The following is a 65,857-nucleotide window of genomic DNA, read 5'->3' on the forward strand; positions in this document are numbered from 1 at the left end:
GTTATTTGGTGAACAATAGTGGCTGAGCCCCTGGTCAACCAGATTTAAGGATGGAGGTATAGATGAACGGGGGATGAGGTGGGATTATTATGTTCTGATGTTTTCATTAATGGAAATCCTGGGAGGATTTGGAAAGAATTTAGTGGAGCGTGCCGTTACGCTGAGGCGAAAACAAGTGAGGTCTTTGAAAATAAGTTTTCAATTTCCCCTTATTTGATAGGATACCCTGTCATCTCTATGTCAAATCTCAAGGCTCTGACCAGAGGCTATTCAGACATACCTCGCTATCAATATGGAAGTACTGTAGCTCTCTTATGATCGCCTCTGCAATGAAAGTTTGACCTCTTGAACCGGGTCATATTAGAGTGTACTGTATATCAAATAAGACAAATCCACTATATGCTGTTGAGGGTCTTAAGGCTTTGTATAATCCCAATTTAAATAGGGTATGAGCAGCATTTTCATGGAAACAGGCTAACATATGTTAGCTTAGTTTCATTTTGTAGATGATCAGCTGAGGAATCCAATCTCTGTTTGAACAGGCTATAGGTTTATAGTAATATTCAGAGCAAATACAGTAGGTCTATGTCACACGCTGAAATGAAATATAGAAGGCTTTCGTCTAGGGTGACATATTGCTATATACATAAAGACTGATGGCTTTATTTAAACCAAGTTTATGACAGATGGAGCCTTGTGATTTACAATGTAATGACATGGCTGTGAATCTGATATTGGAAAGAGAGTTACATAAGCTAGAGTTTTTCACGCCCTTTCACATTTTGGAGAATATGATCCAGTCAAATTGATACAATTCAGAAGACCGGGCCTTAGCTACTAAACTTCACTTTTCATAACTTAGCCTAGTTATAGTTAGTAGTAAGGATGGCTCTGAGTTGTCCCTGTTCACATCAGGTCAGTCATGAGAAATCACAACCCCTGCGCGTGGTCCTGGAGTTTCCCGATCTGTGCCTGGGCAAGACAACGATGGACAGTGTGATAAGCACATTTTAAATTGAGGGAAGAATGGTGTCCCTGTTGGACGATGTCATTTCCCTGTTCCCCCGTGCTTTCTCTCTCTCCGCCGGTCCTCACCGCCCACTCTGATGTGGATTTTGCGGCAAACGACACGCTCTCTGAAGCACGTCACAGCCAAGGGATATTCAGCACACACTAATCCCTGTGCCAGTCCATCAGTTCCAAAGCACAAACAACAAAATGTCCATGTGAAAGGGATGATATGGGGCAATGCCGTAGCCACAGAAGAGTGTTTAAAAAAAATGTATAATGAAGAGCTCAAGGTGTTACTCAACAATGCTATTTTGGGGAAGTCATATGCCTACCGTGCTCATCTACAACAGCCCTGAGATTGCAGGCGTAATTCAATTTTCTCAGTATTTCCTTGTTCATTGAACATGTGACATGCCTTTGAGAAAGTGCAGTCATGTCCAACTGAAAGCAACAGGTACGTGCAGTACAGTAGACACCTCAGGCTCACTGTGAGAACGAATTATATCAGAAGTCGCTGTGAACTAAGCAGTTTGACACTCATTCCTTTTCGTCTCATTTGTCTGGTCTATTGGGCGGGACAGCCTATTGGGCAGGACAGCCTATTGGGCGTGGGCGGACGGTTCTACTAAACTAACATATGGAATTGTTTTTATAATAGTCATCACAAGGATCATTTAGCTATTTGATTTGGAATTGTAGGACTTCTTTTGTTATCACAACAAAATATATACAAAAATGATTTGATAAAACATTGAATTTGGCTTTACATCTATTACCACATAGAAACGCACTGAGTAACAGATCCATACATGGAAGGACAGATAGTCAAAAAATACATTAAAAATGTGTTTGTTTTGAAGTGTCTGTCTGTCTTATATCCTATATAAGAAAGATCCGGAAATTATGACTTATTATAATTTTTGTACCCATATATAACTCCTTTATATTGCACTAAACTACTTCCATCTATACAGTACTTTCAGAAATTATTCACACCCCTTAACTTTTTCCACATTTTGCTGTGTTTTAAAGTAGGATTAAAATGGTCTTTTTTTTGTCAACAATCTATAAAATAAAAAAAAAGATACAAAATAAAATGAAACCTAAACTAATATTTCTTGATTTGATAAGTATTCAAACCCCCTAGTCAATACCTTTTGGCAGCGATTACATTACATTTCTGGGTAAGTCTCTAAGAGCCTCACCTAGATTGTACAACATTTGCCCATTATTATTTTCAAAAATGTTCAAGCTCTGTCAAATTGTTTTTTAATCATTGCTAGACAACCATTTAACTCAATTACCTCAACTAACCTGTACCCCTGCACATTGACTCGGTATTGGCACACCCTGTATATAGCCTTGTTATTGTTATTTTATTGTTGCTCTTTTATTTTTTTATTTGGTTTACTTAGTAAATATTTTTCTTAACTCTTATTTTTTATTAAAACTGCATTGTTGGTTAAGTACTTGTAAGCATTCCACTGTATTCAGCGCATGTGACAAAGAACATTTGATTTGATTTTCAGGCCTTGCCATAGATTTTCAAGCAGATTGAAGTCAAAACTGTAACTCGGCCACTCAGGAACATTCACTGTCTACTCGGTAATAAACTCCAGTGTAGATTTGGCCTTGTGTATTAGGTTATTGTCCTGCTGAAAGGTGAATTCATCTCCCAGTGTCTGGTGAAAAGCAGACTGAACTAGATTTTCCTCTAGGATTTTGCAGTGCTTAGCACCATGCTGTTTCCTGAAAAACTCCCTAGTCCTTAACGATTACAAGCATACCCATAATATGATGCAGCCACCACTATGCTTGAAAATATGGAGAGTGGTACTCAGTAATGTGTTGTATTGGATTTGCCACAAACATAACACTCTCTATTCAGGACAAAAATGTAATTGCTTTGCCACATTTTTTAAAATATTACTTTCGGACTTGTTGCAAACAGGATTCATATTTTGGAATATTTGTAATCTGTACAGGCATCCTTCTTTTCACTCTGTAAATTATGTAAGTATTGTGGAGTAACTACAATGTTGTTGATCCATCCACAGTTTTCTCATTTCACTCTGTAATAGTTTTTTCATCACTGGCCTCATGGTGAAATCCCTGAGTGGTTTCCTTCCTCTCCGGTAACTGAGTTAGGAAAGAGGTCTGTAGTATCTTTGTAGTAACTGGGTGTATTGATTACACCATCAAAGTGTAATTACTAACTTCACCATGCTCAAAGGAATATTCAATGTCTGCTTTTTGTATATTTACCCATCTACCAAAAGGTGCCCTTCTTTGCAAGGCATTGGAAAACCTCCCTGGTCTTTGTGCTTGAATCTGTGTTTTAAATTCACTGCTCAACTAAGGGACCTTACAGATAATTGTATGTGTGAGGTACATACAGTAGATGAGATAGTCATTCAAAAATCATGTTAAACACTATTATTGCCCACAGAGTGAGTCCATGCAACTTATTATGTGGCTTATTAAGCACATTTATATTTCTGAACTTATTTAGGCTTGCCATAGCAAAGGGGTTGAATACTTATTGACTCAAGACATTCAGTTTTTCCTTTTTATTAATTTGTACCAACAAGAAAACAAAATGTAATTCTACTTTGACATTATGAGGGTATTGTGTGTAGGCCAGTGACAAAAAAAAATCTACATTTAATCCATTTCAAATTCAGGCTGCAACACAACAAAATGTGTAAAAAAGTCAAGGGGTATGAATAGTTTGAAGGCACTGTAGTCCCATTCATTTTTGAAACGGGCTACCTTCAGCAAAACAATGTGTTTGTGGGAGTCTCGTCTTCCCATAGAGGGGTCATATTAGTTCTGCAGGCCAAATCGTTCGGACGCTACAGACGTTTCCGTGAGAAGACCGATATTCAGGATGTCTCCTGGTCTGTCTTACAAACACCTCTGTAGCCCTGTCACCTTCCACCGCCGATGTGGATGGCCGACATCGGCGGATGCGGTTGATTGAGATGCAGCCCATGCCAAAAACACATTTCTCTAGCATAAAAGAGATTTGTGTTTTATGCTAATTAGATTCATGCGGATGCGCGGACATCGACTATAGGGGGGTTAATGCTTATGGAATGTCGATTTGAAATCAAAGCTCACTCTTATTGACGTTTGGTCATTTAATGCTTAAATTACTCCTCTGTCTCCTGTATTCCTTTTAAGCAATAATATAGCATTCTTGCTCAAGAGCTCTATGACTCTTTCTGCATGGTTTACATCATACTGTTTGTTTACATTCTATTTCCTCGTGAGATTTCGACATTCCAGGGTCCCACAAGACCAGACAGATGTCATGTAGCCTTTTGAGAGTTGAAGAGGTTTGGTTCGTTCTGCACTTTCAGTATATTAAGTTTTAGCTTATGAACATTGTAATGGGAAATAGGCTGCACCTAAAGTTAACACTTTGGAATAAAGAAGATTTCAAAGTACAAGGAAGAGACATTGCAAATTCTTTATATTAACGTGGGACATCTTTCTCTGTCCAATTTGAGCATACAAATGGCGAGCATACATACTATTTAATGGTAAACGGCATAAAATAATATCCAACTCTGCATGTAAAGTGTATCTTCACCCTTTTGCTTTTGTATAACAATGTTCCTCTGTTCAACTATGAGCAGTCACGTACTCTGCAGTCCAGGACCCTGGCTAGTGTGAGTGAAGGTTGACATTTGGATTATTCTGCCACCATACCAGGCAGCTGAGGCATGCGCCAAGAATAGTGTCCGTTTGCAAGGAAGGAATGGAGACTAGGAAGAAAGCGTGGCAAAAAAGCTCACGTTCATTATTTGTGAGTCACTTTGTGAGTCACTAGTGATGTCAGCTCGTGCCCCCTATGATGTCATTACATTCTATGTGAGGGCTTGACAGGACAACATATAAGAGGAGGACGTTAACATGATCTGGTCACAGCATGTGACTTTAGGACAAAGTATGTGTTACATATTCAGTTTCCACCTCTTCCGATGATGTACAGTACAGAGACACCTTGGAGATGTTGGGGCCCACTAACCTGCCCAATGTCACCCACTAGTAACAAAGTGTGTCCATTAAGTAATAGACATTACAATCACACACACACACACACACTTGAGGATTGATCAGGAGTTACTAGAATTCACTATAGATGCCATGTTTTGCCTCTATGGGGTAGTGTCTGGTATTTTGGGGTTGCTTGGAGTTTAGCAAGACTTCTTTAGACGTTGTTTCCCCAAGTGAATTCTGTCTGACATATAAAACAGTCACTCACTCTCATTATTTTGTGCCCTATAGATATATTCAAGCTTTAGATGTACTTCTAAACAAGCCACTCGTGTCCCTAGTATCTCTAGGTAGAAGAGTAGTCCATCGGGGTCGGATGTTGTCTGGGTTTAGCATTGACCAACAAACCAAAGACCAAAATGACTGCATCAAGGTATTTTCAACCTATTTTTGTAAATCAGAACTCTGTATCAAATGAAGAGACACGTGTCAACTCTACAAACGTTCTGCAGTAGACAAGTTGATAATGAATAAATAATGGGCGTAATTTCAATAATGTCTTTGTCTGCCAATATGCCATGTCTCATTAGAAAATCACAGCTACAATGCTTTCACATCAGAGTAGCATGTATCAAAACAACATGAAGTAATTCCAAAGTAAATCTAAATATTAAGGAGAGAGAGCATGGGAGAGGGCAAGTGTTTTGTATGTTTCTTTCCAAGTGAAAGAACAGAGAACTCTACCCTTGTAAAGACATCATATGTTTACACAAGACTGACATTTGACTAATCACTATAGTTCCATGGACTTGAGATGAAGTTCAAGGTCATAGAGATGGATTATTTAATTTGACCTCTCTGACCTCTACCAGAAATAGTATGCATTAACGTCATTTTCACAAATGATATTATTGAAGTGTCCTATGTCATTAACAAGGAGATTATATCATTTCAGGGTCCCATTATTTGCAGGGTAGGCTATGCCAATTCCAACAATGTTTTTGTACTCTATTGATACAATTTATTTGAACTAGCTGAAAATAGTATTATTCGGTTTGTGATATTGGTTCAGCTGCTCACGTGCTGATCGATTCATGCATGGGACGAGTGCGTTGACGCTCAATCGCTGACCATCTGTCCCTGTATGAGACAGGCAGTCAGAAGCAGAACAAGACGAATCCAAAAACAAGCGATATGCCTCAGCTAGGTACAGACTGCTAGGGGACTGAATGCTATCAAGACGATGCTTCTTAGTTACTTAAATCGGATCTTTCTCCGTGCTTTAACCAATCTGAACCTGATAGTCACTGACTCGCTCAATTCAACTCTTACGTTCAAACAGTAAACACAGACGTCTCCCCACTCGACCTGTCCGGGAGAAGTTTTCTTTCCCTTCGTCTCTGTGTCATTCTCTCTCTTCTACACTCTGATTGAATGCAAAGTCAAACATGCCAAGTTCTTCCGGGTCAGTACATCCTGACGAAAACTGCATTTCTAAACAGCTTTTGCAGCAAATGGCTGGTACGTGCTGGTAAGCAGGCAGAGCGATCATTATGCTCACACAGTCTGTGTTATCGGCTGCTCTGCTCTCTGTCTCTAATAATAGCAGCAACCTGTCTGGTCTATGCTCATACATCTGGCAGCTCATCAGTCTTGGCCAATGAGACACGCTCTCTGTCTGCCCAGTGCTCTACGTCCGTCTGTTAACATTGCCTGTGTGGCTATTTGTCTCTTCAGCATTCTTAAGTGAGGCTCTCTGCACTTTCTGAGAGACGTGCGTCACATGCGACACTGGAAACATATGGACCAACAATGGACCAGACGCTGACCTACTGTCAATCAATCAATAAATCAATCAAATGTATTTATAAAGGCCTTCTTACATCAGCTGATGCCACAAAGTGCTGTACAGAAACCCAGCCTAAAACCCCCAAACAGCAAGCAATAAAGGTGTAGAAGCACGGTGGCTAAGAAAAACTCCCTAGAAAGGCTGGAACATAGGAATAAACCTAGAGTGGAACCAGGCTATGAGGGGTTGGCCTGGTTCTGGATGTGCCGGGAGGAGATTATAACAGAACATGGCCAAGATGTTCAAATGTTCATAGATGACCAAATGACTGTTTGTGTCTGCTCTCAATTGCTTGATTGTTTGAACGGGTCACCCCTGTATAAATATACTTTTGTAATAAGAGTCACACCACTTTTATAATTTGTGCACCCTGTTTAGTCACAAAATGTCATCAAGAATGTTGTACTTGAGCTTTAGACAATGGTATTTTGCACATACAGTGATCCCAGCTGGATAATACTGCTTAGACAACATAATCATCTCATACATCAAATCCAGATTGAAAAGTCAGGAGCCATTCACCCTATAAACATTAGATTTGTTTTTATTTCTAAAGGGAACACAGAAAACAGTAAACCATTTCTCACACACAGAGACCTTTCCTTGCAGTAGAAAAAAACATGCTGGTGGTTAGACAGCGCGGCTTGTGTTTACATTTGGCCATATTTCCATTTTAGAAACAAAGTAGCTAACCGTGTTCACCACTGTCTGGTAAACACTGAAGCCTCAGTCCCAAGCATAGCCCTCGAACACGGACCTATTTTCCATTCATTTCCCTTTTAAGCACTTCCCTTACTTACTCATACATTCCTTAAATAACATCCCCACTGCCCCTCACTCTCTTCCCCCTTTTTTTTACCCATAGGAGACAATTCACATAGCATGGGTCCACGAAACACATTGAAGATAGAACAGCACATTCGTACAGTAGCAGCAAACATTTTGAAGAGCAGGTTAGGAAGAGCACATTGAATGTGTTTGCATGTGAAGGATTTTCACAAATACCATGGAGGTAGGAAAAATGCTAAGTGAAAAAAGGGAGGTGCTCCATTTTAGGCCTACACCTAATTGATAATATGCTGGGGTATCGTCATGCATATTTACCTGTATTGCTTTTCATTTTTTTCACCTGAAAGTCTTCAATCAAATGGTACCATGGCATTTTAGACAACTTCAATATGAAGTACTTTATGTTGTACCAAATGATTCCACTTTCAACTTCTTATTCTTTCACATGTTAAAGGCATACCATATTTCGGTCAGTGCAAAGTCGTGTGCTCTGGCAACAATGTCTGGCAACATTCGGGTGACTTACTTACATTGTACTGATATTCTGGTGGCTTGCCGTACATCTAACACCAAGGAATAGTTCCAGCTATTACAGGGCAAGTAAAGCTAATTATGTTGATATACTGTAAACTCACCAAAACAGCACTCCATGTACAAAATGCTAAACCTAAATGCTAAAAATATGAATTAAAGTGCAGGCTCCCAAATTTGGAGTGGTCTTTCTGTTTTTGAAAACAGCTTTACTCACTGTGTATACAGGTGGTGAAGTAACGCCATTGTATTACAAACAGCTTTACTCACTGTGTATACAGGTGGTGAAGTAACGCCATTGTATTACAAACAGCTTTACTCACTGTGTATACAGGTGGTGAAGTAACGCCATTGTATTACAAACTGCTTATCGGACAATCAAAGTAAGATCACAGAGGAAGGCATCTATGTTACGACAAATCATAATGTAACACATTTCCAAATCTATAAAATGCTTTAGTTCACTGCATAAATTGAGTACACTATTAAATCTGAGCCTTTAATGCCCTTTGCAATTTGTAATTCATTCTAGGCTATTTAAATCATAATATTTGTGTGGCTATGATGGCATATTACCACAATGCTTTATGTTGTGTACAGGTACACAATGATTAGGTGGTTAACTGGATGACAACAACAGGATCAAATGGTTGTTTATAGATTTCTGTTTCTTCACATATACCCACAAAACATGAAGAGACAGCACATTCTGAACCTTTCCACTGCAGTGATAAAAACAAAGATGTCCATTCTTAGGGCCCCACAATGACCACAACTGTTGACGCGCGAGTCATCTTAACGGTTCAGATTGTGGTTATATCTTCATTGTTGAGGGGGGTCAGCCGGCACTCTCATATGAACACACAGTTAAATGTTCTGCTATCGCTCAAATGGAATTGATGTTATGAGAGCATCTTGTGGATTTCTCATAAAGGCCCTGTTGTTGCTTCACCAGTATGGGGCTGTGGTCTCTATGCGTCCCCGGCTCTGCCATTCAGGGAAGAATCCACTGGACGTTCTCGGGCTCCCGAACTGGTCAAACTCCATCTCCGGCGTCTTGCCGTCTCTCTGGAACTCAACTGGTGCGGTGGTCTGGATGATGGGATTGCTGGTCTGGTCAGCGTCTGTGTCGTTGTGGAGCAACTTGTAGTTCTTCTCATCGTTGTTGTCCCAGTACGTCTGATCCTGGGTAGTGAAGCATATGCAGAACTCTACACGCTCCTGTGAGGGCACAGAACTTGGCAGGTCGACGGTGAAAGCGAAGGTGTCCGTGTCCAAACAACCGTACACATTGTTCAGGTACGTACATGCAACGTCCGTGTGTGTTTCCCATGAGTCAAACGTTATCCGTATGGAAACCAGTTTCTCAAAGCTTACATTCCTCACTTTCACAGTGCCAGTGAGTGACCGTTCCTGGAGCGTGCAGTTCTCCAGACACACTTGGTTCTTCTTAAGCCGGTTCCTGAAGTCAAGATAATCTGCAGCAGGCTGAGGGAAGTCCAGAGTAAAACTTTTCTCTATGGAGACCTTCAGGCCGGTGGTGGCATTGGCCAGGTCCGACAGGTCAAATTGCAGGTCAGACAGTGGGTCCTCCTCAAACTCCTTGAAGACGTGGATGGCCGTTAAGGACATGCCTTTTGAATCGGCAAAGACCACCCGCTTCTTCCCGCTGGCCTTGGGACTCTTCCATCCCAGGCTGGAGGCCTCTGCCTCCTGCTTGGAGCTGATGCACGGCCTCAGTGGTTTGTAGCAGTTGGCCAGGTTTCGCGATCGGCAGTCCTCGTACGTGCTGAAGAAGCTGCGGAGGGGTGGAGAGCTTGCCAGGCAGATCCTCATGGCTACATCTACTGGCATGATGGGACCTGGCATCGGCCTGGTGTCCAACATGTGTAGGACCCTGTTGAAAAAGAAGACCGCACCAAGAGGACAACAGGGTTCTAGGTGAAACTGTTATATGTTCAGTTGAAACTGAACATAGTCAAGCCCATACAGGATGTGGTCAAAGAAAGTAATAGAACTCATGTCAGAAGTCTGTACACAGGCTATGCTGTGTCAGAGGTAACAGTATTTTAGGCATACTCAAACCACACTTCCGTAGTAATATTGTATGCAGAAATGCTGTCATTATTTTGGGGGGATTGATGTAGTTCAGTAATTGAAAGAGACCTGTCATCTAAATTAATCCAACACAGATGTGTAAAAGTATTCCCTTTTTCCTGGAACAGTTTGAAAATCTACACTGATAATAATGCTCAAAATAGTTTATAGCAGGCTATAATAATCGTATGTAGGGAGCTATATTGCATACTTTTACAGTTCAAATAGGCCTAATTATTATCCAGAAAATATTCAGCAATAGCTTACAAAGGTCCAGAAGATAAACAGCTATCCAAATTTCAAGTCCTTGCTCACACGATAATAGCTGTGCCACATAGACTATAGGTTATTCGTTTTCATGTAGATCATGGGGGCAGTAGGCTTGAGTATAAATAGGTGACCTTTTATCTAGCTCTATGCAACAATACTGGCCAGTCAATGAAAATGTAATAAAAAGTATCACAGGCATAAGAAAACTGGTCAGTGATTCAATTTATGATATTTCATCGACAGATGTAATCTCACCTGGGATTGAAAAACTATTATATTTAATAAACTTTTCGTTTTTATTAATTGCGCAGTTCAAAATTCATGCCCCATCCAATGACAGTAGTTCCATCGAAGCGCTTCACATTTGACGCACTGTGAGCTTACCTTGTGCAATTCATTGGAATGCGTTGAAACAGCCAAAACCCTTAAATGTTGCTGATGAATAAACGGACTAACTTCATAAGAACAGAATTGTGTTATTGTTTATTTTGCCATTCCAATGAAGGTTGAGGATCCTGAATGCTGCGTGGCACGCCCACTTCACCTCTGCAGTCCAGCTGTACTGACAATGGCTTAGGCGCTCTCCGGTCTCCATCTGTACATCCAGACGATTCGCATACTGCTTCAAATTAACCCCGGATGATAGCCAATGGTAAAGCCAAACGCCGAGCGCTCGAGCAATCAGCGACCAGCTCAGCGTTGCGTGTCTACCGTCCTACCAGACGTGCTGAAATGTCTAGTCGGTTCGGGTTACGTTGCAGGATGGGGAGTGGATTAGAAGATTTAGATTTTGAGTCATAATAGACCTCTACTGGTTGTTTTTATGTTTAGCAACTAAATATGTGCATGTCAATAACAATAATAATAGTTTGTAGTCTATACGTTATATACATCTATAATACCATATCTCATAGTTTGAAGACAGACCTGAGGCATTTTGTACACACCATTAGCCTATTTGTGAAATTCCAGGTCTAACTAACTCTAGTTGGATCGGAAAATTCGGGGATCATAATCTAAATATAACTATGCAAAAGTGGGAGCCTGGGTTGGGAGATATTTCTTTGAGATCTCAGGCAACTGTAGGCTTTGAAATACCTCCACCCTGACACAGCACATCGAGTTGAACTTGTCTGAGCAGAGTATCAGTTCATCATAGGGGTACGAACATCTGCTAGGTGCCATGCTAGCGAGGACAACTTTTGCCCTGAAGCGTCCTAGGGAAACTGTTTATATTTGTCTCTGCTGGCTTTAGAGCAGTGCAGATTATCGTAGCTCTTTTTAGCTTGTGAAGGGCTGGAGGAGTGTTCTCACCGCTATCATGGACGTGGTAGACAGAAGAGGCGCCATGGAGAGGGTAGTGTGAGAGAGAGGGTGTCAAGTGAAATGTCCAGCATCAGAAGCCTTATTACTCAGACGTGACTGAGATTCTACTCTTGTCTCTATTGGGAGATAAGGTGCTATACATGACCCTTACATCATTGCAGTAGGAACTTTGAAAGAATTCCCGTTCCATAACTGACTTGAGTTATAACTGTGTAAAGTGATGATCTACTTTCACAATATGATGTGTAATATCCCCGAATGTAAAAGCAAATGACTAAAACAATCCAATCTAGATATGGTTTATGAAAACTTGGTAAAGGCAAAAAAGTTTCTTACACAGTAGTCTGTCTAAAAACGTTTCTGATTGCAACCTATTTCCTCATAGCAACCATTTGGCTTGAAGCCAAGTACTGTGTGCGCTTCCCGAGCGGTCGCGGTCAGGAGTTCTTACACATTCGTTGGTTTTTGCATAACAGGAAGTTAAGTTTAATGACGGTCTGCATATCTGCGAAATGCAAGCTCACTGTTATACAGTAACTTCCGGAGCAACTGAAAAACATACTAGTGACACACCGAGATAGTGTAAATGACTCTTTAAATACAGTATCTAAGTAAGGTTGAAATTGCAGCAGCAGCCTAAAATAGTCATGATAGTGTGCCTGTTGCTTACTTGATATCAGGACCCATTGAGGCTTAGTTTCACATGATTCAATATCCTTTAAAAGTGCACACTTCACCTGCTTTTTCTTCCACCATACATACTCCTCGGTGGAATTTCAAATGAGTCAGCATTATTAATAAGTTTCCTGAGGCAAAACGAACAATACTGTGTGGGAATGCCTTCAGATCCAAATCTTTATAGTTACTTATACTTGAGGCACTGGCCCAAGAAAACACTGCACACTTCTGTTATAGTTATGCTATTAAGCGGTTATTTGTATTTGTAACCAAATATTTTCTATTCTTGTGTTGGATATTTCCTCTAGCATTTGGATGTGGTTTGAATGATTGACCAAGATACGTAGTTAAAACTTTATTTAGGTCAAAATGTTTTCCTGGCTGATATCCCTGCAAGTGGTAGAGTACCCATATCACAACAATGAATTGTTATGAATTCTGGATTGGTTAGGTCAGATGGTAGGCCTACCTGAAGGATTCACTCTACAGTGTTTAATCTGGCAGTCTGCCTAACAACCCAACTGAGTAGAAAAAATAAATTGTTTCAGACTTAGAGACATCCAGTGGAAAATGACCAAAATGATTCTTAGGGAGTAGGGACCTGTTTTTGAAATGCAGCCAAAATGCATACTCGTCCCTTTAAAAAATATCATGATATAATCCATTCTGTATAGAGCCAACAAACTAGGTGATTGGTCCTTTGTAGAAATGTACCACAACTTTTGATAAGTATAGTCTACTGAGCTATTTGTGGGTATCTTTTTGAATGTGGTTTATTTGGTTCATATACCGTATCAACCAATAAACAGATGATTCACACTAAATGACATAGAACATGGAGTCTTCCCACATTTAAGTACTCTCCCAACAGCCTATAGGGGGTGCTGATATGAATAGAGGGCCAGAAACAGGGGACTGGCAGCTACTGAGAATTATTTTTAGCACACCAAGTTCAGATGTGTTTGCCTTGTCCTCACCAGACTGTAGTTACATAAGTCATTGGCAATTGAAGTAACTTCATATCCTCAATTTCATTCGTTTTTTTGTGTTGAAAATGGAACCCTTCAACCGAAGAACTACAGTACCAGTCAAAAGTTTGGACACACCTACTCATTCCAGGGTTTTACTAGATTTTTTAAAATTATCTTCTACATTGTAATACATATGGAATCATGTAGTAACCAAACAACTGATCAAAAAAATCCAAATAAATTTGAGATTCTTCAAAGTATCCACCCTTTATGCCTCGATGACAGCTTTACACAATCTTGGTATTTTTGTTCACTACATGATTCCATATGACATTTCATAGTTTTGATGTCTTCACTGTTATTCTACAATGTAGAAAATAGTAAAAAATAAAGAAAAACCCTGTAATGAGTAGGTGTGTCCTAACTTTTGACTGGTACTGTATATATTTCCATTTTGGAAAATGTTGGTGATATGGTATATTTCTAGTTGTATAGTCAATATGAACAGTCCAGAGTCTTGATATTATATACAGACTATAAATAGACAACAGTACAATACATTTATATCTCAGTGAATTTACAACAAGATACAAAATAGTAATCAGAAAATGAAAAAAGCACATACAGTATATGGCTCTTTGGTTGAAGGGTTGAATTATCCTTCTTAAATATTTATCATAGAGAACACATGATTAATTTAATGTGCAGGTTTTGGGATGGCACAACTGGCTATCTGATCTGTGATAAATCGGGACACTGCTCAGTTGTCCAGACCAGTTGAAGGGGAGCCAATACACCAGATTTACACAGAAAATTCAAGGTCAAACTCACTTTTAAAAAATGTGAATTGTGAAAACTGGTGGTAAGCCATTGGACAGATACAAGAGGTGAGATATATGGCAAGAGCCGGCCCAGCATACCATGAAACTAGCATAGACATATATTATATTAATTAGATAGTATGGGATAATAACTTGATAATAATATTGCATCAAATTCTTTCCCATATTATTTTCCTTCTGAAGTATAAACCATTTTTGAGCATTTTCTGTATGGTTGTATAGGTGGTATGAATATAACAGGCATATAGGTCTGCTGCTGTAAAAATGTGACAATAAGCACTATCCACTGGCAAATTAAGAAGAGAAGACTGCAGTGGAGAGACAATTAGATGATCATATTCTTCCTCATAATAATGAAATTATATATTTTTAAGTAAGTGTGACCTTTATTTCATAGAGAAATCGATTTCCAGTCAGTGCATAATGCTTCAGAAGTGGTTTCATTACAAAAAGGAGTCACAACCAGAGGCGATGCTAGGCACAGCAGCACGACTGGATTTTAAGCATCTCATCACGTGATGGGTGAAAATAGCTCGTTTTTTAAAATAACCGTTCTCCTGGCAGCATTATGCTAGCAGCACGATCGCTGATTTATTTTATTCTCCAATTAAGAGTCCCCCTACAAAGACATGATAGAATTTGGAAACACCGATTATTTTTAAACTCTCGTTCTGTAGAATTGTTTTTCCACAGCATTGCAACTGCCTTAAAAAAAAGGATGATATGACATACTTTTTAATATTGCATTATTTATACCAGCATTTCTTTCGAAAGTTTACACCAATACTGGAATGTTGAAAGCTATTGTGTAGGGTAAAGAAATACAGTTCTAATAAAATACAATATGTGTAATTGGAATTACTCAATAAAGTGTAAAACGTACATTTCTCTATTGTGCTGGGCAACGGGTGTAATACAGTGTGCTGGTGACTCCTTACTCTGCCCACTCTATGCACTGCAATGCAATACACTGCACATGAATTAAATATTGGTTTATATAAAATAAAAAAAACTATTATTTGTGCAGATGTAAACATGGGATTGGGATTACTCAGTAGGGTCTGTTGAACCTACAGTGAGGGAAAATAGTATTTGATTCCCTGCTGATTTTGTACGTTTGCCCACTAACAAAGAAAAGCGGGAACTGAGGAACTGAGGAAGTACAGTTCCCGCTCAGCCCAGTCAAAACTGTTCGCTGCTCTGGCCCCCCAATGGTGGAACAAACTCCCTCACGACGCCAGGACAGCGGAGTCAATCACCACCTTCCAGAGACACCTGAAACCCCACCTCTTTAAGGAATACCTAGGATAGGATAAGTAATCCCCCCTTTAAGATTTAGATGCACTATTGTAAAGTGACTGTTCTACTGGATGTCATAAGGTGAATGCACCAATTTGTAAGTCGCTCTGGATAAGAGCGTCTGCTAAATGACTTAAATGTAAATGTAAAAATGTAAATTATCCGTCTATAATTTTAATGGTAGGTTTATTTGAACAGTGAGAGACAGAATAACAACAAAAAAATCCAGAAAACGCATGTCAAAAATGTTATAAATTGATTTGCATTTTAATGAGGGAAATAAGTATTTGACCCCTCTGCAAAACATGACTTAGTACTTGGTGGCAAAACCCTTGTTGGCAATCCCAGAGGTCAGACATTTCTTGTAGTTGGCCACCAGGTTTGCACACATCTCAGGAGGGATTTTGTCCCACTCCTCATTGCAGATCTTCTCCAAGTCATTAAGGTTTTGAGGCTGACGTTTGGCAACTCGAACCTTCAGCTCCCTCCACAGACTTTCTATGGGATTAAGGTCTGGAGACTGGCAAGGCCACTCCAGGACCTTAATGTGCTCCTTCTTGAGCCACTCCATTGTTGCCTTGGCCGTGTGTTTTGGGTCATTGTCATGCTGGAATACCCATCCATGACCCATTTTCAATGCCCTGGCTGAGGGAAGGAGGTTCTCACCCAAGATTTGACTGTACATGGCCCCGTCCATCGTCCCTTTGATGCGGTGAAGTTGTGTATGTATGGTGTTATTTCTTGGGGGACTGAGTTCTACATATCCAGCAGCACTTTTTAGTCCACCCATTCCAGTGGTCCCAATGCAAAAGACTGTAGACCTATAAATTACATATTGATTTTTATAAAAACAACTCCATGTGCAAATGTAAAAGTGGGATTGGGAGAACTCAGTAGGGTATGTAGAATCTATATAGGGTGTCATTTCACGGGGCACAGAATAATACAGAGTGTTGCTGGCCTTTTACTCCGCCCATGACATTGGCAACAATAGAAAAAACTGTGCCCCATGAAGACCCTACTGAGTACTCCCAACACCACTCTTACATCGGCACGAATAATCATTTAAAAAAAAAAAATCTATAAGCCAATATGTAATGCATATGCAGTGCATTCGAAAAATATTCAGACCCTCTTCACTTTTCCACATTTTGTTACATTACAGTCTTATTCTAAAATGTTTTTTCCCCCCTCATCAATCTACACACGTTACCTCATAACGACAAAGCAAAAACAAGTTTTTAGACATTTTTGCACATTAATTAAAAAAAAACAGAAATAGCACATTTATATAAGTATTCAGACCTTTTACTCAGTACTTTGTTGAAGTACATTTGGCAGCGATTACAGACTCGAGTCTTATTGGGTGTGACGCTACAAGCTTGGCAAAACTGTATTTGGGGAGTTGTAGTGGACATTTTTGTGTCCTCTGTGTCTCTGCAAATGCGTGACTAATAGCTACTAGCTGTTGTAACCTGATTATTGTGTTAGGATGTTCTGTGACTTTGCAAGCCACTTTGCGTAGCATGCTATGCCTTGACTGGATGGTTGCCAGTTTATTTTTTGTTATAAACTGGAGTTAATAATTAAAATTGCATGCATTGGTTTCGAAATTGCATTGGTATTCACCACAACGTTTTAGTTCCCAAGGTATGTCAATCCTGATTAGCCAATGGGCTTTCACGATTTTGCAGGAGTTTCATATTATTAGTTCAGCACAAGACGACCCACCTCTCCCTTCAAAACCAAGGCAGCACTGAAGATGAGAGATTTGTTTTTACATGGCTAGCAGCAGACAACAAAAAAAAGTTAAGTGCGCAAAATGGAATCAGCAAAGAAAAATAAGGCAGATATTCACTCATTTATTGCCTCTTGGACAAAGGAGTATTGATTCGTTTTACTGAAGGACCAGTCTGTTTGCACTCTCTGTTGTAAAATTGTTGTTTGTCGGACATGAAGTGTACGGTATTATTCTGAAACAAGACATGACAAAAACTTCAAGCATGGGGCGGACAAGTCTGAAGGAATCAAGAGGGCTATGTCCCGGTATCAATAGCAAATCAGTGTGTTTATCAACATGCAGCCAAAAATCAAGCAACAGAGGGGAGCTACAAAGTTGCACAGTGCATTGCTAAACATGGAAAATATCAAGGTGTCATGACTTCTGCCGAATTTGGCCCCTCTCCTTGTTCAGGCGGCTTTCAGCAGTCGACGTCACTAGTTTTCTAGCCGCCACCAATCCACTTTTAATTTTCCATTTGTTTTGTCTTCATTGTACACACCTGGTTTCCATTCCCATAATTATATGTTCCTTATTTAACCCCCTGTTTCCCCCATGGTTTTGTGCGTGTTTGTTTATTGTTGTTTTAAGGCCCCCCCCACATGGCATTTCCTCAAAACAGGTTGACGTTGCAGGGAATGGAAGAAGACATGGTAGCATACTGTGTCTCACTTGACAACGTTCTTAAGACTCTCGTCCCACGGGTGAAGGCTTCTCTGCCCAACCAATCAGGAGGAACTGAGCATTGTCTGCGCCCTGGAGATTTTTTGGGGGCAAAAGGCTACAGAAGGAAGAGCTGGAAGGATCCTCATTGGAGAGGATCATATCAGGTTTTGTTGACCACCCCGACTGCGGTAAAGGTAACTGAGAGGGACACCTGGATTCACGTGTCGCACTGCAGACAAATTCCTGCCCCTGAGGAGGATGGCGGGAGTCCCATCCTTTAGGCTGTGTGGCCTGCCTGTTTGGATCTGCACCAATGTGTTGATTGGAACAGTTAGTTGCCCTCCTGTGGGTGACCGTTCAGGTGAAGATGAAAGTCCTGAGCCAAAGGGACCACCGCAGACCCAGAGTAGTGGTCCAGAAGGAGAAGTCAGACAACAGAAAAGAGAATTAAAAGGTCAAGATGAGGGAGAGAGTCTGTTCCTCTCTCCAGCTGGAATGGTGACAAATGGCATCTCATATAAGACATTGTGTTGGGTATGTGGGTTGGGTCCTGTGGGAGTAGGTAATGGTCTCCTGTATATAGGGATTCCCTTGTGGGTGAACTTTACTATTCAACTGTCTTCAATACTGTCATTGGCCAATCCCCCCCCCAATGTTACTGTCAGCCTTGTAAATCCTAGACAAACAATTACAGTGACTCACCCATCCATAAAGTAGGATCCCTGGTAGCCCCCTAGTGTATTAGAGGAAATGGAAGTAACCATTTGTGTGAAAATGTTTGTAGCTGTACTATGTTGGTTAATGGTAGCAATAACTGCCCTCTTGTTGTACATGATTCTGTACTACAAGCACCAGTAAATACAATTATACAATTTCTGTCTACAATAAGTATATCACACTAAAAGGAGTTTACCTTTACTAAAAGGAGTTTACATCCATTGGGGATGGATGTGTACTGTTGGAGTTGGTGGTGCCAGCCATGAGAGTACTTGGGAACACTGAAATAGAATTGAGGGTTCGGGTTGAGGGTTCTGAAAAAAATGGGAAATGCTACTAGAGAAGCATTGGTTGCTCTGAATGAAGAAGTAAAAGCACTGCAAAACAGGGAGGCACTTGACTACTTATTGGCTGGTCAAGGGGGTACTTGTGCAAGGAAGTACTTGTTTAATGTTTTTGATCATTTTGCTTTCTTGTTGTAAGGCCATCAAGGCTATCATGTTCAATGCTACTAAAGAAGGTTACACTGGAAACTTGCTGTCTCTCCAGGAACTCCCCTTTCCCCCTATAATGGATGATAATATGCAAGAATGACTTAGTATCCATGTTTGACTAAGTACCTGGAGGTTTTAATCATAAGGAATTCTAATCAAAAGGAAGAGATTCTGCAGATTCTTCAAAACAGCAACTTTTTATTGTCAGATTTGCAAATCTGGAGCAGTTAACAATCCACTCCAAAGTGCAGCGTTAAGAGCCCAAAGAACAAGAGTTGGGTCTCATCTTTTATAACCTTTGTCTACTTGGCAGATTAGCAGGTGTGTGAGATCATGGTGGGAAGATAGCGCACAAACAAGTGATAACGCCAGTTTTGATACTCCTTTCTGCTAATAGAATTGTCGCTGCTGCTCAAGCCAGCCTCTGTTCTCTTCATATCTTTACACAGCTGTGTCCTTGAAAGATAGCAGAAGAACAGTATGGACCAAAAACAGGACACTCTCAGATGGCCCTTTGTCTTTTGGCCATGTGACTAAGTTACTCAGAAACAAAAGAGGAAAAACACTGTTTTCTTCTTACTTGAGAGAAACAGACAGTGGAAATGTACCGGTTAAGGCCAATACAGCGCATGTGCGTAACAAAGTTTGTAATTTTCCCCCATAGCAGTCAGATGTAACAGAGTAAATAGGGTATTTTAATGTCATAGATTTAGCCGGTGGTAACTTGTGGAATAGACATCGGCTGGAATTTTATTTTAACCAATTAGCATTCAAGATTAGACCCACCCATTGTACACATTTCTACCGGCAAATTAACATATTTCTAGTGGCAAATGTGTTATTAAGTTATTGCCATGGTATAAAAGGAATAATCAACTCAGTGTTCTCTGGAAAATAATGCAGCTCCTTGAAAGGTCAGTTACATACAGTACACTCCACGAGAGTGGGGTCCCCCACCTTCCACTCGTTCATTATTTCCCATAGAACTCATAGCCCCTCGTTGATTATCTCTTATGTAGAAATGTGTTCAACATCCACTGAAGTAGCTAGCTATAGCAAGTTTACGAGATAGCTACAGCGGTTGCCATGGTAACCAAACAAACAGCTAACAAAACCATCAGCCCTAGCTTGGCATTTATGAAAATCGAATTCAACAATGCCAATAATGTTTTCAATTCAACTTTTGCTTTCAAAAGCAGCTCAAACATAGAACATGTAAGGATGAACTATATCCATTGAATTGTGCCGTGCAAATACAGTGTATTATAATACAGGGAAGTACGCTCTAGAATGCCCTTCAAGCCAATCAGAAACAAGTATTTAAAAAATCCCATAGTATAATTATGCAATAATGCATGAGGGGGTGCAGTAAATGGACAGAATACCGCGGCTAAATGCTGTTCTTCGCACAACGCAATGCGAAGTGCCTGGATACAGCCTTTAGCCATGGTATATTGGTCATATACCACAAACCCCTGAGGTGCCTTATTACTATTATAAACTGGTTACCAATGTGATTAGAACTGCAACACTCCTTATCATTTAGTGCCCCATAAAAGTACACCAAAAATAGATTCTACAGACCCCACTGAGTACTCCCAACCCCACTTTTACATTGGCACAAATAATACTTTTTCCAATTTAAACCCACTATTGTCAACATACCACTCTGAACATTACATTTTTCAATATGGTCTTAAAATAATGTTAACAACTTTTGATTTGATTTTTAATTCTCCATAAATTCCTTCTTGCATTTGTTTATAAGCACACAAAGAAAATCGTCATTGATTAAAATGTAATATATTTTGAATTAGTTGTCCACCTTGCAATGTTTTGAAATGCAGGATTTCATTTTGAAGGTTTCCTCATTACCATATGAAAGTGACGTCATCGTTAGTGCTGCAAGCAGAATAGCAGTCCTGTTATTTGGGGCGTATAACCACTCTTTGTGAGGCTTTCAATATTACATAATTAATGAATTGCTTTGTGCAATTATAATGGGGTTCGGTATTAATCGATATTTTGGTAGATGACGTATCTGCAACATGATAGAAGCTCAAAGCCGCAGCCTACAGGCTGATTTTAATGTGGACTGGGTATGGGATGCTTATTTGACAGCGCACTGATGTTCTCGTTGCCAGGAAGGATTTGACTCTGACAGTCATATTTATTGTCGATGTCACGGAATTCATCGCGATTTTCATGTTTTGTAACGATATGCGATAAATTCGCAGAAACTCTTCCTTTTTCATGGCGGCGGTGGCAAGGTTTTGGGGTTCTGCAAACACAAATTCCAAGCTCTACATTTACGAAAATACCACACCAATTATGTCCACCCGACAGTGTTCAAGGGTAATGGGCTTGGGTGGTGTCTCCCCGGGAGTAGATACAACCGGTTCCTGCGAGCCGAACAGGGAGATCTTCGAGGCCTGCAGAAACGGAGATGTGGAGCGCGTGAGGAGGCTTGTCACACCGGAGAATGTAAACAGTAGAGACACCGCCGGCAGAAAATCCACCCCGCTGCATTTCGCTGCTGGTAAGAACAGTTGACACAATGTTGCTACGCGCAGGAAACATCTCGCTACAATGTTCCACACTGCAAATGTAACAAATATAGTAACTAATATAGCAGACAATGTAACAAGACACGCTGTACAGTTAATAGTTTATTGTAACAGAATAATTCAGACACAAAGGCTGTACAATGTGCATCCACAATACATTCCCTAATATCAAGTTGATTCATAAAGGACTTATTTCGAGGATTTACTATTTTATTATCTCATGTTATATTTCACCTGCTATTGATGTATCAATGCATTTATTAATAAGCAGTAACAGTCATTTTCCAATTAAGAAAATGAAGGAAAAAAGGCATAATAACTAAGTAGGTATGTTTATGCATAGTCACTAAGTATGTATGTTTATGCCTCTCTGTGGATCAGGTGCATCTATAAATCCATACCGTCTCTCTTATTCAGGATTTGGCCGCAGGGATGTGGTGGACTACCTACTACAAAACGGAGCCAACGTGCATGCCCGGGATGAGGGAGGCCTCGTATCACTCCACAACGCCTGCTCCTTCGGCCATTCTGAGGTGGTCAACCTGCTCCTGCACCATGGGGCCGATGCCAACTCCAGGGACAACTGGAGTTACACACCCCTCCACGAGGCCGCCATAAAGGGGAAGAGCGACGTCTGCATAGGTACAGTTGGATTCTGGCCTCCCTGTGAGGCTGTCCCCTTGGGGGGAAATATGCATTGTTTAAGCACAGTGACTGTTCTCTTATGGCTTCGAGTATCCAGAACAATCCGTCATAGATACGTCTGTAACGTGCTTTCAGGACCACTTTTGTAAAAGCCAAGTATGGCAACTTTGGTGTGCCCTCTCCATATTGTTGGTGTAGAACATAAGCTATTTGTTGATATATTGTAAATGCTGATATGGGTGAATTTGGTGTTGTAGTGCTCCTGCAACACGGAGCCGAGCCAATGATTCGTAACACAGATGGGAGGACAGCGCTGGACCTGGCTGAGGAGTCCACTAAAGCAGTGCTGACCGGTGAGTGGGAGGAACATGTTCCTCACAAGCACTTTAGAAGCACCGAATTGCATGATTGCATCTATTTTGGGCATGGGAACAGACTGAAACTGTTCCTCTGGGAACCAAGAGTGACAGAACACGCAGATGAATGAATCAAAACGGTGAAGAATAAGAGTTTTCTTGGAATACATGGGCTAATATGTTTCCACACTTTCCTAATCACAGGTGAATATAGAAAAGATGACCTGCTAGAAAGTGCAAGGTGGAGTATATCTCAGATTTTTAAATGGCCACCATTCAGATGCCTTGCAATCAACTGTGACCATTATTGTGCTCTACATGTTCTAATACATGTGATGCTTTCATAGGAGTGGGAATGAAGACAAGTTGATGGCCCTGCTAACACCATTGAATGTGAACTGTCATGCCAGTGACGGTCGGAAGGTAATTCACGTGTTCTCCTAAACTATTCATGAGCAGACGACATTTTTCATCGCCTCTCTAAAATTCCAAATGCACTAAAATGAGGTAAAAAGACAGATAGTCGTGTCCAAAACATGTTACTAACAAAGAGTGTGTCAGTCTGGACAAACAAACAAATCCATTTTAAATGGTCCTTTTGTGGTGTATCTTTCAGTCCTCCCCTCTGCATCTGGCTGCTGGCTACAACCGTGTGAAGACAGTGCAGCTGCTGTTAAAGCACGGGGCTGACGTCCATGCTAAAGACAAAGGGTACGACTTGGTCTCGGTCCTTTCGTCACCCTCGTTGAATCAGTATCGTATGCGCTGCATTGTGTGTCTTTCCAATACTGTGTCAGCAAGTTCTCTGATAGATGACTCTCTCTGACGTTTCAGTGATCTGGTGCCCCTTCATAACTCCTGTTCCTATGGACATTACGACGTCACTGAGATTTTAGTAAAGGTTTGTCTGAAACACATTCTTCCTGTATGTAGCTTATGTATTTTTGTGTCACTGTATATAAAATGTACATTTCTTAACCCGGAGGCCCATTGAACAGTCAAATGGTCATTGTACAAGTCTTGTTTGACCCCTGTCTCGCCATCGCTCCTCCCTTGGTAATGCAGCACGGCGCCTGTGTGAATGCCATGGACCTGTGGCAGTTCACCCCCCTGCACGAAGCCGCCTCTAAGAATAGGGTGGACGTGTGCTCCCTGCTCGTCAGCTACGGAGCCGACCCCACTTTCCTAAACTGCCACAACCAGAGCGCCATTGACCTGTCTCCCACTTCGCAGCTCAAAGAACGCCTGGCCTGTAAGCCGTGTATATTGATCCCTCTTTTTCATTGTTCCTATTCTTTATGAACCTTGTTTTTTTGCTTGGAGGTCGCCTACAATACTCTAATAAAACTGAATGAAACTAATTATTTTAGGCAAGGGGCAACACCTTTATAATGAGTCCTGTTCTCCCTATGCAATAGCTGAACCACTCTGACCTCTTGTGTCTGTGACAGATGAGTTCAGAGGTCATGCCTTGCTCCAGGCAGCACGTGAAGCTGACCTGCCCCGCCTAAAGAAGCACATGTCACTGGAGACCATGACCTTCAAGCATCCCCTTACGCATGAAACCGCACTGGTAAGACACCTCACTACTGAGTTGCCAACCTACTGCAGATAGTGTTGCTGCAGATTATACAGTCAATGAATTGCAGTGCTAGTATCCCATATATTGTTTTAAATTTCTGGGTTACTCTGTGCTTGCCTTTCGTCTAAGCAGTGTTTTAAGATCTAAGATGTGTTTTTATCAGCACTGTGCAGCGACATCTCCCTATCCCAAGAGAAAACAAGTGTGCGAGTTACTGCTGAGGAAAGGGGCCAACGTGAATGAGAAGACTAAAGAGTGAGTAGTGCAAAGTGTGTCAGTCATTGACCCTTATCCCACAAGCAATTGCCAGTCACTTTACTCATACCTTTGTTGATATGACAGATATAAATGAGTCGGAATGCTCTCATAAGAGATTACAACCACTTTAACTTGTTTGTGATGTAATTTGTCCAAGCTTCCTGACTCCCTTGCACCTGGCTTCTGAAAAGTCACACAACGACATAATTGAGGTGTTGGTGAAACATGAGGCAAAGGTAAGTTCAGGTGTTATCATAGTGTTATTAATAGTATAAAGGTCAAGCCAACATGTGTATTTGCTTAATGGCCGATGATTCAGTGAGTGAGTGTGTGTGTGTGTGTGTGTGTGTGTGTGTGTGTGTGTGTGTGTGTGTGTGTGTGTGTGTGTGTGTGTGTGTGTGTGTGTGTGTGTGTGTGTGTGTGTGTGTGTGTGTGTGTGTGTGTGTGTGTGTGTGTGGTAATGGAGCATCAGGGCTCTAAATGCATCCTTAGTGCTCGCAAATTTAGAGTTAGGAGCACAAAATAATATCTAGGAATATATTTTGGTATTGATTGAAATTAAGCAAGAGATCAATCATTCATTCAGTCATTCATGCTACGATAATTGATCTTCTAAAGAAGCTATACCTTGTCCTTTCTTTCTGTGCCTCCAAATGTTTAAATATACTTGGCTGTTAGCTAGCTAGCTAATGAGGTAACATGACTGAACAAGGTGTAAACAAATGCCTGTGAGGGGTTTTGGAATGACCTGCGACATGGTTTATGAACAGGCCCTAAAAAGTCACTTTTTGGTCAGGCACTCAGAAACAACTGCACAGCGGAAGCATATCTTTACAACCGTTTTTATATGGGCAATTTTTCTTCTTCTCCTGGTCTCACTGGTGCTCCCAAAATAAAATGTCAGGTCGACACAGGAAATATCTAGGAGTATATTCAACCAAAATGGTCACACTTTAGAGCCCTCGGTGCAATGCATGTGATTCTTGATAATACGAAGTGTCAATATTTGATTGTGTCTGTCCCTATAAAATAAATGAATTACTATTATCTCCCTATAGGTCAATGCCCTGGACAACCTGGGCCAGACAGCTCTGCACCGTGCGGCCCACTGTGGCCACCTCCAGACCTGCCGTCTGCTGCTGAAATCAGGCTGCGACCCCCTCGTCATGTCCCTACGGGGTTTCTCTCCATTCCAAATGGGCAATGAGAGGGTGCAGGAGATACTGCATGGTAGGCTGGAAACAGCTAGGAGTATGTTACACGAACAGACAGGAACCTGGTTTGGGATGATCATTCTGGGTGGAAATATTTGCTCCCGTTTCAAGTGTCAATAAATGTCTTATGTATGTCTTTCAGAGGGAACTCTGATTGGAAACTCTGATGTGGACTGGCAGTTGCTAGAAGCCTCCAAGTCTGGAGATTTGGAGATTGTTGAAGTAACTATCTCCAAAACATTTTGGCATAATCTGACCAACCAATGGCCTATTGTTATAATACTCATGTTACAAATGATTGATTTCAAATGGTTACAGTAGTCTTCGTGGTAACATGTCTGCTGTTTTTATGTTTGCAGAAGCTGTGTACCATGCAGAATGTGAACTGTAGGGATGTAGAGGGCCGTCAATCCACCCCGCTCCACTTTGCGGCGGGGTATAACCGTGTGTCTGTGGTGGAGTACCTTCTACTGCATGGGGCTGACGTCCATGCCAAAGACAAAGGGTGAGCACAGGTCCTGACTTAGGCCAGGAGCTTTTCCCAGTAGGGTGATTTGGTCAGGAAAAACGCAAGGCTCTACCTATTCTCCAATGGGCCTGTGTCAGACTCGTCGCTCAGAAGGGTAATGTGTGTCCGTCTCTCTCTCTCTCTCGCTCTGTCTCCTGCAGTGGCCTGTTCCCCCTACACAATGCCTGCTCCTACGGTCACTATGAGGTGGCTGAATTGCTGGTCATCCATGGGGCTCTGGTCAACATAGCTGACCTGTGGAAGTTTACCCCTCTGCACGAGGCTGCCGCCAAAGGAAAATACGAGATCTGCAAACTGCTGCTGCAGGTAAAGGAGTTTGTTTCCCTCTTACATATTAGTGCTAGTTTACTTTCAACTGTGTTGGACCATCTACAGTGCCACTTGGATTTGAATGATTTAGAGTCATCACTTACCCTGAAAACAATTTGCGTTTGAATTTCGAGAGACCAGACACATCCTAATCCTGTGCAGTAGAACACATACTATAGAGCCTTCCGGTTCTGGCACAGATGATCTAAACACACACCCCTATCACTCCCCTCCCAGCATGGTGCAGACCCGACCAAGAAGAACCGAGACGGGAGCACTCCACTGGACCTGGTGAAGGATGGGGACACTGACATGCAGGACCTGCTAAGAGGAGACGCTGCCCTGCTGGACGCAGCCAAGAAGGGCTGTCTGGCCCGGGTCGAGAAGCTCTGCAGCCCCGATAATGTTAACTGTAGAGACGCACATGGACGGCACTCTACACTGCTGCACCTGGCAGGTCAGTCAGCACGCTGGAGCTTTCTGTAAGGACAGTGATCTTGAACCCTAGTCATTGAGAGCTTCAGTGTGTACAAGCCGTTGTTCCAACCCAACATTCACAAGTTTAAGGGTTTCAAATGTTTATTGAGAAATGTAATGGATGTGAGATTGAGGATCCAGGGGGGTGGACTCGGTAGAGTTTGACTTAGAGTCCCAAGTTGACCTCATCGGGCCGTGGAAGTCGGGCTGTTGTTTATTCCCTCGCCCACTTGCAGGGCAAGGGGCGAGGTAGGAAGGAATGATTTTTAAATGGACCACCCTTGGCAGGAAATTCTACACTCGTTCATCCCGAGATGATTGTCTTTTCAGTCACTGGTAGCTTGTGGGTGCTTTATATGTGCTAAAGTCAATTATGAGTGCATGTCTACTTATATTAAATATATACTTTTTAACATACACCTATTGTATGATAGCTAGCAAATTAATTAGCTAACTAACGTTAGCCTGCCTAACTGGAACGTCTGAAGAAGTCAAATGTTTTATTTCTACAATTACCAAAAGATAACCAAACAAAAACCATTTTACGAGACGTGTTTGTGCCGTCATGTGTATTAGAAGCACAATTTCTAACTTATTTGCGTTCATTTTAACTTACCTAACTTATTTATATGTTGACTACTCCATTGATGTTGTTTTTAAGTTTTCGCTGACTTTTCTTAGCAGATGTACAATCGCCGCAAATTGAATTATGGGGGGTTTCAGGCCTTGGAGTGAACATAATTGTACACTCGGAAAGCCGACTAAAAACGAGGGAGGTGGGGCTTACGTTGCAAACTTAACTTGCTTGGCTAATCATTTGGACCGCCCTCCAAGATGGCGACGGAGATTCCCCCAAGGGCATAAGGCAAGGACAAGGGTGTGTCTTTTAAGTGTTTGAACCGCAGCCTTAAAAGACACACCCTCGATTTGCGACGATTGTACGTCCACTAAGAAAAGACGGCAAAAACCTAAAAACAACATCAATGGACAAGTCAACATACAAGCGTAAGTAAAAACAAATACAAATACAGTTGGAGACGGAAGTATACAAACACTTAGGTTGGAATCATTAAAACTCGTTTTTCAACCACTCCACACATTTCTTGTTAACAAACTATAGTTTTGCCAAGTCGGTTAGGACATCTACTTTGTGCATGACACAAGTCATTTTTACAACAATTGTTTACAGACAGATTATTTCACTTATAATTCACTGTAATTCCAGTTACTCAGAAGAGCTTGGAAAATTCCATGGCTTTAGAAGCTTCTGATAGGCTAATTGACATAATTTGAATGAATTGGAGGTGTACCTGTGGATGTATTTCAAGGCCTACCTTCAAAGTCGGTGCCTCTTTGCTTGACATCATGGGAAAATCAAAAGAAATCGGCCAAGACCTCAGAAAATAAATTGTAGACCTCCACACGTATGGTTCATCATTGGGATCAATTTCCAAACGCCTGAAGGTACCACGTTCATCTGTACAAACAATAGCACGCAAGTATAAACACCATGGGACCATGCAGCCATCATACCGCTCAGGAAGGAGACGCGTTCTGTCTCCTAGAGATGAACGTACTTTGGTGCGAAAAGTGCAAATCAATCCCAGAACAACAGCAAAGGACCTTGTGAAGATGCTGGAGGAAACAGGTACAAAAGTATCTATATCCACAGTAAAACGAGTCCTATATCCACATAAGCTGAAAGGCCACTCAGTAGGGAAGTAGCCACTGCTCCAAAACTGCCATAAAAAAGCCAGACTACGGTTTGCAACTGCACATGGGGACAAAGATCGTACTTTTTGGAGAAATGTCCCCTGGTTTTCGGCCATAATGACCATCGTTATGTTTGGAGGAAAAACGGGGAAGCTTGCAAGCCGAAGAACACCATCCCAACCGTGAAGCATAGGGGTGGCAGCATCATGTTGTGGGGGTGCTTTGCTGCAGGAGGGACCGGTGCACTTCACTAAATAGCTGGCATCATGAAGGATGAAAATGATGTGGATATATTGAAGCAACATCTCAAGACATCAGTCAGGAAGTTAAAGCTTGATCGAAAATGGGTCTTCCAAATGGACAATGACCCCAAGCATACTTCCAAAGTTGTGGCAAAATGGCTTAAGGATAACAAGTGCAAGGTATTGGAGTGGCCATCACAAAGCCCTGACCTCAATCATATAGAACATTTGTGGGGAGAACTGAAAAAGCGTGTGCAAGCAAGGAGGCCTACAAACTTGACTCAGTTACACCAAAATTCGCCAAAATTCACCCAAAATATTGTGGGACGCTTGTAGAAGGCTACCCAAAATGTTTGACCCAAGTTAAACAATTTATTTTAATTCTTAAAATAAAGTGATGATCCTAACTGACCTAAGACAGGGAATTTTTACTAGGATTTCAATGTCAGGAATTGTGAATGTATTTGACGAAGGTGTATGTAAACTTCCGACTTCAACTGTAAGTTAGAAATTGTGCTACTCATGCACATGACGGCACAAGTACGTCTCATAAAAAGTAAATATGTTTTTGGGAAATTATAGAAAAACATTTTCCTTATTCAGAAGTTCCAGCTAAGCAGGCTAATGTTAGTTCGCAAATTAATTTGCTAGCTATCATACAGTAGGCGTATATTAATAATGATATATTTAATATAAGTAGACATGCACTCATAATTGACTGTAGCACATATAAAGCACCCACAATCTACCGGTGGCTGGAAACACAATCATCGCGGGACGAACGAGTGACAAATTTCCGGCCAAGGGTGGTCCATTTAAAAAAATCATTCCTTCCTCCCTCGCTCCTTGCCCTTGCCCTACTCGTCAGACATCACGATACGTCATCAGAAGTGTCCACTTCATTTGAGGGCTGAGGGGATAGGGTGTGTCTTTTAAGTGTTTGGACCGTAGCCATAATGTTGCCAACGGGAATGGAGGCTGTTTGGCAGCTGGTGCTTGTTCCGTTACTAGGGAGCTGTGTTCAAAGCAATTAGTTTAAATGTTGCATTTCAAGTCTGGTCTTCTCCCCCTGAATTTGATTGATTCAACTAACTTATCATTAACTCCTGAAAAGCCGGCAGACCATCAGGACGGGACTACAGATTTAGGAGAATAGCATTTTCAGATCATTGCCGTTTCTGATTAAACTAATGATGTGTCTATTGTGTCAGCTGGCTACAACAACCTGGAGGTAGCAGAGTACCTGCTTCAGCATGGAGCAGAGGTCAACTCCCAGGACAAGGGAGGGCTCATCCCCCTGCACAACGCTGCCTCCTACGGGGTGAGTCCCAGTTACCTTAATCTACTGTACACACTCACAGCACAATCGCACTCTAAAGGTGTCCATTGAGTCTTCCTACAACCTGTACGGTATGATTTTCTCAGAGACTCCAAAAGTAAACAGGATGTCTAGAGACTTGATTGATGTGCCTAGGTTTTTCTGTGGTTGTTGAAAGAGTCAGTGCCTCGTACTCGGCACACCAAACACTCACCAAGATCCTTGTCAAAGGCTTCTTTAAAAATGTAACCAGGAATTGGTTTCAGAGATTAAGCACACCTTTGAATACAAATTGGCATCTTCTGCGGCCTTTACAACAAGCTCATTTAAAAAAAAAATTAAGCATGAATTGGTTTCAGTGATGAGGGGTGAAGTATGTATGTTGGCCAAATGATTAGCACTCATGACTCTATGACACAAAACACTGTTGGAAACAAAAGGCCAGTCGATTGCTTTGATCAGACCCTTGAGAAACGAGGAGCTCATCACACCACAGTCCTCCCCGACCCGCCTGGTGCTTGCTCTAACTACACACACAGATTGGATCATCTCAAATAAGCAGTGGTATAAATGCTTTAAAGTACTACTTAAGTCGTTTTTTGGGGGTATCTGTACTTTGGTTTACTATTGATATTTTTTGACAAATGCTACTTTTACTTCACTACATTCCTGGAGAAAATAATGTACTTTTAATAGATTTCCCATGACACTCAAAAGTACTCGTTACATTTTGAATGGCTAGCGTGACAGGAAAATGGTCCAATTCACCTACTGCCTCTGATCTGGCGGACTCACTAAACAATATGCCTGAGTGTTGGAGTGTGCCCCTGGTTTTCCGTAATTAAAAAGACAAGAAAATGGTGTCATCTTGTTTGTTTTATATAGTGTTTTGCGATTTTTCTTTAAACCAATATTCGTAACCCTTTCTCTCCCTATAGATGTTTCTCACCCTTTTGTTTGCTTTGTTTCTTAAACCTGTGTTGGTTGGGTTACCACCTCAACCTAGATTTTAGAAGAGAAAGGGTGAATTAACTAGTAGAGGTCTTGCCTAGTAGAAGTCCTATATCTGAGTCTGAGATGCAAGTTGACCAAAAGAACGAGAGAAAGTTACAAGACACGAACCAAGAGCCAAGTGGAGTCCAATGTGTTCTCATTTGCAGCATGTGGATGTGGCTGCTTTGCTCATCAAGTACGACGCATGCGTGAACGCCACAGATAAGTGGGCGTTCACTCCACTGCACGAAGCAGCGCAGAAAGGGAGGACCCAGCTGTGTGCCCTGCTATTGGCTCACGGGGCCGACCCCGCCCTCCGCAACCAGGAAGGCCAATCACCGCTGGACCTCGTCACGGTATCCGTCCACACACACTTGCTATCCTGTCTCTGAGCTGACAACCTCTCCCCAACACGGGATTGTGTGGGAAGGGGTAGCATAATCTGTCATCCTCACAGCCACCACACTCACCTGTTTGTCATGTCTACTGCTCTTGGATACATGAAATCCCTCAAATCACAACAACACCCTGACATCGTATATTGTGCTTGTGATTCGTGTTAACAGCATGTTAAACATCACCTACATAGTCTTGTTTGGTATTCTTTCCAGAGTTTCGCTGTTGTTGAGGAGATTCAATGTCTCTCAATGCTCGTTTCTACACTCTCACATGGCCTGACCTTCACCAGCAACTACTGGGTGACATGACCTCTTTCTAAATAGAAGAGAGGACCTGTCTCTGTCTCTGGCAATGAAATCCCTGGAAAGTTCTCTCTCTCATCACACATTGCTAAATAACTTGAATGTACTATATGCATGTCAAGGGTTTGCTCACATAGGAGCATGTAGCCTTATTCATATTTTCTATGGGTTATTGATGTGTTGGCAACGATCGCTAATGCAGTCTAATCGTGTACCTTTGCATGGTTGTACTGTGATTGAGTCGTCAATATTTTGTGTCATTCTTCATTTCTCCTCCATGACTTGGTAAATTAGGGACAATGCCTCTTTCTCCTTTCTATCTTTTCTTTCTACAGGTGGACGATGTTCGTGCCTTGTTGACAGCGGCCATGCCACCTTCAGCCCTGCCCGGTTGCTATAAACCCCAGGTAATCCGTATGTCTGCCCCTGTAGGGGTGGTGGTCCCCCCCAGCCTCTCAGCCAGCTCCACACCCCTGTCCACCTTGGCCTCCAGCAACAGTCTGGACAATCAGGCCACTGCCTCCACCTGCACTGCCTTTCCTGAGCTACCCGCTCTCCTGGGGCCCTCTGGGGCTATGGGCACGGACAAGAAGGAGGGTCCAGGTGTGGATCTGAGTATCGGACAGTTCCTCAACAACTTTGGACTGGAACACCTACTAGAGATCTTTGAAAGAGAGCAGGTAAGCTGAGCCCCAAAACGCAGCTCGCTTAAGTCTGATAACTTAGATAAACCTCTTTTATATAAAAAGCTTCAAGGATGTCTTCAGCATCGGATGTTCCACAATAGGCCTATGAAGCATTACTTAAGATGCTGAAGGTGAGATCTGGCATTATTTTAAAGTTCACCGTTTTCTCTTTTTGAAGATCACACTGGATGTCCTGGTAGAGATGGGACACAAGGAGCTGAAAGAGATCGGTATCAATGCCTACGGACACAGACACAAGATTATCAAAGGAGTAGAGAGACTCACTAGCGGACCTCAAAGTACGTTTACACACTACAGGACCCATGCTGTTGTCCATAACACAGGTTCACTTCAAATGCATGTTAATGTGTTTAGCATTTAACAAAGTGTTTTCCAAGGGCTGTTAGTGAATGTAACCATCAAAGATTTAGATTTTTACTTGATCTTCATGTATGAAAGGGCAGTGTGCTTCGATTGAAGTTCACATCCTGAGTGAAGTTTTGAACTACTGCAATGGTAAAAAGAATTTCACGTTCCTGTGATGCAGGTTTGAACCCGTACCTTGCGTTGAACACGACGAACAGTGGGACCGTATTAATAGATCTGGCGTCGGACGACAAGGAGTTTCAGTTGGTGGAGGAGGAGGTACAACCAACAAGATGACTCGCTATCAAACTCTTACATCGTATTGATCATATCTTGTTGTAAATTAGAAAATGTTGACTCGAATTTTGAGTCTTGTTTTTGAACAGTTGCAGAGTACGATCAGAGGGCACAGAGATGGAGGGCTTGCTGGAGGGGTTTTCAACAGATACAACATTGTTAAGGTACAGTTGGCTGGTTTCTATCCACATTAGGAAGGCAAGCTCTGTTCTATTCTGTCAAATCAAATCAAATGTATTTATTTAGCCCTTCTTACATCAGCTGATATCTCAAAGAGGTGTACAGAAACCCAGCCTGAAACCCCAATCAGCAAGCAATGCAGGAGTAGAAGCACGGTGGCTAGGAAAAACTCCCTAGAAAGGCCAAAACCTAGGAAGAAACCTAGAGAGGAACCAGGCTATGAGGGGTGGCCAGTCCTCTTCTGGCTGTGCCGGGTGGAGATTGTAACAGAACAAGGCCAAGATGTTCAAATGTTCATAGATGACCAGCAGGGTCAAATAATAATAATCACAGTAGTTGTCAAGGGTGCAGCAAGTCAGCACCTCAGGAGTAAATTTCAGTTGGCTTTTCATAGCCGATCATTAGGAGTATCTCTACCGCTCCTGCTGTCTCTCAAGAGTTGAAAACAGCAGGTCTGGGACAGGTAGCACGTCCAGTTTAATCTAGTTAATGGAGGTCTAGTTAATGGAAGTCATTATTCAACTGCACATTCAGATGATGTTATAACAACTTTATTAACCATTATGGGGATGTATTCTCTTATCCCTGCTTTGAGAGAAAGGTATTGTTAATTCACTATTTTCCCCTCTTGATCTGCAGATCCAGAAAGTGTGCAACAAGAAGCTTTGGGAGAGGTACACCCATCGAAGGAAGGAGGTCTCCGAGGAGAATCACAATCACTCCAATGAACGGATGTTGTTTCACGGTAAGAGAGTAATATACAGAATAGCACCGCCCACATTCCAATGAGAACCCATCACCCGTGACACTCCAGGAACCACTTGGGTCATGTTGTGTTCGTGGCTGATCTTTTTTTTGCGTGCTTAAGTGTTTTAGACACTCAGAAATCCTATTTACAAGTGCTCAGTCCAGCATTCATGCCGCTCTTGACCCAACAGGTTCGCCGTTTGTCAACGCCATCCTCCACAAGGGTTTTGATGAGAGGCATGCTTACAAAGGCGGCATGTTCGGCGCAGGCATCTACTTTGCTGAGAACTCGTCTAAGAGTAACCAGTACGTCTATGGGATAGGAGGCGGTACAGGCTGCCCTCTGCATAAAGACCGGTCCTGCTACGTGTGCCAACGGTAAACCAGCCACCCAGTCCTTTGATGTTTCTCTACCACAGTAAACCATATCAAAGCTGAGGTCTTAGTCACCACAGTACAACTGAACCAAGCCATAGCTGGGCGCTAATAACACTCCAATGAGAGTTTCACAATGTTAAGAAAGAATGGCTCAAATGTGTCAAGTGGATTGATTGAATGGAGGTTCCTTCCTGGCATCACATGTGGCGTGATGTCTGATTGTCTGTGATGGGTTCTATGGGTCTTCAGGCACCTGCTGTTCTGCAGGGTGACCCTGGGCAAGTCCTTCCTGCAGTTCAGTGCCATGAAGATGGCCCACTCCCCTCCAGGACACCACTCTGTCACAGGGAGGCCCAGTGTCAACGGACTGTCACTGGCAGAGTATGTCATCTACAGAGGAGAGCAGGTACGTTAACTAGTGCCTTTGGCATATTGCATTAGTGTGTGACTTTCATTTTGACACTAACTACTGAAGTCACAGGATTGTCATTCTTTGTTATCAACCTTACATTACATTTGTAATACTGCTCCTCTTGGATCTAATGTGTTAATTGTATGGTAGCATGCCCTTAGGACAACCAAGCTGTTCAAGTTGACTTGATCTGACACCTGTGTCATTTACTCTAGGCCTATCCAGAGTATTTGATCAGCTATCAGATATTAAAGCCCGATGCCTCTGTGGATGGATAGAAGTGGAACGGAGGAAGGAAGAACAACAAGTTAATTGTACAGAAGAACATCTCAGCCTGTTTCTGTTATGTTCAGGGCAGCAACAGCTTTACTAAATGCATGCACAAACAGATGTATTTATTTTTTCCTCCATTTGAAGCATTTCCATCTGTAGCCATTCTAACAAATGCTCTGCAGGACAACTACAACTGGCTAATGTCTAACTGTAATTCAAAAAAACATCTGTGTTATAGTAGTTATTTTCTGGAGACATTGTGTATCTATTTATTTGTACTAGCGTGTTAATTTATTTAAATTTTTATGCCCAAGTTATTGTAAATGAATGACCTATAGAATATCTATTCCATCAACCAGCAGTCAAAATCAGTGTTTTCAAAGTCTGCCTTGTGGGGATGTCTGGGTCATATTTATTAGGGCACATCGTAGCAAAAATGTTTCAAAAGTTGTGGAATGGAAAATTAATGTTTATTGGACAAGCCTAGGTGGTCACTCCCTGTTTCAGTCTGTTTTCTTCCATTGGTGCCTATTACCTAATGACTTATTTATCCAGTATTGTAAATCAGGACACAATTTCAGATCATTATCCTGTTAGAAGGTGTATTGTTTGGTCTACATAGTGACTAAAAGATCAGGATCAGTGTCCTTTCATTCAGTAATGGTGGCCGCAGCAAAGTCTTCAAATTTGAGGACTCCTAAATTGTCATAAATTGCCCCTCCACGAAGTCTGTTTTGCTTTGAAAACTGTTTGTTTTACACAACACACAAGGGCGACGAGACTACGCAGAGAAAACAAAACATGTAGTTTGTTCATTTCCCTCCGTCAGTGTTTGGATGCGCTGTGAGAACCGTGTCTGTCATTTGAAATAATGTGAAGTTAATTTACACTAATATGCTGTGGTTGCGTGATGTTCTCGCAGCACTTTGTTCCTTTTGCATGATATTCCTGTCTGATTAACTCCCGTTAGAGTTGTACGTCATGTTTGAACAGTGTTTGCTTAGTGCTAATTGGATGCATCATGGCTGGATCTGGGTGGGAATAATCTCCACACAAAACAGTCACATCAAAATAAATGAGCTATTTGTGAATCCTTGGTTGTAAATTGTTTGTAGTCTACTGTAAAAAAACACTTACTTATGGACCAAACCTTGCGTTGTCTGTTTTTGTAGGTAGTGGAATAACTATCATTGTTAATTACACATTTTTCACTTGTCAGTACGATGTCTCCCAAGATAGTGTACGATTAGCCATATGAGCATACTACATACTTAAACTACTTAATTTCATACTCATTTCGACGTTTGATCTAGTAGAATTCACTGGTCTTTTACGACTCAAGTTTGACAACTGCTGATAATCAGATAAATTGACGCGCTGTACCAAAATGAACGAATGGCAGGAGTCACCGCAATCACGCTTTAGAAGTACTATTTTCGAAATGTCACAGCCTACTATAAACTTTTGTTTTTTTGCACACTATTTAGTAGGCTAGTATGGACATTATACATACAGTCTTCCTCTCTACCTAGCCTACTGCTTTCCTGCAGCATTGCTTTCATGAGATATTGATGTGACCATGCTGGTCATTTATGAACATTTGAACATCTTGGCCATGTTCTGTTATAATCTCCACCCGGCACAGCCAGAAGAGGACTGGCCACCCCACATAGCCTGGTTCCTCTCTAGGTTTCTTCCTAGGTTTTGGCCTTTCTAGGGAGTTTTTCCTAGCCACCGTGCTTCTACACCTGCATTGCTTGCTGTTTGGGGTTTTAGGCTGGGTTTCTGTACAGCACTTTGAGATATCAGCTGATGTAGGAAGGGCTATATAAATAAAATTTGATTGATTGATTGAGTGTCCGATAATGGCACTCTTCAGTTCAAGATGTTTTGATGGGCTTTTTACAGTTTAATGTAGTTTAACCTTTTGTCAGACCTGAACTGAGATGTACACTACAAAGCGGAATAGAGGAATTATTGAGACGACTTTGATCTCAATAATCAATCTCTGAGTTCAACTTGGGATAACCATTGACAAGAAGGTGGCTCACCTTTCAGCCAGGCAGTGGAGAGCCGGGGCGAAAGTGACACGCACATCTTCTCATAACACAGAAGCTAGTGAAGTCAGTACGTTCCTAATGTGGAGGTCAACCAGTATATACACTACCGTTCAAAAGTTTGGGGTCACTTAGAAATGTCCTTGTTTTTATAGAAAAGTACATTATCCGTCCATTAAAATAACATACAATTGACCAGAAATACAGTGTAGACATTGTTAATGCTGTAAATGACTATTGTAGCTGGTAATGGCAGATTTTTTATGGAATATCTACATAGGCGTACAAAGGCCCATTATCAGCAACCATCACTCCTGTTTTCCAATGGCACGTTGTATTTAGCTAATCCAAATGTATAATTTTAAAAGGCTAATTGATTATTAGAAGAACCTTTTGCAATCATGGTAGCACAGCTGAAAACTGTTGTCCTGCTTAAAGAAGCAATAAAATTGTATCTGGAGCATCAGCATTTGTGGGTTCGATTAAAGGCTCAAAACAAAGAACTTTCTTCTGGAACTTGTCAGTCTATTCTTGTTCTGAGAAATTAAGGCTATTCCATGTGAGAAAATGCTAAGAAACTGAAAATCTCATACAACACTGTGTACTACTCTCTTCACAGAACGACGCAAACTGGCTCTAACCAGAATAGAAAGAGGAGTGGGAGACCCCAGTCCACAACTGAGCAGAGGACAAGTACAGTAGAGTGTCTAGTTTGAGAAACAGATGCCTCACAAGTTCTCAACTGGCAGCTTCATTAAATAATACCCGCAAAACACCAGTCTCAACGTTAAAAGTGAAGAGGCGACTCTGGGATGCTGGCCTTCTAGACAGAGTTGCAAAGAAAAAGCCATGTCTCAGATTGGTCAATAAAAGGAAAAGATTAAGATGGGCAAAAGAACACAGACACTGGACAAAGGAACTTTGCCTACAAATCCAGGATCCCGGAGTCGCCTCTTCTCCACTACAGCCCTTTGAGGTTAATGGGGGCCTGTTCGGCCCACCTTTTCCTGTCGTCCACAATCAGCTCCTTTGTCTTGCTCACATTTAGGGAGAGGTTGTTGTTTCCAACCCCAGTGGATACACTACTGGGGTTGAAAACACTGGCACATTATTGGCCAAGGGTGATGCTCCACGCTTTTCCTCCTCTATGTTTGATACTCCCCACTACGGCTGTGGAGGTCATGTCAGCTGGTTTTGTCAGCTGGTTATTGTCATACAAAAGACTGCTGGTATCACGGTAATTTACCATTAATTAACAGAAATGAGTTTAGCATCTCCAGGTCTCCATGCATACAAGCTGCATACAAGCCTCTGATGCACGCTTTTAAAACATCTAGATGCACTGCAGTACTTAATGCAGCTGGTGGCCACACTAGATACTGACTGTTACTTTTTTTTGACCCCCCCCCCACATTATTCCATTTCTGTTAGCCACATGTCTGTGGAACTTGTTCAGTTTATGTCTCAGTTGTTGAATCTTATGTTCATACAAATATTTACTCATGTTAAGTTTGCTGAAAATTAACGCAGTTGACAGTGAGAGGACATTTCATTTTTTACTGAGTTTACATTATCACAGTGGTGTTGGCAGTCACAATGTAAGTAACCTAATGTATGTCCCTCTAACTCCGCTGAATGCCGCTGTTGATCCTACAGCTATTGTATACAGTAATCATGTGCCTTGTATACAGCAATCATAGCACTGAGGCAGTGTGCTCTAGTAGTAAGTCCACTGTGTTCAGCTCACCCTGCACTATCAATTTACGCTCAGCTTATATATAAATAACATTGTCATGTTTACTTCTGATAAGCCTCCCAGTAATGCAATAAAAACAATCAAGCATCGCATAAATCGGCTAAAAATAGCCCACATTTGTAGCCGAAGAAACAAGGTCCATAAATCAATAACTTGCTAGTAAGAGATAGCATTCATATTCTCTGAAACGCACTTAGATAATACCTTTGATGACAATACATGGTTATAACATCTACAGAAAAGACAGAAATGCCAATGGGGGTGATGTTGCGGTGTATATTCAGGGCCACATTCATGTAAAGCTTAGAGAGGATCTCATGTTAAATACTGTTGAAGTAATATGGATACAGGTTCATCTGCCTCACCTAAAGCCCATTCTGGTGGGAAGCTGCTATAGACCACCATGTGCTAACAGTCCGTATCTGGATAATATGTGTGAAATGCTTGACAATGTATGTGATATTAACAGAGAGCTATATTTTCTGGGTGAACTAAATATTGACTCTTTCATCCAGCTGACCATTCAGCAAAAAGCTTCAAACTGTAACCAGTGCCTACAACCTGTTTCAGTCAACCTACCAGGGTATTTACAAATAGCAAACAGGAATGAAATCATCAACATGCATTAGTAAATCCATCGGATGTAGTGATCACAATATAGTAGCCATAGGCTGGGCATAATATGGTGTATAAGAGGTCATACAATAAGTTTTGTAGTGATTCCTGTGTTGATGATGTAAAGAATATTTACTAGCCTGTGGTGTGTAATGAGGAGCAACCAGAAGCTGCACTTGACACTTATGAAATGGTTTATTCCAGTTTCCAATAAGCATGTACCCATTAAGAAAATTACTGTCACGTTCGTCGTATACAGTACATAATGAGCGGACCAAGGCGCAGCGTGAGGAGAGTCAAAGAATAAACAAATGTGCAGTTCGTAGGGCACATAGCACTAACCCAAAACAAAACAATATCCCACAAACGCAGGTGAGAAAAGGACCACACTAAGTATGATTCCCAATTAGAGGCAAGGATCAGCTGCCTCCAATTGGGAACCATACTCACACCAACATAGAAATTCAAGACTAGAACACCCCCTAGTCACGCTCTGACCTATTGCACCATGACAGAACCCCCCCAAAGGTGCGGACTCTGACCGCAAAACCTGAACCTGGATGGGGAGGGTTAGGGTGGGCAACTTGCGTTGTGGCGGCTCCGGTGTGGGACATAGCCCCCGCTCAGACCGCTGATCTGACCCTGAAGCCTGGCTGAACGCCGTGCCTGGACTGGACACCGGCGCAGAGGAAGACTCCGGCCCGTGGACTGTCGCTGGAGGCTCTGGACTGAGCCATCACTGGAAGCTCTGGACTGTGAACCGTCGCTGGAAGCTCTGGACTGTGAACCGTCGCTGGAGACTCCGGACTGTACACACCACTGGTGGACGAGTGCGGGGAGCCGGCACAGGACGTACCGGGCTGGGGAGGCGCACAGGAGGCCTGGTGCGTGGAGCCGGCACAGGTGGCACCGGACTGATGACACGCTCTTCAGGGCGAGTGCGGGGAGCCGGCACAGGACGTACCGGGCTGGGGAGGCGCACCGGAGGCCTGGTGCGTGGAGCCGGCACAGGTGGCACCGGACTGATGACACGCTCTTCAGGGCGAGAGCAGGGAGCCGGCACAGGATGTACTGGGCTGGGGAGGCGCGCTTAAGGCCTGGTGAGTGGAGCCGGCACAGGTGGCACCGGACTGATTACACGCTCTTCAGGGTGAATGCTGTGCAGAATACACCTAACCAACATCTCTCTCCCATCTCCCTCCTACAACAGCTCCATCGACTCCCCGACAGTCTCTGGCTCTCTCCTCGGCTCAACCGGCAGCCCCTTGTGGACCCACCCCAAAATAAATCTTGGGGTTTCTGTGGCCGTGGACCCCGGCATTGTCGCTGTCCTCCTATACTCCTTGGCGACTCCTGCCAAGGAAAGGTCTCGCATCCACCCATTATTTCCTCCCATGTCCAGCTCTCCTTTAACGCCATGGTACGCTGCTTGGTCCTGTAGTGGTGGGATATTCTGTCACGTTCGTCATATACATAATGAGCGGATCAAGGCGCAGTGTGAGTAGAGTTCCATATATTTATCAAATTGAACCTTAAAAAAAAAAGAATAAACAAACGTGCAGTTCGTAGCACTAAAACAAATCAAAAACAATATCCCACAAATGCAGGTGGGAAAAGGACCACACTAAGTATGATCCCCAATTAGAGGCAACGATCATCAGCTGCCTCCAATTGGGAATCATACTCACACCAACATAGAAATTCAAGACTAGAACACTCCCTAGTCACGCTCTGACCTATTGCACCATAAAGAACCCAAAGGGCTCTCTATGGTCAGGGCGTGACAATTACTGTAAAAACTTAAATCGCCATTGATGAATGAGGAATTGAACATTTTATGGTTGAGAGGGATGAGGCAGAGGAATAGAAAATAAGTATGTTTGCACAACCGATTGGAAAACGTACTGCAAATTTCGAAATCGTGACTAAACTGAATAAAACGAAGAAGAAACTATTCTATGAAACAAAGATTAAATGATAGTAAAAACTCTTTGGAGCACCTTAAATGAAATATTGGCCAAAAAGGAAAACTCAGCTCCATTCATTGAATCAGTTGGCTCATTCATCACAAAAGCCACTGATATATCCAAATACTATAATACTTTTTTTTTCATTGGCAAGATTAGAAAACTTGACATGCCAGCAACAAACATCGACACTACACTGATCAAATTATGAAAGACAAGCATTGTAATATTGAGTTCCGTCTATCAACAATGACAAGCCACCAGGGTCCGACAACTAGGATGGAAAATTACTGAGGATAATAGCGGACAATATTGCCACTCATATTTGCCATATCTTCAATCAAAGCCTACAAGAAATTGTGTGATCTCAAACCCGGATAGAAGCAAAAGTCATTCCGCTACCCAAGAATAGTAAAACCCGCTTTACTGTCTCAAAGCCAACCAATCAACCTGTTACCAACTCTTAGTAAACTTTTGGAAAAAATTGTTTGACCAGATACAATGCTATTTTACTGTAAACGATAGTGAGAGCTGTTTTGCTAGACTTCAGTGCGGCTTTTGACATTATTGATCATAGTCTGCTGCTGGAAAAATTGACTAAAGACTTTCAGCACACTTATAGGGAAGGACATTCAACACACAGGGTGTTCTTTAATGGAAGCCTCTCCAACATAATTCCCTAGGGCAGCTGTCTAGGCCCCTTACTTTTCTCAATCTTTACTAATGACATGCTTTGAGTAAAGCCAGTGTGTCTATGTATGCAGATGACTCAACACTATACTTGTCAGCTACTACAGTGAGTGAAATTACTCCAACACTTAACAAATTGCTGCAGTCAGTTTCAGAATGGGTGGTAAGAAATAAGTTAGTCCTAAATATTTCAAAAACTAAAAGCATTGTATTTGGGACAAACCACTCACTAAACCTCAACTAAATATTGAAATTGATCAAGTTGAGGTGACTAAACTGCTTGGAGTATCCCTGGATTGTAAACTGTCATGGTCAAAACAGTAGCTAAGATGGGGACACAGCTTGGACACCCATGCATACACCACAAGACATGCCACCAGAGGTCTCTTCACAATAACCAAGTCCAGAACACATTATTTGTATTTATTAAGGATCCCCATTAGCTACATAGAGCCATGACTACATGGAACTCTATTCAACATCAAGTAACTCATGCAAGCAGTGGAATCAGATTTAGAAAACTGATAAACACACCTTATGGAACAGCGAGGTATGTGAAGACACACACACAGGCACAGACACAGGCTACACATGCACTCTACACACATGCACACATCGATTTTGTACTGTAGATATGTGGTAGTAGAGTAGAGGCCTGAGGCAGCAGCTAATGGCAATCCTTAATAAATACAAATACAAATCTAAACCAGCACCTCTACCAGAGACCACCACACGGTGTTGTTCTTTTTCACATATAAATGGACTTGACTCTCCAGCCTCATAGAGTCTCATAGAGTAGATGTAACATAGCACATGTAAATCCGGGGCACTCAAATTACACTGAACAAAAATTTAAATGCAACATGTTAAGTGTTGGTCCCATGTTTCATGAGCTGAAATAAAAGATCCCAGAAATGTTCCATACACACAAAAAGCTAATTTCTCACAAATTTGGTGCACAAATTTGTTTACATCCCTGTTATGGAGCATTTCTCCTTTGCCAAGAAAATCCATCCACCTGACAGGTTTGGTATATCAAAAAGCTGATTGAACAGCATGATCATTTGTTACGAATCCCTTTTGGCCCGACGGTCTAGGGGGGGATGGTAATGAGACCCGTAACATAACTCATGCAAATTATTATTGTGACAAAGTAAAAGTGTGAACGAAATAACCACGACAACAGAAATCTACCGTCAAACTCTAGGTTTATTTATAAACACACGGTAATGGGGGGGAACAGGAAAAGGGGCTGAGCTGGACCCAAGGAAAGAAACAATAAGTATACAAAAACACACCCCTAAGCTAGACTAGCCTACTTTAACAACAGCTAACTAACTAACCAAAAATACAGTGGGTGGTCCGCCCAGTTCTAACTAGTGTATTTAACAAAGTTCACCTACGGGTAGTGTATGCCCATGGGCGACTTGTCTTGGTTTCCCCCTTTTCCCACCAGCAACAAACAAACACCATAACCAAAAACAATACTCACAGGTGATGACAAAGTGCTATGAAGTGCTTTAAACAAAAGAGAGGTTAAGACACAAAGCGAGAGTGAAACACAGAGACCTACAGACATGGCATTTACAGAGAGATTGAGCTGAGCTGAGCTCTAGAACAAACAAATGATGGGGTTTTTAAACCATGGGGAAGGAACTGTGATAGGGTAGGAAATAGGAGGAGGTGTGTCTTCTGATTGATGATTGATTGTTGACTGATTGGGGAGTGATGGTTTTCACCTGTGAGGGGAGAAGGAGAGAAAAGAAACACACACACAGGATACACACACCCACAGGATAACTGTATCCGTAACATCATTACACAGGTGCACCTTGCGCTGGTGACGATACAAGGCAACTGTAAAATGTGCAGTTTTGTCCAACAGCACAATGCCACAGATGTCTCAAGGTTTGAGGGAGCTTGCGATTGGCATGCTGACTGCAGGAATGTCCACCAGAGCTGTTACCAGAAAATTAAATGTTAATTTCTCTACCATAAGCCGCCTCCAATGTCATTTTAAAGAATTTGGCAGTACATTCAACATTCCTCATGACCGCAGACCATGTGTAACCATGCCAGCCCAGGACCTACACATCCGGCTTCTTCACCTGCAGGATCATCTGAGACCAGCCACTCGGACAGCTGATGAAACTGTGGGTTTGCACAACTGAAATTTCTGCACAAACTGTCAGAAACCATCTCAGATGAGGGAAGCTCATCTGCGTGCTCGTCGTCCTCACCAGGGTCTTGACCTGACTGCAGTTCGGCGTCGTAACCGACTTCAGTAGGCAAATGCTCATATTCGATGGCCACTGGCACACTGGAGAAGTGTGCTCTTCACAGATCAATCCCGCTTTCAACTGTACCAGGCAGATGGCAGACAACGTATACGGCGTTGTGTGGGCAAGAGGTTTGCCAATGTCGACGTTGTGAACAGAGTACCCCATGGTGGTGGTGGGGTTATGGTATGGTTAGGCATAAGCTATGAACAACAAACACAATTGTATTTTATCGATGACTGTGACGAGATCCTGAGGCCCGATGCCATGCCATTCATCCGCTGCCATCACCTCATATTTCAGCATTATAATGCACAGCCCCATGTACACAATTCTGTACACAATTCCTGGAAGCTGAAAATGTCCCAGTTCTTCCATGGCCTGCATACTCAACAGATATGTCACCCATTGGGCATGTTTGGATTTCTCTGGATTGACATGTACGACAACGTGTTTCAGTTCCCGCCAATATCCATGCACTTCGCACAGCCATTGAAGAGGAGTGGGACAACATTCCACAGGCTACAATCAACAGCCTGATCAACTCTAGGAGATGTGTCGAGCTGCATGAGGCAAATGGTGGTCACACCAGATACTGACTGGTTTTCTGATCCAAGTCCCTACCTTTCGATTAAGGTATCTGTGACCAACAGATTCATATCTGTATTCCCAGTCATGTGAAATCCATAGATTAGGGCCTAATGAATTCATTTCAATTGACTGATTTCCTTTTATAAACTCTAACTCAGTAAAAAAAAAAATGTTGCATGTTGCGTTTACATTTTTGTTCAGTATTATTTCAAGTTTGTGCTCTATGTATCCAGTGAGCATGGTTCATAGCATACAGTAACTATTTAAAAGGTCAACAGACAGTTGTTTTGTTTTTGCATCGAAGCGTGTAAATTGGCCTACTGTAGTTTTTATTTTCTTCTGAAAGCAAATGCAAAACATTAATGAATTCAAAATATCTGTTCTCAGGTCCACAACAATTTGCAATTCTTTTTGTGTTTCAGAAATGGTGAAATGTCACTGGAAAAGAAAACCTTGATGGTCCTCCACACGTTTTACGCCAAGTCTGATTTATAAAGGGAAACATACATGTATGGCGTGAGCCAAGTTTGTACATGTCAATATTTGTGTGCTTGTGCATCCTTTTCAGAAATAGCGCATGCAGAAATTTAGTCTAAAATGTACACAATCGTTATAAATGAAGCCCCAGGGCTCTTATTCACAAAGTGTTTCAGAGAAGGAGTGTTTATCTAGGATTACATCCCACCCCCTCTAATTCATTATGATTTACAAGGCAGAAGTGATTCTAGTCCAATCTTCCTACTCTGAGATGGTTGTGAGTACAGGCCAAATTGTCCTCCCCCAGACACAGATTAAGCCTAGCCTTGGACTATAAAACAATCTCTGTTGTCCGGGAAACTGACCCATAAATGTCTACCTTGGCTCCAATGTATGTTTGCTTTTATATATCACTTATATGTTTTGCAAACATGTACTCTTCACTCTCTACCTCTCCTGGAGTGGGTACGCTTTCATAGTTAAACCTGCTGCTACATTCACAAGATAACTACCACATAATTGCCACTGCAATTAAACAGCCAATTATCTGTAATTATACTACTTGTTTCCTGCATCTTACCATATCAAAGACTTACTCGCCCACACATGATGCATCTTTTATTTCTTTTGAGTGGAATGGTATTAAAGTACACAATGTATTGTATTAGCATAATTACATTTCCTTATGAGTTGTAAAAATTACAATTAAGAAAGAGACATTTATTGGTCAGTGTAATCTTTTCCTTTTTCATCTTCAACTCAATTACTTGGGGTTTGTACCAATGCTTTTATGTACACTGATATGCCCGAATATTGCACACTATAAAACCATCGGGATGTCAGAATATAGGGATAATAACTGCCCTTTTGTAGATCAAACATAAAAAAAGACACAAAGTGAGCAAAATGTAGACTTGTTTCACAGATCCTCAACTTGACCTGGAATCACATTACACTCACTGGGTCCAGTTGAGGGGAAAGGCATCATATCTAATGATATTTCTGCTTCACATTCAAGCTGCAGTATTGCAGGCAGGATAATCTTTCTTTGGTTACGTGAGGTATTAGAGACAACGGAGACTTTGTCAAATGGTAGGTCCAAATCTTCCCCGTGTGAGACCATGGGCAGGCGTTGCGCACAATGCGCAGAGGCATTGGTAGTTGCGTTCTGGAACGTAGTGTCGTGGCGGTAAAACATCAACTCGTTACTTAAATGGACAGCTTCTACAGAACTGGGACAGTATCTTTTGCAGCCCAGAATGGTGGAGAATGCTTTTCTGAAATCAGCATTAAAAGCGTATATGACTGGGTTTAACGATGAGTTTGCCCATCCAAACCACACAAACATGTTAAACGTGGTGTTATTTACGCACAGGCGGTCACCAAGATTGTTAATGTCACAAAAAGGTACTATGCAGTTGACCACGAAAAAAGGCAGCCAGCAAAATACAAACACTCCCATAATGATAGAGAGCGTCTTCAAAACTTTCGTTTCTTTTTTAAAGGTTGTTTTTAATGAGTTTGTTTTCTCGGCTGCTTGCTGATTGTTCTGTGCGTGTTCCACGGCTGTCTCCAAGGATGAGATTCTCCGGATCTGGGTTTGCGCAATCCGGTAAATTCGTGTATAAGTGCCAACCATAATAACGACGGGAATGTAAAAACTTATCAAGGAGGAGGATATGGCATACGTGCTATTCAAGCTTGCGTTGCAGTCCTCCATTTGGTTGATTTGATTAGTGTCGTCCACTGTTTCCATTTCCTCCTCTGACTTGTGCCAATTGAGCTGGACGGGAATGAAGGAGATAAGAATGGAGAGGGTCCATGCCACTCCGATCATAACGAAAGCAAACCTTTGAGTCATTTTACGTTCATATCGAAAAGGGCTCGAAATTGCCCAGTATCGGTCCATACTTATTATACAAAGATTGAGAATAGACGCGGTGGAGCACATGATGTCAAAAGCTATCCAGGTATCACAGAAGCTGCCGAAGATCCAGTAGCCGGCCACGTCAGACATAGCCTTCCACGGCATCACAAGAATGGCCACGAATAGATCCGACACCGCCAAGGAGATTACAAAAAAGTTAGTCACTTTAGATCTAAGGTGTCGAAATTTGAACACAGCGGCGCACACAAGCGTATTCCCAAAAAGCGTGGAGACGATCAGGATGAACAGGACGCACCCGGTGAGAGCACCGACGCTGTGCTTGGAGCTGTCCGTTTCAGCACCTGCGGTTTCGTTGTCAGATTTCTCCATTGACTAATTTCTCCTCTTTTCTGCGCATATCAAATATAGCGTATTTAGCGTCTTCCACACTCAGGGTTCAGTGCTCCCTTTATTCATTATGCATTCAACTTCGTTTTGGAGACCCAACTTGCGGATTTCTGTACTCACGCACCTTAATAACTACCTATTAACTACTACTAACTACCTTAATAAAACAGGACGTGGGCCAGTTATAAGAACCTCAGTTATTTTCTTACTCTGACGCAGTAAAACATTGTCGATTGTCGTGAATAGGTGCACTGCACATAACCCATCCTGCACAATCGCTCCTTTTTTATATAGTGAATGGATCTCACTTAATGGTTGAGTAGCTACTCATGCTTGACGATGGGAATGAAGACCCCTCCTCTTAAAGGCCCAGTGCAAATGAGGATAATGTCCTTTTTGTGAAGTTTCAGGGATGGCCCTTTGGCCTGCCTGGTTACATCAACAGGTGGTAAATGAGTTAATAGACCAATATGAAAGAGAGCTCCAAACCTCTCTGCCAAAAACAGCTAGTTTTCAGTTTTCTCCTCACTCACACCATACTCAGACAGTCCTAGCGAAATTATTGTAGTGAAATTGCCCGTTGCTAACTAAGAAGATATTAGTTTTTCTTTTTGACCATTATAATTGAAAACAATCACAGTAAGGTACTTATACTGAAGAAAAATATAAATGCAACATGTAAAGTGTTGATCCCATGTTTCATGAGCTGAAATAAAAGATTCCAGAAATGTTCCATATGCACAAAAATCGTGTTTCTCTCAAATTTGGGGCACAAATTTGTTTACATCCCTGTTAGTGAGCATTTCTCCTTTGCCAAGAAAATCCATCCACCTCACAGGTGGGCATATCAAGAAGCTGATTAAACAGCATGATCATTACACAGGTGCACCTTGTGCTGGGGACAATAATAGGCCACTCTAACATAATGCCACAGAGAAATTCAGAAATCAGACATAAAATAATTTGGAGTATATTTGGGCAGCTAGGAGACTGAACCCACGTCAGGCAAGGTGGGCCATGTTGTTCACCCGATTCCGTCTTACTTTGTCATATAGACCGGGCTCCCAGAACGTAAAGGCTGACGCACTGTCCTGTCTTTACGACACGGAGGGTGTGTCCACCGAGCATACTCCCATCCTTCCCGCCTCGAGGATGATGGCACCAGTGGTATGGGAGGTGGACTCGGACATCGAGCGGGCATTACGGGCGGAGCCCGCGCCTCCTCAGTGTCCAGCTGGGCGGAAGTACGTGCCGCTTGGTGTCCTGGACCAACTGATTCAGTGGGCTCACATCCTACCCTCCTCGGGTCACCCTGGGTGGCAAGGACAGTGGGGGGCCTCCGGGAGAAGTATTGGTGGCCCACCTTGGCTAGGGACATTAGGGTTTATGTCTCTTCCTGTTCGGTGTGCGCCCAGAGTAAGGCTCCTAGACACCTTCCTAGAGGGAAGTTACAACCCCTCCCCGTTTCACAACGGCCATGGTCTCACCTATCCGTATATTTCCTGACCGATTACCCCCCGGCTCAGGGGAACACTACGGTTTTGGTGATTGTGGATGGGTTCTCTAAGTCCTGCCGTCTCCTCCCGTTGCCCGGTCTCCCTAAAGCCCCACAGCCTGCGGAGGCATTATTCACCCACGCCTTCCGGCACTACGGGGTGCCAGAGGACATTGTCTCTGATCGAGGATCACAGTTCACGTCCCGGGTATGGAGGGTGTTCAGGGAGCATTTGGGGGTCTTGGTCAGCCTCACCTCCGGTTATCACCCCAAGACTAATGGGCAGGTGGAGAGAGTGAACCAGGAGGTGGGTAGGTTTCTGAGGTCGTATTGCCAGGACTGGCTAGGGGAGTGGGCGAGATATCCCCTGGGCTGAGATGGCCCAGAACTCACTACGCCACTCCTCTACTAACGTGTCCCCATTTCAGTGTGTGTTGGGGTACCAGCCGGTCCTGGCACCATGGCATCCGAGTCAGACCGAGGCTCCTGCGGTGGAGGAGTGGGTGCAGCGCTCCAAGGAGACCTGGAGGGCCGTCCAGGAATCCCTCCAACAAGCCAGTGGACGGCAGAAGAGGAGTGCTGACCGCCACTGCAGTGAGGCCCCCGACCCGAAACCTACCCCTCCGCTTGCCCTGCCGGAAGCTGGGGCCGCAGTGTGTAGGGCCCTTCAAAGTCCTGAGGAGAGTAAACGAGTTGTGTTATCGATTACAACTCCCTTCCTATTATCGTATTAACCCCTCGTTTCATGTGTCTCTCCTCAGGCCGTGGTAGCTGGTCCCCTGCAGGACGGTGAGTTGCTGGAGGTCCCTCCTCCCCCTCTGGACATCGAGGGGTCTCCGGCATACACGATATGGGCCATTCTGGACTCGAGACGCCGGGTGAGGGGCCTGCAGTACCTCGTGGACTGGGAGGGGTACGGTCCGGAGGAGAGGTGCTGGGTACCGGTGGGAGACATTTTGGATCCGTCGATGTTGAGGGATTTCCATCGCCTCGACCTCGAGGCGGGAGCCGCGTGTCAGGGGTACTGTCACTACTCCTACTGAGGGTGGCTCCCCTTCCCGTTCGGGTGGTGCTCGGCGGTCGTCGTCACCGGCCTACTAGCTGCCACTGATTTTTTCCTCCCCCTCCTTGTCTGTTTATTGGTTACACCTGTGGTTAATTTGGTTATTAGTTGGGCTTTCTTAGCCGGCCCGCCTGCTCTTTGTGCGGGATTGTTCTATGTGTACTTGTCGTGCACGCATGTATGTCACAGCTGTTTCATGTACGTGAGCTGTTTTTTGGATACAGTTTAGTTTCCCTGTGGTTTGGGGTATTTGTGTTGAGTGGCGTCTGCTTTTTCACCTGGTCGGTGTATTAAAGACATGCCTAATCTGAACTCTCTGTCTCCTGCGTCTGACTCCTTCCTCCACTACACCCCGGACATTACAGCACTGTCAGTAGCCTAGAACGTTAAAGAAAAGGATTAGGGTGTACTATCTTAAGCTAGGTTAAAGTACCAGTTTGACAACAACAAACAGCGGCAGAGGTCATATTGGAGTTGTCCTCCAGGCCAAGGATACAGGAGACGAGGCCTAGGAATATTAAGGCTGAGTACAGTCCTGACAGACTCAACCACACAAGAGGTTCCTGGAGGACAAGGCAAAAAAAAACTAAGAGAGAAGGAAGAAAGCGAAGGGAGAAAGCTGTGATACTGAAGAAAGCTGTGGCGCCACTGAAAAAGTTTGCTTCAGGTTCCAAAACCACAACAAACACCCTAAAAGAAGGGGATGCAGAATGATTGTTCTGTAACAAGCTCTTCTGTGTTACCTGTGGGAACTGGATACAGTGTGAGCAGTGTCAGAGGTGGGCTCATGAGCTATGCTCAAATTGAACTGGGGTGGGATTCATTTGCAACCTCTGTGTCAATGAAAAAATCTGGGAAAATGCCATTATGTTAAATTCTTGTTTTGAAATGTGTGTGTGTGTGTTTAATCAGTATTTAATCAGTTATATTCCAATGAATTTGTTCTAAATATTTCTAAATATTACAAACTGGTGGTGATTAGCAGAATGAGTTAAGGTGTGGTGAATTGGAAGTAGAGGGCATGTCTAGAGGGTGAATAGGGAATAGGTGAGACGATCCCGTTTTGGTGACTAGTGACAAGAGGCAATGAATCATTAATATCGATTAGGGTTGAAATCAGGTTGTATGCACTGTTGAAACTACCACAACTAAAAAAACACATGTAATCTGAAATGTGTCTTCCGCATTTAACCCAATCCCTCTGAATCAGAGGTGCGTGAGTGCTACCTTAATCAAAATCCACATCTTCGGCACCCAGTGGGTTAACTGCCTTGCTCAGGGGCAGAACAATAGGATTTTACCTTGTCAGCTCGGGTATTTGATCCATCAACCTTCCGGTTACTGGTCCAACCACTAGGCTACCTGCCGTCCCATATACATCACTGGTTAGAGGACAACCTGCAGAAGACAGTCAGCCACATTTTGTAATTTTGCATTTTGATACAGGAAACCATCTGTTTGATGTATTTGATACCATTCCACCCATTCCGCTCCAGCCATTATCACGAGCCCGTCCTCCCCAATTAAGGTGCCACCAACCTCCTGTTTTTGAAGTGTTGCGTTTTGATTCAAGTGGGTTGCCAGCGCAGTAAGTGTAAGGCCATTTTTTTTTGTTAAAGGTCCAATCAGCTGTTTTTATCTCAATATCAAATAATTTCTTGTTAACAATTAAGTACCTTGCTGTGATTGTTTTAAATTAAAATGGTCAAAAAGAAACAAAGTTTGCTTCTTAGCAAAGAGCAATTAATCAAGCAATAATTTTGCTAGGATTGTCTGGGAGTGATCTGAAAACTAGCTATTATTGGCAGAGAGGTTTGGAACTCTCTTTCTTATCTATTAACTAATTTACTGCCGCGAACATCTAGCAACACAAAGGTTGTGAGTTCGAATCTCATCTCGGGCCTACTTTAGCATAACCATTTTAGCTAACCCTTCCCCTAATCCTAATCCTAACCTTAACCCTTTACTCTAAATCCTAAAATTAACCCTAACCTTAACCCCTAACCCCTTGCCTAGCTAATGTTAGCGAGCTAGCTAACGTTAGCCACAAAGCTAGAATTTGTAACATATCATACATTTAGCAAATTTGTAACATATTGTACATTTTGCTCATTCGTAACATATAATACCAATTGTAATTCGTAACATATCATACAAAATGGGTGATGGACATCCACTAATGAATACAAACAATACAAAATGCAAAATATCATACTAAATGCGGTGTCTCGGATTTATTGTACGTACAGAATAATACGAAATGCTCTGAGACCAGGTTGCCAAAAATTGGCTGAAATTAAAAGTGGTATTTTCAAACAGTTCTTACACTAAAAGGGCATTATCATAATTTTCACAATTTCACAGTATTATTCCAATTTATTACAGTATTATAGACAACACAAGGGAGAATCACGTTTTTGACTGCACTGGGGCTTTAATCACTATCTATATGATGTTGAAATCAATTGAATGTGGGGCAAATATTTGGGGTGTATGCCCTGTTTAAACTAACACTATTCAAATGCCACACGGAATCTGAGAATAATTTTTACATCACTGGTTAAAATAAAATTAGTTGAAGACAGTCATCTAAATTCTAGAATGTAGGACAGAGATTATGGGAGGCTACCAAAATGGGGCAACAAATCATTTGCTTTGTTATTTAACTTTAACGAATCACGACCCTGAATGTGTAATTCCACTCAATTTTGTGAAAATGCAAACTTGTGTAATGTATGTAGTAACATGCTTTCTCCACCACAGGGAAATTAGCGTAATATAAAATAATTCAACATGTCAAAGTAATAATAAAAAAAAAATGATGATATTAAATGTAGCACACACACATTTTTTTTTACAGCAATAACATTTATTTCCTCCTACTTTAACCATGGAGAGAGTTTCATAATTATCTTAAGCAAGATTTAACCAGGCGCTCTAGACTAGAGCATCCTTAGTAGTCAGCATAGTTTTAGCTAAAAAAACGCGATGTGATGTTTACAAGCATGATATTTGGTACAAACATTCCTCAGATGACAAGAATACATTGCAAACTTAACCAGGAAGCAGAAATAAAAAATGGCCACCAATGTAGATGGTAATGAATCCATACCCTGGTTGAAAAGACGTCAGTATGATATATCTTTAGGACGTATTCTTCTGGACGCAAACTGGTTAAAAAATTAATACTGACCAGAATATGACATATTTGTCTGACCACAAAACTACCAGTTGGTCATAATTATGACCTCTATCTGACCAGCTGGTCATAATTATGAACACTATATTATGTGCTATACTACGTACTGGTCATAGTTAACACCTCATTACATGGTAATGACCACCTGACTACAGCTTTTCACTCTAAAAAGTATTACAGGGGATAAAGTTGGATATTGAAAACATGGTTCATTACATTTCTATTCATTTCCATAGTAACCAATTAAAGTTGATATCTGCAACATATACTTACATTTAAAATAAATCAAGCAATGGCAAAAACAAATCTACATCACAGTTTTTTGCACATCTACATACAATACATACATACATACATACATACATACATACATACATACATACATACATACATACATACATACATACATACATACATACATACATACATACATACATACATACATACATACATACATACATACATACATACGTAATTGTTTCATAATTCACTCACAGAAATGACATGCAAAAAAAGACAGGGACACAGAGTATATAAAGGCCCATTGTTTTATTTTATTGATGATGAATAAGAGTGGTGCGATGGGTCAGATCTGCAGTGAAGAGAATCAACAGTACAACTTCATCCATTTGTGATTTTAGAAGGACATTCTTGAAGAAACCGTGTGGACTCTGGCTAAAAAGTTTTCCACGTTACTAGTTGAAACAGTTTGTGGCAGTTATAGCTTAGGGATGTCTTCGAAAAAAGAGCTACTTGCTCATATATATACTTTGCATCCTCCTCCACCACAGCAGTCAGAGGCTTGTTTTAGAACTTTCCAACACATCAACCTCCTGAGTTGTTTGGCTTTTCATGGCACTTAATGTAAGAAAGAAAACAGAGTAGGTGGCCAAGTATTGCGGTAGAGGCCATGCATTAAGTCCTTGACATGTTTCAGGAAATGTAAAGATGAATCATGATTAACTATAACCTAAGGTCTTCACTAAGTTAGACTTAGCCTAGCAAGTACATTGACTGCAGTGCATTCGGAAAGTATTCAGACCCCTTGACCTTTTCCACACTTTGTTAAGTTACAGCCTTATTCTAAAATTTCTTAAATGTTTTTTTTCCCCTTATCAATCTACACACAATACCCCTTAATGACAAAGCAAAAACAGGTTTTTAGAAATGTCTGCAAATGTATGAAAAAAACTAAACTGAAATATCACATTTACAGTTGAAGTCGGAAGTTTACATACACCTTTGCCAACTACATTTAAACTCAGTTTTTCACAATTCCTGACATTTAATCCGAGTAAAAATTCCCTGTCTTAGGTCAGTTCAGATCACCACTTTATTTTAAGAATGTGAAATATCAGAATAATTGGAGAGAGAATGATTTATTACACCTTTTATTTCTATCATCACATTCTCAGTGGGTCAGAAGTTTACATACACTCAATTAGTCTTTGGTAGCATTGTCTGTAAATGGTTTAACTTGGGTCAAACATTTTGGGTAGCCTTCCAAAAGCTTCCCACAAGAAGTTGGGTGAATTTTGGCCCATTCCTCCTGACAGAGCTGGTGTAACTGAGTCAGGTGAGTAGGCCTTCTTGCTTGCACACGCTTTTTAGTTCTGCCCACATATTTTCTATAGGATTGAGGTCAGGGCTTTGTGATGGCCACTCCTAAACCTTGACTTTGTTGTCCTTAAGCCATTTTGTCCCAACTTTGGAAGTATATTTGGGTTCTTGTCCATTTGGAAAACCCATTTGCGAACAAGCTTTAAGTTCCTGACTGATGTCTTGAGATGTTGCTTCAATATATCCACATCATTTTGATGCCATCTATTTAGTGAAGTGCACCAGTCCCTCCTGCAGCAAAGCACCCCCGCAACATGATGCTGCCACCCCTGTGCTTCACGGTTGGGATGGTGTTCTTCGGCTTGAAAACCTCCCCCTTTCTCCTCCAAACATATCGATGGTCATTATGGCCAAACAGTTCTATTTTGGTTTCATCACTCCAGAGAACATTTCTCCAAAAAGTACGATCTTTGTCCCCATGTGCAGTTGCAAACCGTAGTCCGGCTTTTCTATGGTGGTTTTGGAGCAGTGGTTTCTTCCTTGCTGAGCAGCTTTTCAGGTTATGTCAATATAGGACTCGTTTTACTGTGGATACAGATACTTTTGTACCTGTTTCCTCAAGCATCTTCACAAGGTCCTTTGCTGTTGTTCTGGGATTGATTTGCACTTTTCGCACCAAAGTATGTTCATCTCTAGGAGACAGAACGTGTCTCCTTCCTGAGCGGTTGACGGCTGCGTGGTCCCATGGTGTTTATACTTGCGTACTATTGTTTGTACAGATGAACGTGGTACCTTCAGGCGTTTGGAAATTGCTCCCAAGGATGAACCAGACTTGTGGGGGTCTACAATATTTTTTCTTGAGGTCTTGGCTGATTTCTTTTGATTTTCCCATGATGTCAAGCAAAGAGCCACTCAGTTTGAAGGTAGGCCTTGAAATACACCCACAGGTACACCTCCAATTGACACAAATTATGTCAAATGGTGTCAATTATCAGAAGCTTCAAAAGCCATGACGTCATTTTCTGGAGTTTTCCATGCTGTTTAAAGGCACAGCCAACTTAGTGTATGTAAACTTCTGACCCACTGGAATTGTCATACAGTGAATTATAAGTGAAATAATCAGTATGTAAACAATTGTTGGAAACATGACTTTTGTCATGCACAAAGTAGATTTCTTAACTGACTTGCCAAAACTATAGTTTGTTAACAAGAAATGTATGGAGTGGTTGAAAAATAAGTTTTAATGACTCCAACCTAAGTTTATGTAAACTTCAGACTTCAACTGTACATAAGTATTCAGAGACTTTAGTCAGTACTTTGTTGAAGCACCTTTGGCAGCAATTACAGCCTTGAGTCTTCTTGGGTATGACGCTACAAGCTTGGCACACCTGTTTCTTTGCAGATCCTCTCAAGCTCTGTCAGTTTGGATGGGTAGCGTCGCTGCACAGCTATTTTCAGGTCTCTCCAGAGATGTTCCATCGGCTTCAAGTCCGGGCTCTGGCGGGGCCACTCAAGGACATTCAAAGACTGGTCCCAAAGCCACTCCTGCGTTGTCTTGTCTGTGTGCTTAGGGACGTTGTCCTGTTGGAAGGTGAACCTTCGCCCTCGTCTGAGGTCCTGAGAGCTCTAGAGCGGTTTTCATCAAGGATCTTTTTGTACTTTGCACCGTTTATCTTTCCCACGATCCTGACTAATCTCCTAGTCCCTGCTGCTGAAAACCATCACACATCACACAGCATGATGCTGCCACCACCATGCATCACCGTAGGGATGGTGGCAGGTTTCCTACAGACCTGACACTTGCGTTCAGGCCAAAGAGTTCAATATTGGTTTCATCAAACCAGAGAATCTTGTACAGACATTTTAAAAACCTGTTTTCGCATTGTCAGTATGGGGTATTGTGTATAGATGGATAAAAAAAATCCTCATCAATTTTAGAACAAGGCTGTAACATAACAAAATGTAGAAAAATTCAAGGAGTCTGAATACTTTCCGAATGCACTGTATGTTGCCCCTCAGCAATCTGCCAGTCAGGCAGACAGAAGGAGAGAGATAGAGATATAGACAGCAAAACATAGGCTATTTACATGTCTTAGTTAACAGGCTGGATAACTTCTGTACTCCTTCCCTTTGTTCCCCCTCCATCTTTCCATCAAAGCTAGGCGATTCCTGTTAAAAAGAAAATAAAGAATAACATAATGCAGTTGAGAGAGAGAGAGTGACAACGCTCAGGAGAACACCCAGATGTAGACAGTTTCGAAGTAACAAATGTTTATTACATAAACAGTGGGGCAGGCAAACACCAGGTCAAGGGCAGGCAGAGGTCAGTAGTCCAGAGCAGACTCCGAAAGGTACAGAATGACAGGCAGGCTCAGGGTTAGGACAGGCAGAGTTCAGCAGTCCAGGGTGGTATAACAAGGTACAAAACGACAGGCAGGCTCAGGGTCAAGGCAGGTAGAATGGTCAGAAACTGGGAAAGGTTGAAAACAGGAACTAGAGATAGACAGGAGCACAGGACAAAATGCTGGTAGGCTTGACGAAACAATACAAACTGGCAACAGTCAAACAGAGAACACAGGTATAAGTACACTGGGGATAATGGGGAAGATGGGTGACACCTGGAGGGGATGGAGACAAGCACAAAGACAGGTGAACGAATTAGGGTGTGACAGTACCTCCCCCCTCTAGGGGCACCAACTGGTGTCCTACCTGGTCGCACACCTGGTTGACCGGGGTGCCGGCGTTGGAACTCAGCGATGAGGCCTGGGTCCAGGATGTCCCTGGAGGGGACCCAGCACCTCTCCTCCGGGCCATTACCCTCCCAGTCAACCAGGTACTGTAATCCCCTGCCCCGTGGTCGAACCTTCAGGAGGCGCCTCACCCTGTATGCCGGTTGGCCGTCGATGAGATGGGGAAGAGGGGTGGGCCTGGAAACAGGAGACAAAGGGCTGTGAGACATAGGTTTAATCCTATTTACATTACATTACATTTAAGTCATTTAGCAGACGCTCTTATCCAGAGCGACTTACAAATTGGTGCATACACCTTATGACAACCAGTGGAGCAGCCACTTGCATCTAAATCTTGTTGGGGGAGAAGGGGGGTGAGAAGGATTACTTACCCTTACTTACCCTATCCTAGGTATTCCTTGAAGAGGTGGGGTTTCAGGTGTCTCCGGAAGGTGGTGATTGACTCCGCTGTCCTGGCGTCGTGAGGGAGTTTGTTCCACCATTGGGGGCCAGAGCAGCGAACAGTTTTGACTGGGCTGAGCGGGAACTGTACTTCCTCAGTGGTAGGGAGGCGAGCAGGCCAGAGGTGGATGAACGCAGTGCCCTTGTTTGGGTGTAGGGCCTGATCAGAGCCTGGAGGTACTGAGGTGCCGTTCCCCTCACAGCTCCGTGGCGAGCACCATGGTCTTGTAGCGGATGCGAGCTTCAACTGGAAGCCAGTGGAGAGAGCGGAGGAGCGGGGTGACGTGAGAGAACTTGGGAAGGTTGAACACCAGACGGGCTGCGGCGTTCTGGATGAGTTGTAGGGGTTTAATGGCACAGGCAGGGAGCCCAGCCAACAGCGAGTTGCAGTAATCAAGACGGGAGATGACAAGTGCCTGGATTAGGACCTGCGCCGCTTCCTGTGTGAGGCAGGGTCGTACTCTGCGGATGTTGTAGAGCATGAACCTACAGGAACGGGACACCGCCTTGATGTTAGTTGAGAACGTCAGGGTGTTGTCCAGGATCACGCCAAGGTTCTTAGCGCTCTGGGAGGAGGACACAATGGAGTTGTCAACCGTGATGGCGAGATCATGGAACGGGCAGTCCTTCCCCGGGAGGAAGAGGAGCTCCGTCTTGCTGAGGTTCAGCTTGAGGTGGTGATCCGTCATCCACACTGATATGTCTGCCAGACATGCAGAGATGCGATTCGCCACCTGGTCATCAGAAGGGGAAAGGAGAAGATTAATTGTGTGTCGTCTGCATAGCAATGATAGGAGAGACCATGTGAGGTTATGACAGAGCCAAGTGACTTGGTGTATAGCGAGAATAAGAGAGGGCCTAGAACAGAGCCCTGGGGGACACCAGTGGTGAGAGCGCGTGGTGAGGAGACAGATTCTCGCCACGCCACCTGGTAGGAGCGACCTGTCAGGTAGGACGCAATCAAGCGTGGGCCGCGCCGGAGATGCCCAACTCGGAGAGGGTGGAGAGGAGGATCTGATGGTTCACAGTATCGAAGGCAGCCGATAGGTCTAGAAGGATGAGAGCAGAGGAGAGAGAGTTAGCTTTAGCAGTGCGGAGCGCCTCCGTGATACAGAGAAGAGCAGTCTCAGTTGAATGACTAGTCTTGAAACCTGACTGATTTGGATCAAGAAGGTCATTCTGAGAGAGATAGCGGTAGAGCTGGCCAAGGACGGCACGCTCAAGAGTTTTGGAGAGAAAAGAGAGAAGGGATACTGGTCTGTAGTTGTTGACATCGGAGGGATCGAGTGTAGGTTTTTTCAGAAGGGGTGCAACTCTCGCTCTTTTGAAGACGGGAGGGACGTAGCCAGCGGTCAGGGATGAGTTGATGAGCGAGGTGAGGTAAGGGAGAAGGTCTCCGGAAATGGTCTGGAGAAGAGAGGAGGGGATAGGGTCAAGCGGGCAGGTTGTTGGGCGGCCGGCCGTCACAAGACGCGAGATTTCATCTGGAGAGAGAGGGGAGAAAGAGGTCAGAGCATAGGGTAGGGCAGTGTGAGCAGAACCAGCGGTGTCGTTTGACTTAGCAAACGAGGATCGGATGTCATCGACCTTCTTTTCAAAATGGTTGACGAAGTCATCTGCAGAGAGGGAGGAGGGAGGAGGGGGGGGAGGATTCAGGAGGGAGGAGAAGGTGGCAAAGAGCTTCCTAGGGTTAGAGGCAGATGCTTGGAATTTAGAATGGTAGAAAGTGGCTTTAGCAGCAGAGACAGAGGAGGAAAATGTAGAGAGGAGGGAGTGAAAGGATGCCAGGTCCGCAGGGAGGCGAGTTTTCCTCCATTTCCGCTCGGCTGCCCGGAGCCCTGTTCTGTGAGCTCGCAATGAGTCGTCGAGCCACGGAGCGGGAGGGGAGGACCGAGCCGGCCTGGAGGATAGGGGACATAGGGAGTCAAAGGATGCAGTAAGGGAGGAGAGGAGGGTTGAGGAGGCAGAATCAGGAGATAGGTTGGAGAAAGTTTGAGCAGAGGGAAGAGAAGATAGGATGGAAGAGGAGAGAGTAGCGGGGGAGAGAGAGCGAAGGTTGGGACGGCGCGATACCATCCGAGTAGGGGCAGTGTGGGAAGTGTTGGATGAGAGCGAGAGGGAAAAGGATACAAGGTAGTGGTCGGAGACTTGGAGGGGAGTTGCAATGAGGTTAGTGGAAGAACAGCATCTAGTAAAGATGAGGTCAAGCGTATTGCCTGCCTTGTGAGTAGGGGGGAAGGTGAGAGGGTGAGGTCAAAGAGGAGAGGAGTGGAAAGAAGGAGGCAGAGAGGAATGAGTCAAAGGTAGACGTGGGGAGGTTAAAGTCGCCCAGAACTGTGAGAGGTGAGCCGTCCTCAGGAAAGGAGCTTATCAAGGCATCAAGCTCATTGATGAACTCTCCGAGGGAACCTGGAGGGCGATAAATGATAAGGATGTTAAGCTTGAAAGGGCTGGTAACTGTGACAGCATGGAATTCAAAGGAGGCAATAGACAGATGGGTAAGGGGAGAAAGAGAGAAAGACCACTTGGGAGAGATGAGGATCCCGGTGCCACCACCCCGCTGACCAGAAGCTCTCGGGGTGTGCGAGAACACGTGGGCGGACGAGGAGAGAGCAGTAGGAGTAGCAGTGTTATCTGTGGTGATCCATGTTTCCGTCAGTGCCAAGAAGTCAAGGGACTGGAGGGAGGCATAGGCTGAGATGAACTCTGCCTTGTTGGCCGCAGATTGGCAGTTCCAGAGGCTACCAGAGACCTGGAACTCCACGTGGGTCGTACGCGCTGGGACCACCAGGTTAGGGTGGTCGCGGCCATGCGGTGTGGAGCGTTTGTATGGTCTGTGCAGAGAGGAGAGAACAGGGATAGACAGACACATAGTTGACAGGCTACAGAAAAGGCTACGCTAATGCAAGGAAATTGGAATGACAAGCGTCTCGAATGTTCAGAAAGTTAAGCTTACGTAGCAAGAATCTTATTGACTAAAATTATTAAAATGATACAGTACTGCTAAAGTAGGCTAGCTGGCAGTAGCTGCGTTGTTGACACTACACTAATCAAGTCGTTCCGTTGAGTGTAATAATTTCTACAGTGCTGCTATTCGGGGGCTAGCTGGCTAGCTAGCAGTGTTGTTTACGTTACGTTGAGTTAAAAGAACGACAATAGCTGGCTAGCTAACCTAGGAAATCGGTCTAGACTACACAATTATCTTTGAAACAAAGACGGCTATGTAGCTAGCTATGTAGCTAGCTACGATCAAACAAATCAAACCGTTGTACTGTAATGAAATGAAAATGTGATACTCCCTGACCGGTGATTGAATTCGAAACAAAATGTGATACTACCTGTGAATGCGACCGGGTTGTTGAGTTCTATTCAGTAGACGTTGGCTAGCTGTTAGCTGTTAGCTGTTGGCTAGCTAGCAGAGTCTCCTACGTTAAGGATGACAAATAGCTGGCTAGCGAACCTCAGTGAATTAAGATAATCACTCCAAGGCTACACACACTAAACTACACAATTATCTTGGAAACAAAGACAGCTATGTAGCTAGCTAACACTGAACTAATCAAGTCGTACAGTTGAGTGAATAGCACTACAGTGATGCTAATCTGTGTGCGTTAGCTAGCGTTGCTAGCTCCTGGGCGAATAGCAGTGAAGGCTACGTTAGGGCGACGAAATACGAAATACGATAATTATGCAATTATCTCTGATACAAGGACGGCTATGTAGCTAGCTAAGAAGAATGGCTAAGATTATGTAGCTAGCTAACAGTAAACTAATCAAGTCGTACAGTTGAGTGAATAGCACTACAGTGATGCTAATCTGTGTGCGTTAGCTAGCGTTAGCTAGCTCCTGGGCGAATAGCAGTGAAGGCTACGTTAGGGCGACGAAATACGATAATTATGCAATTATCTCTGATACAAGGACGGCTATGTAGCTAGCTAAGAAGAATTGCTAAGATTAAAAAATGAAAAGTGGAATGTATACGGAGGGTACGGGGCAACAGAAGACGAACAGCAGAGGGGACAATAATCTTGGAGATGGGGAAAGGGCCTATAAAGCAGGGGGAAAGTTTGTGGGACTCCACCCGGAGGGGCAGGTCTCGAGTGGATAGCCACTCTGCCAGAGACGATACCGAGGAGCCGGGGTCCGGTGGCGGTCCGCTTGTCGGCGATACCTGGAGGTGGTCTTGAGAAGAGCCGACCGGGCTCTCTTTGAAGATAAGGCGACAGAGGTGGACAAACATCTGGGCCACCATAATTTGCAAATAAATGAATAAAAAATCCTACAATGTGATTTTCTCAATTTTATTCCATTTTTTTCTCATTGTTTTGTCTGTCATAGTTGAAGTGTACCTAGGATGAAAATTACAGGCCTCTCTCATCTTTTTAAGTGGGAGAACTTGCACAATTGGTGGCTGACTAAATACTTTTTTGCCCCAATGTAGGTCTGTAACAGTTTGGGTCTAGACTGTCTCCCCCTTTGAAGAGGGGGATGATCGCAGCAGCTTTCCAATCTTTGGGGATTTCAGACGATACGAAAGAGAGGTTGAACAGGCTAGTAATAGGGGTTGCAACAATTTCGGTGGATAATTTTAGAAAGAGAGGGTCCAGATTGTCTAGCTCAGCTGAATACCTAGGATAGGGTAAGTAATCCTTCTCACCCCCCTAAAAAGATTTAGATGCACTATTGTAAGTGGCTGTTCCACTGGATGTCATAAGGTGTATGCACCAATTTGTAAGTCGCTCTGGATAAGAGCGTCTGCTAAATGACTTAAATGTAATGTAATGATGTAATGATTTGTAGGGATCCAGATTTTGCAGCTCTTTCAGAAATCAGCTGTCTGGATTTGGGTGAAGGAGAAGCGGGGGGGGCTGAGATGTTGGCCGGGGTAGGGGTAGCCAGGTGGAAAGCATGGCCAGCCTTAGAAAAATGCTTATTGAAATGATCGATTATCGTAGATTTATCGGTAGTGACAGTGTTTCCTATCCTCAGTGTAGTGGGCAGCTGGGAGGAGGTGCTCTTATTCTCCATGGACTTCACAGTGTCCCAAAACGTTTTGGAATTAGTGCTACAGGAAGCAAATTTCTGTTTGGAAAAGCTAGCCTTAGCTATCTGAGTATATTGGTTCCTGACTTCCCTGAAAAGTTGCATATCGCAGGGGCTATTCAATGCTATTGCAGAATGCCACAGGATGTTTTTGTGCTGGTCAAGGGTTGTCTGGGGTCTGGGGTGAACCAAGGGCTATATCTGTTCTTAGTTCTACATTTTTTGAACGGGTCATGCTTATTTAAGATGGTGAGGAAAGCACTTTTGAAGAGCAACCAGGCATCCTCTACTCACGGGATGAGGTCAATATCCTTCCAGGATACCCGGGACAGATCGATGAGAAAGGCCTGCTCCCTGAAGTGTTTTAGGGAGCGTTTGACAGTGATGAGAGGTGGTCGTCTGACCACGGACCCATTATGCATGCAGGCAATGAGGCAGTGATCGCTGAGATCCTGGTTGAAAACAGCAGAGGTGTATTTAGAGGGCAAGTTGGTCAGGGTGATATCTAAGAGGGTGCCCATGTTTACGGATTTAGGGTTGTACCTGGTAGGTTCCTTGATAATTTGTGTGAAACTGGGGGCATCTAGCTTAGATTGTTGGACGGTCGGGGTGTTAAGCATGTCCCAGTTTAGGTCACCTCACAGTACGAACTCTGAACATAGATGGGGGCTTGTCCTTAGTTTGTCCTTGACCTCCTCCGATACTCCATGCAGGAATGTGTCGAACAGCGATTCCGGGCTCCAGGCACTCTCAGCTGCCAGTGTGCGGAAATCAATCGCATAGTTACCTCCGCATGTTGGTCAGCTGCCAACGTGTGGAAATCCAAAAACAGTTACTCCCACAATACTAACCTAAATGAAAAGAAGGAAGCCTGTACAGAATAAAAATATTCCAAAACATGCATCCTGTTTGCAATAAGTCACTAAAGAAAAGCTGCAAAAAATGGAGCAAACAAAGGAACTTTATGTCTTGAATACAAAGTGTTATGTTTGAAGCAAATCCAACACAACACATCACTGAGTACCACTCTTCATATTTCCAAGCGTCAGGTGGCTGCATCATGTTATGGGTATGTTAGTCATCGTCAAAGTCTAGGGAGTTTTTGTTGTTGTTGTCACTGTCTATGAGTCTGTCATACAGTACAGGCTTTTACTTTTTGTTGTCCTAGGCTACCTGGCTAAAATGCTTGCTCGCTAGCCTAACTTCCTTTCATGGGCAACATTAGCTAGTTAACATTAGCCTTCTACATCTAGTTACATACTGAACTTCCATCCTCTCAGGCCAGGGGCACAATGTATGAATTTATGGTTGGATCAGAATTGCCATTATAATCATTGGCCAGTAAGGAGAATTAAGTTAAACCATGGCTAATTTAGGAAAGGGTCAATTTTAGCTAGCTAGCTACCCACTGGAGGACAACAACACAAGTAGATGCAACAATTCAAGTGTTTTCTGTCAATTACCTATTTCTCTTGATGTGATGTGATTGCAGTGAAGCCAAATCCAAACTGGCTCCCCTTTACCCTTTTTTTGGTGCTCCAGCCCCATTCACAGTTGAGCTCACTCAGTTTCGCTCAAGTCTGATTAGCAATTATTATTATTATTATTTTTTTTAAATCAGGGGAGGCCATAGGCTCGCTGGTTTCCCTTGCATTCAATACTAGGGGCGGCAACGATGTCATACTCTTTTTTGGCCATATAGCATCAGATAGATGGCATACACATAAAGAGACAGAGGGGCGCTGTTTTGCTCACTCCGATGCTTACTCCGGTGAGATTCAGCCTCTTGGAAAATTATGAAACACAGAGATGAAAGATACATTATTTTTATTCTAGGTCCTATGAGCACATGCCACGGTAAATTAACGTGTGAATCCGCCACGTCACGTTTTTGACGCTAAGGCCCAGGACTATAGGGTCTGTCCTCTGTGCAGCAGGGTGAACGTTTGATGTCCCTAGGCATAGCCTCTTATTTAGATGCCTCTAAACATCTACAGGTAAATAAGACGAATCAGTGCCCACTGCCCAAGT

At 42.9% G+C, this 65,857-nt stretch overlaps 3 protein-coding genes across 4 annotated transcripts; 1 reads left to right on the forward strand and 2 right to left on the reverse strand.

Moving 5' to 3' along the window:
- Positions 1-7,386: 7,386 nt before the first annotated feature.
- On the reverse strand, positions 7,387-11,285 carry LOC118357492 (protein phosphatase 1 regulatory subunit 3C-B-like). The gene is made up of 2 exons (XM_035734637.2): positions 10,937-11,285; positions 7,387-10,082 (listed from the first exon to the last, which is right to left on the reverse strand). The coding sequence occupies exons 1-2, from the start codon at positions 10,948-10,950 to the stop codon at positions 9,134-9,136; spliced, it is 963 nt and encodes a 320-aa protein (XP_035590530.1). The 5' UTR covers positions 10,951-11,285; the 3' UTR covers positions 7,387-9,133.
- Positions 11,286-21,199: 9,914 nt separating this feature from the next.
- On the forward strand, positions 21,200-36,659 carry LOC118357493 (poly [ADP-ribose] polymerase tankyrase-2-like). Of its 2 annotated transcripts, XM_035734638.2 has the most exons (26): positions 21,200-21,864; positions 22,310-22,534; positions 22,795-22,890; positions 23,098-23,134; positions 23,241-23,316; positions 23,510-23,604; positions 23,728-23,794; positions 23,959-24,145; positions 24,345-24,466; positions 24,639-24,730; positions 24,891-24,969; positions 25,792-25,963; positions 26,090-26,169; positions 26,307-26,452; positions 26,617-26,782; positions 27,023-27,242; positions 30,429-30,538; positions 31,696-31,884; positions 32,565-32,909; positions 33,094-33,214; positions 33,463-33,560; positions 33,668-33,742; positions 34,398-34,503; positions 34,697-34,883; positions 35,133-35,289; positions 35,511-36,659. In XM_035734638.2, exons 1-26 carry the CDS (start codon positions 21,579-21,581, stop codon positions 35,571-35,573), a joined length of 3,597 nt encoding a protein of 1,198 aa, XP_035590531.1. In that variant the 5' UTR covers positions 21,200-21,578; the 3' UTR covers positions 35,574-36,659. The 2 variants fall into 2 exon arrangements, with proteins under 2 accessions (XP_035590531.1, XP_035590533.1); XM_035734640.2 differs by lacking the exon at positions 31,696-31,884 and having other exon boundaries at positions 21,201-21,864.
- Positions 36,660-46,919: 10,260 nt separating this feature from the next.
- drd6b (dopamine receptor D6b) lies at positions 46,920-48,263 on the reverse strand. Its single transcript, XM_035735111.2, has one exon. It carries the CDS (start codon positions 48,255-48,257, stop codon positions 46,920-46,922), a length of 1,338 nt encoding a protein of 445 aa, XP_035591004.2. The 5' UTR covers positions 48,258-48,263.
- Positions 48,264-65,857: the final 17,594 nt, after the last annotated feature.

The sequence above is a fragment of the Oncorhynchus keta genome, chromosome 24, assembly GCF_023373465.1.
Source record: "Oncorhynchus keta strain PuntledgeMale-10-30-2019 chromosome 24, Oket_V2, whole genome shotgun sequence".
Taxonomy (NCBI): domain Eukaryota; kingdom Metazoa; phylum Chordata; class Actinopteri; order Salmoniformes; family Salmonidae; genus Oncorhynchus; species Oncorhynchus keta.

What these genes read in the sequence shown, in the direction of transcription:
- drd6b (XM_035735111.2), bottom strand. Translation starts at nt 48,257, where the DNA reads ATGGAGAAATCTGACAACGAAACCGCAGGTGCTGAAACGGACAGCTCC.
- LOC118357493 (XM_035734638.2), top strand. Translation starts at nt 21,579, where the DNA reads ATGGCGGCGGTGGCAAGGTTTTGGGGTTCTGCAAACACAAATTCCAAG. An exon ending in TACACTGCTGCACCTGGCAG is followed by an intron (nt 27,243 to 30,428) that starts GTCAGTCAGCAC and finishes CTATTGTGTCAG; the next exon opens with CTGGCTACAACAACCTGGAG. An exon ending in ACTCACTAGCGGACCTCAAA is followed by an intron (nt 33,215 to 33,462) that starts GTACGTTTACAC and finishes CCTGTGATGCAG; the next exon opens with GTTTGAACCCGTACCTTGCG.